Source organism: Tyto alba, unplaced genomic scaffold (assembly GCF_018691265.1).
Source record: "Tyto alba isolate M040663 unplaced genomic scaffold, T.alba_DEE_v4.0 Super-Scaffold_22, whole genome shotgun sequence".
In the NCBI taxonomy this organism is placed as follows: domain Eukaryota; kingdom Metazoa; phylum Chordata; class Aves; order Strigiformes; family Tytonidae; genus Tyto; species Tyto alba.
The window spans coordinates 30,490,193-30,551,140 of record NW_024881296.1 but is presented as its reverse complement, the minus strand read 5'-3'; the positions used below and the strand labels follow the sequence as shown (position 1 = coordinate 30,551,140).

At 41.6% G+C, this 60,948-nt stretch overlaps 4 protein-coding genes across 5 annotated transcripts; all 4 read right to left on the bottom strand.

Annotated features, from left to right (window-relative positions):
• Positions 1 to 7,150: 7,150 nt before the first annotated feature.
• On the bottom strand, positions 7,151 to 16,351 carry LOC104357199 (pantetheinase). Its single transcript, XM_032983183.2, is given in 9 exon segments — positions 7,151 to 8,483; positions 9,774 to 9,944; positions 10,115 to 10,381; positions 10,383 to 10,489; positions 11,485 to 11,776; positions 12,376 to 12,568; positions 13,656 to 13,786; positions 13,891 to 14,122; positions 15,949 to 16,351. Coding segments are annotated over 9 exon segments (1,758 nt in total). The 5' UTR covers positions 16,194 to 16,351; the 3' UTR covers positions 7,151 to 8,363.
• Positions 16,352 to 17,730: 1,379 nt separating this feature from the next.
• Positions 17,731 to 29,957, bottom strand: LOC104357197 (pantetheinase). Its single transcript, XM_009962586.3, is given in 11 exon segments — positions 17,731 to 18,223; positions 18,226 to 18,238; positions 18,498 to 18,668; positions 20,429 to 20,700; positions 20,703 to 20,801; positions 21,941 to 22,232; positions 23,658 to 23,850; positions 25,597 to 25,727; positions 25,832 to 26,073; positions 27,806 to 27,989; positions 29,793 to 29,957. Coding segments are annotated over 9 exon segments (1,497 nt in total). The 5' UTR covers positions 26,045 to 26,073; positions 27,806 to 27,989; positions 29,793 to 29,957; the 3' UTR covers positions 17,731 to 18,110.
• Positions 29,368 to 36,296, bottom strand: LOC104357198 (pantetheinase). The gene is made up of 8 exons (XM_042796146.1): positions 36,266 to 36,296; positions 34,401 to 34,831; positions 34,175 to 34,305; positions 33,095 to 33,287; positions 32,297 to 32,567; positions 30,825 to 31,234; positions 29,793 to 29,963; positions 29,368 to 29,403 (listed from the first exon to the last, which is right to left on the bottom strand). The coding sequence occupies exons 2-8, from the start codon at positions 34,602 to 34,604 to the stop codon at positions 29,368 to 29,370; spliced, it is 1,416 nt and encodes a 471-aa protein (XP_042652080.1). The 5' UTR covers positions 34,605 to 34,831; positions 36,266 to 36,296.
• On the bottom strand, positions 36,232 to 55,252 carry SLC18B1 (solute carrier family 18 member B1). Of its 2 annotated transcripts, none has more exons than XM_042795817.1 (14): positions 55,091 to 55,252; positions 54,515 to 54,653; positions 53,324 to 53,419; positions 51,565 to 51,638; positions 50,647 to 50,794; positions 47,796 to 47,952; positions 46,168 to 46,304; positions 44,366 to 44,467; positions 43,289 to 43,380; positions 41,093 to 41,188; positions 40,215 to 40,289; positions 38,675 to 38,768; positions 38,521 to 38,567; positions 36,232 to 37,022 (listed from the first exon to the last, which is right to left on the bottom strand). In XM_042795817.1, the coding sequence occupies exons 2-14, from the start codon at positions 54,587 to 54,589 to the stop codon at positions 36,950 to 36,952; spliced, it is 1,266 nt and encodes a 421-aa protein (XP_042651751.1). In that variant the 5' UTR covers positions 54,590 to 54,653; positions 55,091 to 55,252; the 3' UTR covers positions 36,232 to 36,949. The 2 variants fall into 2 exon arrangements, with proteins under 2 accessions (XP_042651751.1, XP_042651752.1); XM_042795818.1 differs by lacking the exon at positions 41,093 to 41,188 and adding an exon at positions 40,968 to 41,027.
• Between the last annotated feature and the right edge of the window lie 5,696 nt (positions 55,253 to 60,948).

Sequence of the window (60,948 nt, the reverse complement as noted above, 5' to 3'; positions counted from 1 at the left end):
CCTTGACTGGGACCTGTGGGGCTTAGGTTGCAACTTTTCCTTGGGAATTTGGGATTAGGGTGGTCTCGGGAGATGGGAAAGTATGACCTTGGCAAGGTGACACAGGGAACGTGAGGCTGAACAAGAACAACTCTTGGTGAAATGAAGGTCTTGAAATGTCACATTTGGGTCTGGAAGTGTGGCTACTCTACTGGAAGACAGTGAAACCTAAACTTGTCAATAAAAGCTTCTATGTCACTAAACAATTTCCTGAAGCCTCCATTCTCATGAACTATTCTCTGTTGCCTTTCACAAATGCTGGATTTGACTACAACAGACACATGCTGAAATATTGAACAATCTTGGTTGCTTCTAATTATCCATTCACAAGCCCAGCAGACTGTAGATGTCAGTGCTGCTGCACTGTGGGTCATTTTAAAAGGGGGACCTGCCAGTGCCATCATTTGCTTCTACAGTTTTTTGCTGCTGTAGAGAGCAGCAATGCTGTACATGAGCATCACTGGCACTATGGCACTGCAGGAACAGAAATTCAACTAGTACAGAAACTACCAGTGTCAGAGGCTGTGCCCTTTTGTGCCCACCCTCCGCTGACCAGTCTCAGGAAGACATGCATGGACAACCTGATTTTTCACCAGAAGAGCTTCTTTTATCTTCTCAGTAGCTGCTATATATCATTTTAATATGCTTTTCAGATGATCAAAAGAGGTGCACAGGAGTCAGTTTGAATTTGCTTTATTACTTGTTATCAAGCTCCTGCTTGCTGTCCATCTCCTGCCCAATACCTGTGAGACTGAGAGGGAACAGATGGCAGCAACAGGAGGTTAAGTGGTTTAAATGTGCTTCTACCAGCTTGCATAACTTTTTGTTCATGCAGGTAAGGGTTGGTGGAGAGAAAGTAAATCTCTACCTCTTTTCTTTTTTTTACCTCCTTCTTTTTCCCCACCCCGTAGTCCATTTTGTCCCTGTCTGCAATTATTACTGCTTCATCCTTCTGTGCCTTGCAAACCTGGTTGCCCCAGATGCACACATGCACTAACGCCTTAAATGGACCCTTATACATGTCCCTTTCCTCCTTTTCTTCCTTTCTAACATGCTCTATATGCATCTGTTACCACACAGTAGTAGGTGGGTCATTTCATACCACAGGCTTTGAAACTTTCACTGAACATGTGCTCTTTATTTTCTGGGTGCGTGCCAGGAGTTGTTTTTTACAGGTAGTCAGCATTTGCAGATGAAACCAGGGACAATCATGTTTTGACTACATACAGTATTTTTGTAATATGAATTATTCTGACATCTCAAGTTAGCCGCCTAATTTAGTGTCTACAGTAAACATCAGTTTCTTTGCACTTCATTTCCCCATTTACATTATAGGATAAAAATGACTCCTAGCTTCATTGAAGTGCTATGATTGCAAATGTTTGTAAGACATCAAGATGCTATCTAATGATGAGACTTGGAAAATCAAAGAGGGGTACGGATTGCATCCTTGGCAGTAGGAGAAGCACTGATCTGTAAGAAAAGACTCAGCAGAAAATAGTTGTAAGACTCTCCTAGCAAAACGCAAGAGTGGTTACTTGAAGTGTTGCATGACCCTCAAATGCGAGAGGTTTTGTGCCTGATTTTTGCTTAGTCTAATGCTGAACTTAGAAGAATTCCTGCATACAGACACTAATTTTAACATGAATAAACAGTCTAAAATGCATAGTGTAAAATTAAAGATAGGCTCAGAAAATCTTCAACAAAATGAGTGTTTAAGACTGTTGCTAGGTAATGATGATTGATCAAACGTAAGCTTTTTTTTTTTTTTTAATAGCTCTTGTCCTTATACATACAGCCATCTGATACTCCTGAGGTATACCTAACTGACATCTGTTATGAAAGGCACCACACATGTATTTTTACCCACACCTGCCAAAAGCTTTCTGTCTTTCAGTCTATGTACCAGGAAGTACATCACTGTCCATTAAATGGCCACATTTTTACAGCTTGCTCTTCCCTTTTCTATCTCAGTGTTAGATATATTTGATTTCTACTTAGGCAAGCATAATTCTTCTTTTGAACAATAAGTTTCCATGAATGAATTATAATGTGTTTACACAATTTTGTTGTGTTAGCTATTGCAGCAAACTCAGCATAAGAACATCTCAAAAAAACAGAGAAGACGACTACTCACCAAATCGGGGGTGGGAAGAAAACAAAGATTTGTACATTTCTGATCAATTTTTGTACAGTTTGTCAGCTGGGTGACAAACCAAGGTACTGGGGATCTTACAGAGTCAGTACACCTAAATTCTGCTGGGGTGGGAGGTATATGGATCACCATCTCTATAAACTCTCCTGGACAGAGTTAATGACTTCCATCTCCAACAAAACCCAGTCAAGTGGTGTGAAAGCCTCCATGCAGGACACACTGAAAAAAACACAGAATATGACTGTTTGAATTCACAACTAAATGCAGAACACCTCTGTCTCTGCAGATGCACAATCAGCAGATGTAAACTGATGTACCACCACTGATTTTAGTAGTAGTATTGCAAACTCACTGCCCCCATTTATCTTTATTGGACTTCAATGAAAAGAGCAATGTGTCAAGATTTCTGGCTCTTGGTAGAGACAAAATGAAAAAAGAGAAGAGAGAGCTTTAGGTATTAGATAACAGCACTTAGCCAACACAGTAATAAACACTATATGGAAAACTTACAAAAGTCTCTAACACTTATGGGGGAGTGTATCCTAAAGAGTCTGTAAATAACTTAGCAGTGGCATAGACCTGAACTGCACTGTACTCTCTTTGCTCAACTTAATGGAGTTGATGCTAAGGCATTAAGACTGACTGTCATCATATTTTGCCTAATATTTTCATAAATGTTGCAGAATGAGGCCTAGATTTTTTCAAAATCATTCATAAAATTGACATGAATTACTAAGAAAGTTTTTCCTGAAAAAAAAAACAATGTATTTTCCTTAAATAACCCTAAAACTATAACTGAACAGTCCTCTTTCAGTGTACAAAAAGCAGTTTCAAATGGCTGGAAAACACAGCAAGGTGAGTTGCAGAATAGAAAAATAACCGTCCTATAAAAGCTGACCTTAATGTTTCCATGTATTTGACTTTGATAATTTCAAGTATGTCTTATTCTCCTAACACTCATTTAGAAGCAAATGTTGAAAAATTTCTGTTACAAAATTTATCACTTGATCTTGAGGACTATCTCTAAGGTATTCTTTTTTATTTTAATATTTTATGTTATTATGTTTTGCAGTAACTGAGCTGGGCAACAAACTGTATGCAAATACTTATTCTCTTTTTCTGCATAGGGCTTTCCTAAAGATTGACTATTTTTTCCAACATTCCAAGATATTACTGCTTCCTACACCCCTTGCTGTTCTTGCACCCTGACACCATCACAGCTACCAGACTATCAGTTCATCAAAATTACTAACATTAGAAGCAGCAAATGAAGACAGATAGCAAAGTTAAAATCATGTAGTTACAATGCATTTCTTATATTGTACATTCCCGTAGTGGAAATGCACTGCTGACACAAGAGTATCTGAGCAGACAATGGAGTATTTCACTTACAACTTTATAGTCAAGAATAGCTACAAGAAACATTATAATGCTTTCACAGGTGGAGGCTACAAGTGCTTCTGCTAATTCTTAATGCCTTTCTAAACTGAAATATAAATTAACATATTGTTGTCAGTATGCTAAGTTTCTGTTTCACCAAGACTGATCATTTCTAGCTGTGTCTGATCCACGGGTAGACAACACTGGGTAATGCTGTTATGCTCATCTGTGGCCTCAGCAGGAGGTGCTGTTTGTCTATGGTGTCTAGAGGTTAATTTTTAGAAGACATACTGGCATTATTTCTCTGTCAGGCTCCATGACATCTCATAGTCCATCACAAGCCACTGAGAAGCATTCCTGTACTAGCTGTGGTAAGCCTTACAATAATTGCTGCTGTCTCTATTGTCCTGTTCAAGTTATTTCTCTTTCTCAGCTTTCCTGCTCTGATGGTGGATGGTGACATTGCAAACATTATCTGGATGAGGTGATGTTAAAATATGGTTCGTGGTTAATTAGAAATGTATGGGGTCTTCAATTCAAACTCAGGTCACGGTCACTCATCTATCACTCACTGTATCTGCACTGTTTCTATGTACCTAGGAAGGTGTCCCATACTGCCGGTAATTCACCTATGATAACATGAGTTGTTCATAAACATTTAGTGTTGCGTTACTAGGTCTAATAGTTGCACAATCTCTGACTGTACATCACTGATCCACATTACTTAATGGATAACTCAAGGTTATGATGACTAAAACATGCATACAAGGACATGGCTGTAGTGCCCTGCTCTCTTTAAAAAAAAATGCATATTATTGAGGTTCTGTCACTCTATTTTTGCTCAAGGTCTGCTTGCTTTAATTCAGTATGTACAATAAAGTACATTAGACTTTACTCAGAGTTAAAGTTTCCCTAAAGTTGTTATCAGTCTTACTTAAGTCAGTTGTAAGGTTTGGATCGTGTTTGTTTTAACACAGTATTTTAACTACTTTCATCTGAAGCCTTGCATCAATAAAATCTCTTAAGGACTTGTTTTTCTCTCTGTGTGATCAGAAACACTGTGGACAGGTGGATCTTGTTTGCTTTGGCCAGCATCAAGGTATAAGGAAGAAATATCGATGTGTGAAGAGCAGGCTTTTCCAGCTCAGAAAAGGGTGGGGTTCATTAGGATACCATCTGGAGTAGCTTTTGAGGTGGATTACATATAAATTAATCTGATTCTTCTCCTCTGGCATATCTGCCCCAGAGTTAGTAAGCACTCCTGTTCTTTCAGAAACTCAAATTTTGTCCCATAAGGAAAATGTAGGGGAGATCTTTTTTTTTTTTTTTTCCCAAAGATGAGATAATGATATCTCTTTTCTAACTCCCACCTAGCAGGTAGGAAAGTGCATAGCTGGTTAACTTTCCATTAATTCAACAGAAACTGCTCTAGATGAATTGCCCTGGTCATTCATTACCTCTCTGCTTCTGTATTCTGAATGCTTCTGTAATTTGCATCATTTGAAATTGGCCTTTATTACAAAAACTCATCTTTCCTAAAGCTGACCTTCATCTAGTCACTATGACCACCAAGTTCCTCAGCTGAAGATCTGGTGGCTTTTTGTACTCTTTGAACAAGTATTATCCTTACCTAAAAGCAGGGTTCACAGTTCTTGCGCATTAAAATGATGGAGCTATTCTGAGACTGCTGCAACAGTCCGTGTAGCTTCATCCTCTGCTTGGTTAACTTCTTGCCTTATCATCAGAAATGAGAAAAGGATTAATAAATTCCTCAGTGGTTCATTTTATGGTACCCTCATTACCATCTCAGGGAGAGGAAAGTTGTGCAACAAATCTTGCAAATCTACAGGTCAAGTGTTCTTCAAATTTGAAGTTAGTATAATTTTCAAAGAATCCTGGACTTCTGCATCCCTAATGGTGAGGTTTGAGAGTCCTTTTCCGATAACCTACAAGTTATGTAACTAGCAATATCAATTGTATCCTACCCGTTTCCAGCTCTGACAACCTAAGTCAGCTCTGCATGTATCTGGGAATTACTCCACACTTCAAAAATGCCAGCAAGCAATATGTGAGAGATTTTTTATGTTCACAGCTTGAATAGTGACAAGGGAGAAGAACATGGCACAAAATCTACCCTTGAATGAAATAAAACTATTTATTTAAAATTTAGTTATCTCTCCAGGGGCCCAATTTCATTAACACTAATGAACTCTGACTCCACAGTTACAGATATTTTTTGGAAGTTTAACCTGATAGGAGAAAGATAAACCTTGTAATAATAAACTGAATGTCTACAATTCTGTTCAGTGCAGGTCTCCCAACTATATTCTTTTTCAGTTTCAGAAAGATTTTCATAAATTATGTGTCCATTCGGAGTACATGAAATATTCAGGATTTAGAGTACCAGCAACCTGCAAAGTATTTGTTTGTTTCAAGAGTGCCGCAGATCCATCTATGAGGCATTTATCTCTAAAATGTCCACAGATTCTTCTTTTTTTGTGGATTAGCATGTAAAGCTGTTGATTCCCACCAGTACAAAAAGATGTTAATCAAGTGATTTGACTGCAACAACAAAAGCAAAAGTCAAATTTTGTTCACATGCCACTCCAGTAGCAGTTCCTCTTTTTTTTTTATTTTTTTTGTCTTTTTTTTCCATGTGTGCAATTCTGGGCCAGGTAATAAAAGCGTACTTTGCCCGAAGGGCAGCCCATGGGGAGGTAGAGGTGAGCAGCTGGGTGTGGGAGAAGGCGGTGCAGCGTGGGGTGAGAGGGCAGCAGGAGACAGCAGCCTTCCCCCCACTCAGGGCTCCCTCTTTCGTCCAGCCATACCCCGCTGGAGCCAAGGCCTGAGCTGTCTCATGGAGCAACCAAGACTAGAACAGAAAGATATCAGAGGGACCTCCTCTGGGGGTAGAGAGGGACAAAGCAGGGTTAAGCAGCATCAGGGAGAATTGTGTTTTCAAGTTAAAAACCACTTTAGGATATTTTTCAGTACTGGAGTTTACAAGTCAGGGTAGCTCTGGCCTTTCTCAGAACATTTCCTTGAGCTCTCCCAGGGCTGATGGCTGAGTGAGCAGCCCTGGGGATGGATGGGGAAGCTCGACCATGGGGACCAGCCCCAGGGCAAAGCTCCTGGCTGCTCTGCTGCAGAGACACTTTCCACCATATCTGCCTGGCTGTGCTGTCCCCAGTGCAAACCAACAGACCTGCATGGTCAACAGGATGACACTGCAGACCTTCTTCACCAGCATGCTTGGTCTCATTTGCCTTTCCCAAACTTTTGCCCATTATGGGCAAGACCAGGGGCTCCTGGAGTGCACCAGGCTGGCTCGGGAAGTAGGGTCAGCTCCCACCCTTCAGCGTGGCCATCTGCATCTTGAAATTCTGGACCACATGCACACTACACACCCAACAGTCCTGTGGGATTAGTACTGCCACAGGTCAGCCATAACATCTCTTGGCCAAAACTTTTCTGTTCGATGAAAGACTGGTCTGGGTTACAACCACAGCTCAGGTGAGAAAAGGCCTTGCCTGTCTTGAATAGCTTGCTCCCAATCAGTACAGTCCCTCCCCTCAGTACAAGCTCAGCTGTTTTATTTCAAGGATGAAAAAAGTCCTGGAACAAGCCTCCAAAGTTGTGTGCTGAAAAGCAGTAGCACATGGGAAAACAGAAATCATGTGATTTCAACAACTCCTGGATAACATACATTGGTGTGCATGGGGTGGGAAGCCACAGAGTGTTTCATATGTGCCACATGTAGCACAGCTCAGGCTTAAGTATGGTGCAGACTGTAAGCCAGTGATGTGAAGGGAAGTAGACGCAAAAGGATAAGCATATGCAATGGGATAAACATTGAAACAGAGACCACTCCAAGCCATATGTGGTACAAATGAGGCCCATTTGCTGCAGAACATGATAGAAATCAGGCCCAGGACTGACAAATTTTACGTATCATTGCTAGAGGTTCCAAATAATGCCCTTTTCTCACACTACATGGTAAAATATGTTTCAGGTACTAAAACATTGCCTATTCCCTACGTTTTTGCAGTTTTGAAGAATTTTTCCAAATGCCCAGGAGAAGGTATTGGCACACTATGTTTATGTGGTATGATCTGAAATGCATTGGACCCAGTACCTGTCTGCCATGCACAGTACAGTGCAAGCTCAGAGGGACTGCAAAACTGAAGGTGCTTTATGGAGCTCAGACAAACTCAGTGTCTGTGTGGGTTGTGGAAGACCACTTTCTCTAAGGCTGCACCTAAAACCATTTCAAATCTGGTTTTCTCTTCATTGTACAGTCCTTTGGTCAGAATGGGGCCAAGGCCCATTGAGCATTAGGGAAGCCCTACTGATTGGTGTGTTAGGCTGAGAAACATGGACACTTAGTGCTTACACAGTCTGACAAACAGGAAGGGCAAAAGGGACAGAAAGGCTTCCTTGGAGAAGATTTGTTCTGCAGCAAACTGGCAAACTTTACATTTCAAACATTTCAGTATCAGTCTTCTTTCTAATGTGATCCTGGCATGATATCTTTGGGAGAAAAATGATTTCTAATAAAAGATTTCATGTGACAGAGAATTCATACTATAAAATAATTTCACTATCTCGAGCACTATTAAAAAAGGTATGCACAGCAGAGTGATCACATTGCTTTCTCCTAAATAAACACAACTGCTATGGCTGCTGAGCAGAAGTCCAAGATTGAGGAACAAGAATGATACAGGATAACTTCCACAGCTCATGAGGAGATGGATCCCAGTAGGAAATCCCCCTCCTGTGTACGGTTATGTTATGGGGAGTTTCGCAGAGGATGCGGCAGATCCTTTTCATAAAGCCTTCCAAAAAGCGTCGCTGTTACGAGCGGTTTTGATGTGCTGTGTTTACTTTTCAAACGTCCATCACGTAGCACCTAGTTGAAAAGAGAAAGAATAACATTAGTAGTCCACTATCAGCATAGAAATATTTCATAGTACAGAAAGGATAGGCCTTAGCTGTTGAATACTTTGATGTAGCGCTTTTAAAAGACAATTATGAGAATGAAAGAAACCAGAATTCTCTCTGATTCTGCCATAGCCTTCCCACATTTCCTGGAACCTGAAGGTCTTTAAAACTTCCTCCAGATCAATCTTTGGAAAAAAAGGATAATTTTCTCCACCTCATGAGAAGGTGAGAATAATTGATTTGTTAGGTTCTCATTAGATATTCATACATGGTGATGCAGGTTATATACATATCTAGGATGGTAATTTGAAATCTTTTTGGATTTGTAGATCCCCAGAAATTTCCAGATGGAAGTAGAGAATTTCAAACTACTGGATATATCTTGACTTTCTTAGTTATTTTTTACAGATCAGTTTGAAATCACTGTTGCTCATAGACTGTGAACACCTGCAACTTTTTAAGAGCCTCTGTGACAAACAATAAGCATGTATTTGTTAAGAAAATAAAAAATATTTTTTTAAAATTAGACCATGATCATATTTTAGCATACAAATAAATCCTTTGATGTGTATGTTTTTACAGAAATCCCATTCAAAATAAATACGCAGATGAGCAATGTTTTTCCATCTTGTAAAAAAATAACCCTTGATTTCCCTAAAACTTTACAAGTCTTTTTCACTGTCTTCATTGTCTCTTGTAAACGATTAAATAGCTCTTCCAAATCAAGTAAGATATCATTTAGCCTCTTACGTAAACATAATCTAAGCTTTATGAATGAAAGCATGCTTTGGCAAAAACATATGATGAAGTTTCAAATGAAAAAATTAAAACCAACAAAACCCTCAAAAATCCCTTTTAACATTTTAAACTGCATAGAATCTCTGCTCTTACGCATGATACTCATTAGTAATTTTTCTTGCCTGGACAGTTTCTCAGAATAATTGATTTCTTTGTCTCCTAAAATGCCCATTAGCAGAAACTGTAGAAAATAGGTCCTTGAAAGCTGCTATTTATAGATTTGGAATTTGAAGGGGGAAGGCATATTTGCTAAAGAAAACACTGAAGAGATCCTTAGCCTTAACATTTATATCTTCTCATCAGTAACTATTAATTCAATCCATCCATTTAAATGTCCCCTTGAGTTACAGTCCACAGAACCAAAGAAAGTAGTTATTGGATGGGACTTTGCTGCCATTTTGGTTTCCAGAACCACAGGCTGAAAAACCTTGCGTGAAACAGCTCCGGGGTGTTGCATTACCTGGAACTCCCCCGGGGCCAGCTGCACCCCGCTGTACAAGACTTCTGGGAAGACGTAGTTGGTGCCAAATGTGCCGCTGAGGGAGAACACCTCAAACTTGGTCTGAGCCGTCTCCACCGGCTGCCCACACGTGTCCAGGTCTGTGCTCTTGCACTTGAGCAGCGTGCATATCTGCAGGGAGGAGAAGGATGCAGAAAGGCAAAATAGTACTAAGCTTTCAACAATCAAGAGCTGTATCTGATAGCAAGAAAAGTTGTCATGAGGCAGTAATGGACAAGTGTTTTGGGGTGGCCGGGATGTAGGCATATACCACCCACACTCACCTCTAAAAAATCAATTACCTGCCAGTGGTATTTTATGAGAGAACCATGAAGCCCATCAAATGCACCCAGGACATAAACTTCGTCTTTGCTCTTGTTTGACATCCGATAGACCAAATGACAGCAGAGGTCTCCTTGGCAAACTGTGCAATTTCCAGCTTTGCGCCTGAGTTCACTGAAAGTGAATATATCCCGTCGGACAGCTCCAGAAAAAGTGTCTTTTTCTTCTGGAAATTTCTTGATGCTTGTGGCATACAAGCTCCAGTTGACAGCGGGGGGGGTAGGTGGGGGAAAGACGGGGATGTGCACTCAGCTCTGCTAGCAGGAGACGTCCCTCCTCAGTCCCACTGTCGTAATGGTAGGCAGCAGGTCCCTCCGGCGTGAACAGCCCGCTGCCTGCCAGAGACACCACCAGCCCCTCTGTCAGCCCCCACCCCGCAGCACGGCTCAGCAGGGCCCGGCCGCCCCCCGTGTCACGCCGGTGGATTTTTTCAGTGGTTCTACTTTCAGTCAACACATTAAGGAGAATTTTGGAAGAACCTTAAAGAGCAGAACCACTAAAATACCCATTCTAACGTAAAAACATGACTTAACTTTACAGGTTTTGTGCTTCACTGGGCCTTGAATATGAGCCTTAAATGGCAATTTGACACAGGACCTTCCCTTTTTTTTCCTCAGAACTTAGGTTCATTTAACTATAAATCAGAGGCCTAAAGGTGGCATATTTACCGAAGAAGAAAACCATAGGGATAACTCTGTCTCATGGAGGGAAACTGAGGGCTGTGGCCTAAACTCAGCTCAGTCTATTTAGGGCAGGCAGAAATGTTTCTTTGTGACTTTCACTTCAGCTTCAGGGAAAAGTTAGAGGTGCAGCTACAGCAACATTTCATCAGTTGACAGAAAAAAAAAAGGAAGTAAATATCTATTCAGCTCAAACCAAAACATAAATATCTCTAATTCTGCAGCAGCCACAAAAACCTGAAAGTGTTTTATTCAATATACAAGAGGAATCCTTCTTTTGGTTTTAGGTTATTAAATTCTGTTTAAAACATTTTTTTCTCCATTTAACTGTTGATTGAATTTTAAATGAGAAATGCTGTCTCTAAACGAGAGGCTGAAAATTTAAGTGAAACTTTGTGCTATTATTGAAACAAAATTTCATTTTTAAATTATCAAAACTTAATGTCCCAGACTTTCTAATTTTACCTCTCCCAGAACATTCAACTTTTTTTTTGCCTGAAGCTGTTTACTACATTCAATACAACATCAAGAAGATTTTTAGTCTGATGGAAACACTATTTTCCAGAGACTTCACTATTTGTAAAATATTTCTGCTTGTTTGTGAATCCAGTACTCTGAAGGCAATTTCCCTTTTCCCAAATGCAACTCACCTGTCATTGCCAAGCTGATGTTGTGAGTATTTGCTGAAAGTAAATTGACACCCATGCCCATAGCCCAGGCAGAGTGAAACTCAACCGCAGTCAGAAACGGCAGGACGTTCATCCAAGCCGTTGGGAAGAGCACGGTGTCCACCTGCAACTCTCTCACCAGGACCACGGCAGGCTCATGGAAAAGGATGTCAAAGCAAGTGAAAATGCCAAACTTTCCAAAGGGGGTCTCAAAGGTGACAGCTTCTGGTTCTTTTGGGTAATTAAACTGAGTTTCTCTTCTAAAGAGGTTGTACTGCAGGTGAAGAAAATGGCATAATAGAAACCAAAAATAAGGCAAGATTATGAACAACTACTTTTGTGTCTGAGATAGGCTTTAGGCAAAGCTAGGGGTTGAGATGCCTTAGTTGGCTGGTACAGTGGATTTGCATCCACACAGCTGACTCTCTCCCCCTGCAAAACAGGGTGGTTGTGCCCCAGCTGCCTCCTGGAAGCAGTGCCCAGCCAATGTTAACTTCTACACCCTGCCCAGGTGTCACCTGCAAAAGCACTCTCTGACTTGGCTAAAACTGTGCCGAGGACCAGCTAGCATTTACTGAGTATGGAAAACTCCGTCACTGCTTCTTTCCCATTTACTATCATAAATGTAGCCCTTAAGTGTCCGGTATCAGGCATGCACTCTGCAGCTGCTGTGCTCCTGGGAATAATGCCTGATCGATCAAGCACCTGCTTGCTGTTCCCTCTGACCATAAGATCCTTGTATCAGATCATCCTGGATTGGTTGTCGCTCTATAATAATGTAAAATTACTGTATAAACCAGCTGAGATTGGTGCCAGAGAGATGAAAAACATACTGATAATCAATTACAGGTTGATGCTGAAGCAACTCCTTACTTTGTGGTAACGAGCCACCAGTTTCCCCTCTGGGTCAAAGACGACGTCGGTATTGTACTGATAGCGACCGTCGCTGGGGCAGCCGGGATCACTGGAGTTACATGGCTTCTTGTCCCCGATGTTTGCAACCACATAGATGGAGCTATTCCTGGCCATGCAGCTGAGTCGTTCCTGCACTGGTGCTGGAGTAAACCTAATGCATTTTTGGTGAATGAAAAATAACAAAAAATGTTACAAGTTTAAGTTCAGATGCAGAAGAAATGCATTCAAACTTACTATTACACTAACTGCATAACCCCAGGCACTGAAAAAGGGGTAGATCGAATACAAATTTCTGTTCATTTTCTTCTCTGTTCATAGCATGATTTTATATTGCTGGTCTCTTAGCTTTGAAAAATGGTGTCCCTGTGTTCTTCTTTCCCGTACCCTTAAAAATGTTATTTTCTGTGTGGATATAATTCCCAGCTAACACACATACAAAGATATGGACAGCTTCAGAAAACAAGAGAGAGTATAAATCAGTATACAGACATAAACTTAAAATCACCTAAAAATAAATTTTCAGGCAGATCTAAGCCTTGATTTCAAAAGGCCATTTTAGACTTCTTAAGGACTCTTCACTCTGTTTAAAGCAGCTGCCCATAAGCCTTTAGTAAAAAGTGTACACGGCATTTACAGAGCTGAGAAGTCCCTAATTCTATCTTCTTAAAGCCTCAGAAGAGAAGAATACAAAAGCTTAGCTTAGACATGAACTTGGTCCCCTTGGTGTCCCCTGCTGACACACATTCAGAGCAGCCCTGTGTAACACGGCAGATTGTGCAAGCGGTTGGATTTCTAAAAGACACTTCTTTCAGATCTAGACAAATATTTTGTGCAATTTGATTTAAAAATCACCCAGCAACATGACCTGAGAGCTGAATCACCTTGTCTAATCTATGCATCTGACATTACAATATACTAGCTTACCTTAAGAGAAGATTTTCACAATTAGTCTGTAGTGATAAAGTTTTACATGTTTTAAAAATAGTGATTTTGGCTAAAATTTCCTCAATTTCCTCCTTTTGTAATTTTTATAGTCAGACTGTCTCAATGCTTTTTACTTTGTATATTCCCATTACCTTTTAATTAAGAGTTCTTTTTAATGCATCTAATTTCTACAGTACTTGGGATTTTTAATAGATTCAGAAAAATAGCAGTTCTTAGGCATTTACTGGGAGCAGCTCATGACCCTGGGAGACACTAGTCTGAAACCACATAAATCGCTGAAGAAGAAAAATCACCTTGTGGGGTCGGTGCAGGGAATCCAGTTCACTGCTGGATCAGGGATATCCTCCAGGTACGGGTAGATGGTTTCCCTCGTGAAACGCCAGCCATAAATGCCGTCTTCAGGAGTCACAATGATGTGGGCGCCCTGACACAACAGGCTCCGTTAAGAATTCACCCATCAGCAGATAACCAGGAGGGTCAGCGGGAGGAGAAAACAGTAATTAACAACACTCACGCTACACCCAGTACCTGCTGGGCAGCTTCCTTGATGGCCCCTTCCAAGACATCCATGTTTTTGTTCATCAGGGCCAAAGCGTCCTCAGGAGAAACAGGCTCATCGGTGGCATCTGGCAGGATGACGGCGTGCTCGTAGACGGCAGCAGTGAAGGTGTCGGAGGCAAAGGCCTGAAGGACCGTGAGGGCAAACACTGCAGCGCGCAGGAGAGGCCGGGAGGGGAGCATGGCTGGTGCCTCGCGTCTCCTGGATTTAGCATGGAGAATATAAACCGGATAGAAAGAGGAGGAGTAAAGACTAATAAGTTTGCTTTGGGAATAATCTTCTATTGAGTAATCTGGGAAGGTACAGTGTAGTTCTGCCAACCATCAGGACAGTTATTTATAGTAAGAAGTCATAGAAACATCTCTAGGATTTGGATCTTGTTTCCAGGTTGAAATGCTGTAAATAAAAGGTGAACAAAAGGCTAAAGAAGCATGTCAGAAGCAGTTCTGATCTACAAGGGGCTCTGTGGAAGGAACAGTTGCACAGTCCATTCTTACATCCCTCTCCAGCCTTCCAAACCCATCTCAGGGCAAGTCCAGACTCCCCTGGCTAGGGCACACTACTCCATATAACCTTACCGTGCATGGCTGCCATCAGTTAATAATTCAGTCAGTGCTGAAGGCAGAATACCTGTGTGAAGTATAGCTCCTGTGCTTCACAGTGTAGCTGATTCATCTACATTTAGGAGACACGTGGTTCTGCCATGCCTCCTGCCTTTGGCCAATGGCTTATTACAGTTGTAGCAGGTGCCCTGAGAGTGTCCTCCCTCCTGCGCTCATACTGCAATAGAAACTAACCCTTGAACTGTGCTGGTCTCTGCCTAGAGCTAACATACTCGCTTGTTTTGTGAGAAATAATTAAACATGGTTTTTTTACTATTTCTGTCACAAAAGGCATTTTTTGAACAATAAGCAATTTGAAATTACTCATACAAAGCAGGTTTTTTTTCCTCACAGACAGCAATTTTTGCATAGTATTTTAGAAATACAATATTACTACTATAGTTTCAGCTGCTTCATAAAGAGACCTTTGTTAGAACTTCCAGTATGTCTGTTAGGGTAGAGGAACATAACCTGGCTAATCATTTACCACTCAGCAAGAAACCAAGGAAAAAGTTCTTCATCCTGACAATATCTTTCTCTTCACTACATAGTTTCACCCAGAAGTCTTATTTCTGTCCATAAGCACCAAGGCCTTTTCAGGAGAAACTGGCACTTTGGTGTACTCCGACAAGACCATGCTGTGCTCATAGATGGCTGAGACGTAGCTGCCCAGGGCCGCCAGCACCAGAAGCACGACAGAGGCACAAGATTTAGGAAGCCCCATGTCCAGAGCCTGGAAGTCGCCCAAGAGAAGGCCAGGGGCACACAAAGGCAGGAGGCTTTAAAAAGAAAGTCTTGAACAAAACTTGGGAATTCCTCAGAGTGGCAGAAAGCCGACACCAGGATACGCAGTCACCCTGCCCGGAAAGTCTTGCAACATCAAAGGCAGGAGTGGTGCTGGCATTGAGCAATTCTGCCTTACACCACCGACAGAGAAGTCACCACTGTGCTGCAGCTGAAGAAACATGTCACTTGCCAGATTTATAAAGTTCAGGCAGGCGTGGCATTGCTGTAGTAATGCAGTTCAAGGCAAGCTCAGGTCACAGCAAGAAAACAAGTCCGAGTTTGGGAAATCTCAAACAAAAACCAGCATGGACACATTCCTGCCCAAACTCGAGGGCGTGGATGCAGGCAGGGCTCCAGCTCAGCACGGCACAGCACCAGTTGTGGGGCCTCTGAGGGCTGTTCCACATTGCATGGGAGCTGCCAGACAGGTTGTTTGAGCAAACCCATCAGCACACTGCTCAGTAACTGAGCTCTGAAGATCTCTGGTCCCCAAAGGTCTTTATTGGAAGAGCATCATGAATGGGAGCCACAATTACCAAATTTTCTTTCTTATGCCTACAGATCACTCCAGCAGAAACCTTGAAGCTAAAGATGCACAGGCACAAAAATCACTTTTATCTGGTTGCCCAAATTTCTTACCTTCTTTGGTTCTGACTCAGCTGTGAGGTAACAAAACACTTTTTTGCTGCACTTCCCTCTAAGAAGTGTTTATTGTTATTGGTGGTTACATGTAGCCTTGTCTTTATATAGACTGAGCTGGTGTGTGGATAATGGGTAGATTTGCATAGAATTTCTTTCCATATGCTTGACTCACTTCCCACAATAACACATTTCACAACGATAAATGTTATGCAATCTTTGTAGCAAAAAGAATTTAGTGCCATTATGGCTCATGGCAGTCTTCTATAGGAAAATACTGAACACACAAATATACCTAAACCAAACCACAATGGCCTTGAACCAAATCCTGAATTCAAGATACTCACCAGATTCAGAGCTGGGACCATATACTACTGTCACACACATTCCCTTAGCCAGAGGACTGGTATTATCAGTGAACAAACCTGAAGAGGCTGCTCTCGGCTCCAAGACTGGCCATGCACTGCCACTGAATCACTTCTGTATTGCAAGATGAGACCTTCTTGTGTGCCACAGCCTCCCTTAAATCCAGATCCTTTCCCTGGGAGAGAGTTGTAGTATCACCCACAAGGTTCCTGGGGGACAAGTAGTCTCTGCAGTGAGTTTGTACCCATGGGAAGAGGATCACACTGGATAACCCTTGCTGGACTGAGATCAGCCTGTGGTCAGACAGTAACTAACTAAAACAGTGAGCAAGGTTTTAAGAGAGCGTGGCTCTAGCAGCAGTGATGTTGAGCTTCCATGAGTCAGAGTACATTGTCTGGAGCTTTTGATAAACAATGTCATTGAGTTAGACATGACACTATGTTATGTCACATGTGATTATCTATTTACATTTGAAAGCAGAAAAGGTCATATGGTGCACAGCAGTGATAATCAGTGCTGGAGTTTGGATTAGGTATTTGCACTCCCAACATCTCACCAGCTCCATAACAGAAGTATATGGGACTGAGGACCTTGAAAGCACCATGCAGAGACCAGGAATGGTGCCACTGTGGGGAAAAGGAAAGAGAAATTAGACTAATAGGGGTCTATGAACACTCTTAAAGACACGGCCACAGAACATGAACATCTTTATACACTGGTATGATGAAGGAAGGTCACTAGGGTCCAGCAGTATTACCAAAGCACAGGTCTCTGGGGGAGAAGAGGAAGGAAAGATGTGAACAGTGCCTTATCACCAGGAGGTCCTAAGTAGAAATCTAAATACCCTAATCCCCACAGCAAATTTATCTGCAGGGAAGCACCACCCAGCATTATCACGAAGGAGTAAAGGGCAAGGCTTATTTCACATATGTTAGTGTCACATAACCAGAAAGAAATAGAGAAGATGGGAGGGAGGAGCTGCTATATGATTCCAGGTCACTCGGTGACCCTTTCCTGTGTGCAAGCAGTTTCAGTGCTGAATAGCATCCAGTGCAGCCAAAAGGCATTGACAAGCTGTTGTTCAGAACTGGCAAGCAGAATATTTTGAGGTTTCAATTCCAACAGAGATTTCAAAGAAATGATGATTCATGTTGAGTTCTGACCAAGAAGTGGTGGCAGGTTTGGTTTCAGAGTTGACTCTTTGACTGGAGTCCTTGCTCAGCCTCCATGATGCACTATTCTGTGCTGCCACATGCCACACAATGTCCACCAGCAGCATAAAGGCAATTAAACCAAAGCAACATAAATAAGAAAAAAAATGTATAAATGGGGTAAAACAGCTGACTTGTGTAAGTCAGCATAAGCAGTTGTATTAGAAACATATTGAGCTTTTTGGTATAGAGTTGCCACAAATCACATCTTTCACTGTTTTATTTGCTGGTCTCATATTAATCTGCAATCATAAAATATGCAATGCTATTTTGATAAGAATGTATCCTCTTACCCACAGTATAGGTTTTCTGAGGGTCAGAAAAATAAAAATCCAGAAAACAGAGACAGAAACACAACTGCTGTTTTTCATTAATAAAAGATTAGTAATCTTACGATATAGAAATAGATACTTCTCAAAAACGGTAGCAATGAAATTATATTGCTACGTTATTACTAAACAAAGCACATTGATAAGAAATTTGTGCAACTAGAAATAAGAAACATAATTGGGATTGTTATAGTAGAGGATGATGTATCTTATTTGGATGTAAGATTAATAGTGTACAACTTCAGTTATGGGAATATCATGGGAAGGCTGGTGGTTGTGGGTCTTGTTTCAGATGATCTTTTTCATACCACCGTCCAAAAAGTGTCACAGTGATGACTGGTTTTGTTGGTCTTGTCTTACTTATCAAGCGCCATCATTCAATACCTGATTGAAAAAGGTAAGAGAAGGATGTGATTAAAGGAGTATCCATATGAACATGCTAAGAGCTCAGAAAGATGTGACAAAACAGGAAGAAGGTATGTCAGACCATATCTCCTACTGAAACTACTGACTTCATTAAAAGGTGTTTAATAGATCTGATTATTCACTATGAGCAAGTCCACTTTGGCTGTTTTGAGACAATTTATTTCATGACTATCCTGCAGGGAACCTAGCATGACACAGCTCCGGGGTGTTGCATTACCTGGAACTCCCCCGGGGCCAGCTGCACCCCGCTGTACAAGACTTCTGGGAAGACGTAGTTGGTGCCAAATGTGCCGCTGAGGGAGAACACCTCAAACTTGGTCTGAGCCGTCTCCACTGGCTGCCCACACGTGTCCAGGTCTGTGCTCTTGCACTTGAGCAGCGTGCATATCTGCAGGGAGGAGAAGCCAACAACATATTTAGCAAGATGGAAACACTCTGGTAGGTAAGCCTTGTGTCATCAAAGCCAGTGTGTGTCGGAGCAGGTGACCATCACAGGATCTCTTTCATAATCTTTAAGCAACTCCTTTTTAGTTGTAGGTTATTTTTTTTACCCCTTGATCTGACTGGGGGTACTCCAGACCTGTGTTACCTAAGTAATTAGAAATAACAATGTAAGTGCTGCCAGAGCACGTTATTTCATCCCTGAAGCCAAATCCTGTCACTTCCACTAATTCTTACAATTGTCAGTTGTCTTGTTTGAATGCTCCTTTCTGACATGTCTTAATAAGATGAGTTTGTGAATGGAAATTTCAGGCGAATAAAACAAAGTCTTCCTCATGGATACATTGTGCAACTGTACACACATGTCCTCTTACTGCTATTTGTACATGTTTCTAATGATAATTCATTAGATGACTTTGTAGTCCATGGGAAATATAAATTTGATGTTCTTTATCCAACTCCTGGTGAATATATATCAAGGTGATGAAGTTAGCATCCTCTGTCACAGCTTTGTGTTAGTAGTTCCAGCACACAGAGGAAAGTAGGAATGTCAATATTTCCCTTTTGCCCTTAGAGTTAATTATCTATCTGATAAATGTTTATGGACATCATGAAATAGGACTAGAACTCCTGTAAAGGTTCAAAAGATGTTGGCTGGTTTTGCTGACAGGTGATGGAGCTTTTCTATTTGTGTCAGATATTGGGGGATAGAAGAAGCATATTTGCAAATATCAAAACTATTATTCATCAGCAAACATGGTTTTGTGTTGAAATGCAAATAAGCAAAGAAATGAAGAATAAAATTCTCTCAGTATGTTCTGACAAAATGAAAAACGTGCTGAGGGAAAAAGGAAGAGTAGAAATTCCTGTCTTCTCTAGAAAATTCAGTACTGGTAGAGACCATCTGGCGGCTTCCACGATCACTGAAATAAATTTTCCAAGTGAGCTCATCAAGAACTGAATTTATTCAAGCTACCTTCTCAAATGTATTAGATGAGTTGCTTGCTCTTTAAGACCTCCCCCCATATCCTGGAGTCTGTACCAGCTGATATGCAAAAGCCGTGCTGACAGACAGAAGTAACTAACTAAAAAAAGAATAATCTACTGGCACAATAACTTAATTATGAAGGCAAAGAAGGTTTTCAAATATGGATTTAAGCAAATTCAACCAGGATGTAGCTTATTGTCTTCCTAAACATTTGATTAAGAGAGAGGAAGAGAAAAAAGCTTTTACTTTTTCCAGTAAAAGTCATATGCTATTTCAGTAAAATTCATTGCTATGATTTGCGTAATGACAAAAAAGTAACATCTTTGTGAATTTAAATTACCAGAGTGTCTCATAAAGATAGATATGATCAACTGATTTTTTCACAGCAACTGTTTCATGAAGATTACAGAGGGGATTCAGAACACTTAGTGCAGATAGTTACAAAAGAGGACCTAAATTTAGCCAATACTGAATGCTTAAAAAAATAGTGAGCACACCCTCTGGGAATTTAAAAGGGGCTTGGAGACCTCTCCACTGAATTTGCTGGATTTAAAGGTAAGCAGTCTTGGATGTTTCAGCAACTATTTCCCATTGCTAACAAATAGGACACCAGGACTCCAGCATACAAGAAAATCATTGTTTTTTTCCCCTAGAGCTGAATGTTTCTCCCTGTAAAGAAGCTTCCTAAAATAAGTAATCCCCCTCCAAAGAATCATTACCTGCAGATAGTATTGTCCTTCAACGACATGAAGCCCATCAAAAGCACCCAACACATACACTTCATTTTCTTGTTTCCCTGCTATCTTGTAGCTCAAGTGACAGCAGAGTTCTTTCTGGCAAATGGTGAGATTCCCCTCAGGCTTAGTGAGCTCAGTGAAAGTGAACCAGTCGTGGAAGATGAGTCCTCCGAAATCATGATTATTTGGTGAGAATCTTTCAACACTCAAAGCATATGAGCTCCAGTTGACAGCAGGTGGAGAGGTTGGAGAAAGCGAGGGTATGAGTCTAGTTCAGCAATGAGGAGGTGACCATCCTCAGTTTTCATATTGTAGTAGTATGCTCTGGCTCCGTCTGGTGCATAAATACCACTCCCTGAGGAGAGCACAATAGTCAGTCCAAAAAAAAAAAAAAAAAAACTCACATTGTCCTTTTAATTGTTCCTACTGCTAGCTTATCCACTTTTTTATAAATATTACAGAAATTTTAGTCTCACCAAAGGTGACCATTAGCAACTCAGTACATATTGCTCACACTCTGGCAAAGAATAGCATTTATTTCTCTGGGTGAAGTCTGCTCAGTGTAGCCAAAGGTAGAGGATTTTATGTTGTGGTTGTGTTTACGGCCTCCCCAGTTCTCTTTTCTCCTGTATGCTACAGTTGCTTGAGAATTCCTTTATTCTCATCTAACTGATATAAAAGGATCATCTACTAATTAAGAGCATCCAAACACAACACAGGCATGTATCACGGGCCCATCCTAGTGAACACAGATAGCAGCTGTGCAGCCCTGTTTACACTGGCTGAGAACTCCTCCACACGTGTGGAATTCAGACCTGACCGGTACCAAGCAACAGAGGGAAATCAAAGATCTGTCATACCCATCACTGCTGAAGAGCCACATGAAATGGACAAGCAGTAGTCTGTCAGGCATTTCAAATGAGAAGCCCCAAGCCAATACTATGGTTTCACAGCTCAGTAAAGATTCTAGTCTAGCTGAAATACACTATCCCATAAGCTAAGCTCTAGAAAATCAGTGCTACGCTCTTAAAAGAAAATGGAGACTTCTTAGCAGCATTACTGCAACAGGTCTGAAAATTTTTTTTAACACTTTTCTACAACTGTGTTAAATACAGCTACAAATAATTAAGTATTTCATTTGGCCAGAATAAATGGAGTCATGTATGTGGTCTACAAGTACATTTGTAGTTTGGCATTCAATCACAGACTTAGAGGTGGAGAGGAAAAGAGTCTACACTTCAGAAGTTTCTACTCAGGTAGAAGGGGCAGTAACTTACTACTTGTTTAGAGACATTAAAAGAAAGAACCGAAAATAGGTTTTGCTATGCCTTGTATGGCATCAGCAGGGACAACATTTGTCAGGTTTACAATTTGGTGACTAGACTCTTAGCCTTCCAGATAAATTCATTATATTCCTCTGCAAAATCACCTTGCAGAACAGGGGATAAAGATTCATGTTATAAAGATTTTTCAGACAGAGTGAAAATTAATTACCTGTCATTGACATGCTGGTGTAGTGTGTATTAGCAGCTAGGAAGTTGACACCCATGCCCATAGCCCAGGCAGAGTGAAACTCAACCGCAGTCAGAAACGGCAGGACGTTCATCCAAGCCGTTGGGAAGAGCACGGTGTCCACCTGCAACTCTCTCACCAGGACCACGGCAGGCTCATGGAAAAGGATGTCAAAGCAAGTGAAAATGCCAAACTTTCCAAAGGGGGTCTCAAAGGTGACAGCTTCTGGTTCTTTTGGGTAATTAAACTGAGTTTCTGACATAAAGAGATTATACTGTAGGGGAAGGAAAAAAAGAGAAATCAGTTAAAGGCACTTACTGCAATATTTTGGAGTCATTTCCTAGAACTTTTCAGAATGACTAGCGAAGTTTTTTGACCCATGTTTGAAGCCTTCACACATAGGAAGACAGGCTAAAATTTTATGGTCACCATAGTGCCCAAAAGGTAGATATGGGGAGGGACATATTGCCCTGGCAGCTAGCTATTAAAGCAGCTATCTGCAGGTCTGTTGGTGTCAGCCACTTGCAACTCTCATAAAAATAATCTCTCCACTCTCCCCACCTAGTTTTTAATTCCGGTGATCCGAAAGCCACACAGAAGAGAAATAATAATGAAAAGGTAGCATTGAGGATCTGGTGCCAAGAGAAGGATTGGTGACCTTGGTGTGAAGATGCACAGAAGGACTGGAAGCACACAGCACTAGCAAGAAGCACAAGACAGTACTGGGAGACTGCAGAGAGGAGAAGAAAACAAAAGCTGTGGTGATGGGGGAAAGGCAGATGACCTCAGCCAACAGAAAAATCCAAGTTTGTGACATTCTCTATTTTCCAGTATTTTCCTTCTTCCTTCACATTCATGTTTATTAAAAGAGTCCTTTAATCTCCAGGTGACCTGGACAATAAACGTGCACTGAGCCAGAAAAGAGTTTCAAGTTTACTGAACTTGTAACTCAGCACCTGGGCTGTGCCAGGCTCACACACGGGGATCAGACTTACATTATCAGTGTCCCGCTCACCTAGTTTGCTTGCAAAGAAATATCTTGGCATTGTCTCTGAAGAACCAGATGAAATACTGGGCCCGAAATGCAATAAATAAACAACTGACTTCAGACTAGCCACGTTGGCTTGATAGCTGGCATATGAGCCCCAAACAACTTTGATGAACCTTTCAGGTAGACACATAAAACTGAAAGATATTTCCATTTGGTGAAAATGTTTCACTGACATTATCTCTTTTTACACCCAGCTTAGGTCCATGATTTTGTCCAGATAATTCCTGTTATGCAAAACTGTGCTGAAACTTCAACAGAAGAAAAAAAATATAGGAAAGGTCCTGTATTCCTTAAATCAGGCTACTCATCTAAGATGAGATACAAATTAACATTTTAAAATCCTGGAATGTGAATGGCTAGTCTAGTGAAAACCTGGCACTGAAAACTAAAGATGCTTAAGCAGCAGGATTTCTGGTAATAGGGAGTTAATGAACTGAGGAAGTCAACCAAAACCACATATCACTAAACTGGACCTGAGCAATCTATTTTCATACTAGTCTGTTTTGAGAAACATAACAGCAAATGAAAATTTGGAGTCAGAAGCAAAAATCTGCCATGGGACAATGACTGTCATTTAATTCTCTTGCCAAACGGAGACATTTTGGCAGTAGTGGCAAAACTGCTCCTGACTTTCCAAGGCCACTCTACCTTGTGGTAACGAGCCACCAGTTTCCCCTCTGGGTCAAAGACGACGTCGGTATTGTACTGATAGCGACTGTCGCTGGGGCAGCCGGGATCACTGGAGTTACATGGCTTCTTGTCCCCGATGTTTGCAACCACATAGATGGAGTTATTCCTCGCCATGCAGCTGAGTCGTTCCTGCACTGGAGCATGAGCAAATCTAATGCATTTTAGGGAAAAGAAAAAAAAAAAAAAAGACTAACAAAATCTGTGTTCTCAGTGGCATCTACCACTGGGGTGCTGGAGTGACTTGGTCAGTCATGGCAGGGCAGGTAGATACACAGGGTTGCTGCAACACTCCCTCAGGTGGCTTCCCAAACCTGGAGGTAGGTTCTGGAGCCCTCCCACTGGCATCCAGAGGGATGTGCCACCCCTGGGAGGCCTGCTAGCATGCACAGCACCCAGGATGTGCTTTGAAGCAAGCAGATAATCCTAGGGCTGGGAAAGGGCAGGAGAGGAATCTCTGGGCAGAGGAAGACTAACTTGGTGTCACACAGGAGAATATCTTAGTGTCTGGCAAGCAGAGTTGAACTGTGGAACAGTGCAGTGGATGGGTCAAGGCAATTAGTCTCCTCCCACGCATGGGAGTACACAGTCCTCTAGACAGGGCATGAACAGCAGTGGGATATTCATTTCAAGATGTGACAGGCCATGTGCGATAAACGGGCAGAAACTCTGAAGCACCTGTACCAGGCTGGAAAGAGAGCAGACATCCCCTTCTGTAAGGTAGCGATGCATATGGCTTTGCAAGGTGAGCACGGGCCACACAGGAGGACCATCATGCAAGATACATCTATAGCACAAAGGAATAGGGCATGCCAGGCTGCGATGGTGGGCATTATATTCCTACAAGCCACTAATGAAAACCCTGATTTAGAGCACTGAAACGACAAACAGATCACCTTCACAAAAACTAACTGTTCAAAGAACTGGAATAAAGACCTGCTTAGCTACGCTGTCACCCCACACTCCACATTCATGGAAAAACTCCGTATATTTTAGCTACTTATGTCTCAGTAAAAAGTCTCACATTTTGCACTTCTCCCCATTGTGAATCTTCATCTCAGGACTGTTGAGGAATTAAAACCTCATGGATGTAATAGCATGCTCTAAGCACCTCATCACTGAGCAGGTGCGGAAAGCTGTGGTGAAAAAGGGACAGCACAGCTGTAGTTTCACAGCTGAGCACTTATTGCATGCTGTATAGAGCTGAAGTCCAGCACTCAACTATAGGCTACCTTGTCCCTGCTGGAACATGATGCCTGGATGACAGATCGTGTTCTACAGCACAGACTCTAGCAATTCAAACTTTACCTTATCTTAATAGTGAAAAACTAAGATTAAAAGTTTCTGGGTTTGTATCACTCAGAGGTTTGGACTGTGACTACTGACCTCATCATCTCTGTTACCAGCTGCTCAGAAATTAGTTCTTGGCTGGCCACAAAAATGGTGTGTGCTTTTGCTTGAACATGGCATTTGTAAAAAAAAGAACAAGCCAACAAAACAAATAAAGACTAGTGTTAAGAATTCACAATCAGTTTCCACTCAAAACAGTGTGAAAAAACTGAAAGCAGAACGAGACGTAGCATATTCTGCCATCAAAGCTTTTCCAAGCGCAAAAAAAAAGGTGTTTTCTCTACATTCAGTAACCCAAAATTCGTATATTGTTTGAATTTCTCTTGAAAGTGTCTAATTCAAAAAATATTTTCTTAACAGAGTTCCCTCATCAATTACTCACGGGCATACTATATATTTAAACATGTAACTTACCTTCACATGCAACTTTAATTGAAACTTACCCTCATGTCAAAAGCATTAGCAGTTCTTAGGCATTTACTGGGAGCAGCTCATGACCCTGGGAGACACTAGTCTGAAACCACATAAATCGCTGAAGAAGAAAAATCACCTTGTGGGGTCGGTGCAGGGAATCCAGTTCACTGCTGGATCAGGGATATCCTCCAGGTACGGGTAGATGGTTTCCCTCGTGAAATGCCAGCCATAAATGCCGTCTTCAGGAGTCACAATGATGTGGGCGCCCTGACACAACAGGCTCCGTTAAGAATTCACCCATCAGCAGATAACCAGGAGGGTCAGTGGGAGGAGAAAACAGTAATTAACAACACTCACACTACACCCAGTACCTGCTGGGCAGCTTCCTTGATGGCCCCTTCCAAGACATCCATGTTTTTGTTCATCAGGGCCAAAGCGTCCTCAGGAGAAACAGGCTCATCGGTGGCATCTGGCAGGATGACGGCGTGCTCGTAGACGGCAGCAGTGAAGGTGTCGGAGGCAAAGGCCTGAAGGACCGTGAGGGCAAACACTGCAGCGCGCAGGAGAGGCCGGGAGGGGAGCATGGCTGGTGCCTCGCAGTCCGTAGAATGCTCTGAGTCATGGACAAACGGTACAAAAGGAGCATGCATAGAAAAGAAAAAAGGGACAAAGTTTAACTCTGAGGGAGGGAGAAAGTATTGGTTTCTTAAAGCATGACCTCGGAATCAGCTGCCACTGGTGACATACAGGAAAGTAAAACAAGACACACTAAGGATGTCACAACTCAACAAGACTAAAAAGCTGTGAAACATCAAGACTAATTGTGACAATGTAAAAATAAGTCATTAAACACATGGCTAAAAAGTAACAGTCCAATATTTGTTGTTATACATTACTCTGCCATTGATCACAATAGACTTGCTATCTATGTTGGCTCAACTCTGACACCCAGGTGAAAGGTGGATGTGTCACCCCTGGAGCTAGTCTTCTGTGAAGTCTGAGCAGCAAAACTGAGGGTCTTAAAAACTGCTTTATTCTAGTGTCTTCATATTTCCCAGTTCCTGTTCTATGCATCAGTATGTGCAGCTTGCTTCCTTGAGTTTCTTCAGACCAAAGTCATTACATTAGCATCTCTCTGTACTTAGATGTAATACACTTAATGTGCTGGGAACAGAACTGTCCCTTGCATTTACCCCAGTGGCTCTCCCAGTCACTTCTGCTTAGCTGTACATCACTTCCCAACAGCCTTCCACCAGAAAATATGCATCTGAAGGGAATGTTTTAATCTGAAATCAGGCAGGTAAGCACCTCATTGCCTGGCTGTCGCTAGCCCAAAGAGGAAGAGCAGGCCAGCTCACCAGGTGCAGTGGCATGCCTGCTCCTCTGATCACTTTTCCTGTTCCCAGGATCATGCTGTGTATGGAGAGGCCTTCATTTTAAATCTTCAAGTCAGTTCACAGGCATTTTTTGCTATGACATTTTCAATTTTTTGACTTTCTAGTAGCTGTAGTATTCTCATTTGAAAAAGGTTTTCTGAAGAGTGGGTAGCAGAACAGGCTGTCTGCCTTCAGCCACAGCAAACTGTCACTGTAGATCTATCTCAGAAAAGACAGAAATGTGGGTGAATGCAAGCACCAGAGACTTCCCTGAAAGAGTAGTGCTGATTGAGGGTTTCAACCATTAGGAACATTGAGTTGCATCTGGAAACATTCATCTCTAAGTACTTATCTACATACATTACTAGATACAGCATGCTCATTTAGGAGCCTTAAATACAAGCCTTTAAAAGGCTGCAATAGAGATTTCAGTGATAATTGAAGTAATGTAGCTTGGAAGTCTTTTGCCCCCACCCTGTTTTTCTTATCAAATGAAACATGGATTGAGTCACATTAACCACAATCAGACATAAGTCTGAAGAAGGAAGCAGTAAATGCTGCCCTGTTTAGCAACAGCTAAGACAACAGCCAGCCCAGAAAAGTGACTAGTCTGGCAGGGCTGAGCAGAAAAATTTACAAGTGAAGGGCCAGGGTACTGCCCTGTAAAGTTCACTCTGCCAGGACAGGGGGGTTTCTGTAGTACGGTGGGATGGAGACACCCCTCTCTGCTTCTGTACCAGCAAGCACCACTGCCTACTGCCTGCAGAGCTGGGAGCTCACTCAGGAACAAGGAACTAATGCCAGTTAAGCAACCAACCCACAAATAAAACTTAACAAAACTACAGCACTCCAGGCAATGTAGGAGGAAGCTTACCCTAGAGCTCCCTCTGCTTTTCAAACCTCCATCCTCCCAATCTGCCCACCCTGTACTGCACTCTCCCCCATCTCTGCTGTTGCCTGAGGACTTACTTTTGTGAAATGGGATGCAATTTGGTGCTAAATCAATTTAGCTGTAGAGGTAGTCGGTCTTCAGATTGTGGTCCTGCTCCTTTTCTCGTGCTAAGAGAGACTGTGAGGAAGACTACTCCTGACTGGAAGAGTTAATCTTGATGTGGAGAGCCTATGGAGGCTCACATCTGCAACCACACAATCACTGTAAGGCAGTGAGGACACGTGGTCAGTGGTGAGGAAGTCGGAAGCCACTCATTTTTGGTAACAGCACATAGTTACGTTGCTTAGCAGCAACAAGACACCGTGTCCTAGGACGCAGTTACAAAGGTAGACAAACAGTACTTTTTCTGCACAAAAATGTAGAGTGTTTTCTATTACTTCTATTAAATTAATTGTAGACGGTTACAATTTAATACATTTACAGACTAAAATCTTATTTTTACGATGTTCACTATGTTCAGTAACAATGTATTTTGCATCCTGCGAGTCTATTTTTTTATGATATTGGTCTGATTAAATGTGAGCAATGTTTTTATTTCAAAACAGACATGCAGAACAAACAACAAAATTAACCACACATAGAAATCATAGCTGTGCCATGCAAAGTAATCCAGTCCACTGGCTTAGAAAGTATAGCCCGTAGGGCCTGCACCCGCACATGTGCCAGTGCGTTCAATCTGCTCAATTCCCAACACCTGACAGCACAGTCCTGACTCTCCCTTGCACCAGCATGAGCAAACACTTCATGGGAAGACAGATACGCATCTGCAAAATAGCTGCTTTTGAGAATTTTTGATACGGACCCAGCTGACTGCTTGAAAAAGGTGGCACAGTTATGAATAGTTTTGTGTAAAGGAAATTTTCCACACCCTAAAACTGCGGCCAGAAAGATTCGAGTAGACTCATCCAACTGTACGCTAGGGCATGGTGTGATAACACATTACACTATGTGCTGAGCCGAAGAACTGTTTTCTGAAGCAATGGTGTTTCCAGGCTTGTTTTCTTTTTTTTCAAAGTAAATGATAAAAGATCAACCACTGGCCTTCAAAGGTTCTGTTAATTTCTGGTTTAGAAAAGTGTGTGTTCAGAGATAGGGCAGAACAGTGTTGTGGAAATTACTTCTAATTCTCCACCAAAACTTTCAAAGAATTAAAAATCAGTTGTTATTGGGCCACAACCCACTGCTATGTGCCTGAATTCTACACCACTGAAGTCAGAGGAATTTATTTTCTATTGTCCCCAGTGTCAAGGTCAAGCCTATGACAACCAACACTATCACATAAAAACATACAGAACTGCAAAGCAGAGTAACTTAGTTTTTCTGCAAAATCAAGTAACAAATAAGTGTGGAATGATTATGCTGTCAGATAAGGCAATTTGAGAAATAGAATGCCATTATAATTATGGGTATAACATTAATTAACATTAATTAACATTATGATTAATTAGCGTTACAGAAACAAGAAGATGAGATCTTAAAGCATCTGCAGTGATATCATGGTGAAGCTTGCTGTGTGTGTGGAGGGTCCTTCTCATACCACCTCCCAAAGAGTGTTACACTCAAAACTGGCTTTGATGTACTAGTCCGACTTTATCAGACGTCCATCAGTTAATACCTAGTTAGGCAAAAGTAAATTAAAGAGGAACATCAGCAAAGCAGTACTATGGTATGACAGACACAAAATAATATACTCGTTAATGTTGACCTAGTCGAGAGATGTTGGAGCTCACCTGGAGCTACCACAAAGTCTGAGAAAAACTACACTCTTTCTTGAGCTAGATCTTGTTCTAGGGAGTTTGGGGGGACAGGGGAGAAGGGAATTGGCAAAATGGACTTGCTGTACGACTGCAATCAAGAAAATCAGGCAGAAAGAAAGCTGCCTTGAACTCAAGCCAATTATGGAAATAGAGGGCACTGATAACTACCAAGTTGCTCCTGTGTCCTGTAGTGGCTTTTTGCCCATTTGTGTTACAAGTCAGACAACTCACAAAGGTGTTGCATTACCTGGAACTCCCCCGGGGCCAGCTGCACCCCGCTGTACAAGACTTCTGGGAAGACGTAGTTGGTGCCAAATGTGCCGCTGAGGGAGAACACCTCAAACTTGGTCTGAGCCATCTCCACCGGCTGCCCACACGTGTCTAGGTCTGTGCTCTTGCACTTGAGCAGTGTGCATATCTGCAGGGAGGAGGAGGATGCAGAAAGGCAAAATATCACTAATCTTTCAACAGTCAAGATCTGGATTTGATTGTAAGAAAGGCTGTCATGATGGAAAAATGATCCATTACATCTACTCGTTTATTTAGGCCAAAAGGATCCGTGGCTGGCACTTGAAACTTTGTAAAAAGACAGTTCTTTGCCATGACCACATCAAAGCACTCTGTGTGTGTGTACACAAGTGTGTTTATAAGTTATGAGTGCATTCATGCATACTGCACATGCATTTAGTCATAGAGGTGGAATAGTTTGTCACCTAGGGAAATTACTTCAGCTCTGGCTGAGTTTCCTAAAGAACGGAAGACATACTTATTTGTCTACTCTATTGGGAATACACTAAGGATAAGAGAAAAGATACAAAGATATAGCACATTAACAAAAGCCAAACAGTGAAATTTAAGTGAGTCATTACACTGACAAGCCATGTGAATACAAATGTTATATCCATATTTAATTTCTTAATTTTGTTAAACAACCACATGTTACAGAATCACATGAGCACAATGGTAAAAACCACTGAGCAGAAAACAGCTCTCTGTTGTGACAACAGCATCCATATAAAGACAGGGAGAACTACAATATTATCTCCCTTTTGTATGCATATATGGAAACCTCCTTGAAGTGTTATAGCACAGGGTCAACTCAGGGTCTTCACTTTCATGATTTATAACATTGAAAAGCAGGATCAACACCCCTAATGAAGTCAAAATGCATCGTGAAGAAAACAAATGTTTTCAGAGCAGCCTAAGAAGTGCCTCCTCTTAAACCCCTTAAATCAAAAATGAGACAAATGTGAATGGGCTGCAAAGAGAGCATTGTGGCCTTCCCACTCTCCAAATAAGAACAAAAAAGCTTTACCTGCAAGTAATACTCTCCTTCAACGACATGTAGCCCATCAAAGATACCCAGAACATATATGTCACCTTCCTGTTTCTCTGACATCTTGTAACTCAGATGGCAACAGAGGTCCTGCTGGCAAATGGCACGATTTCCCTCAGGTTCAGTGAGCTCCGTGAAGGAGAAGAGATCATGGTAAACGACCCCATTGAAATAGTGATTGTTTGATGGACGCTGTTTGATCCTGCTGGCATACAATTTCCAGTTAACAGCAGCAGGATAGTCAGGAGAGAGACGTGGGTGTGAACTCAGTTCTGTCACCAAAAGGTGACCATTTTCCATTTTTGTATTGTAATAATATGCTCTTGGACCATCAGGGGCATAAATGCCACTCCCTGCAAACACATAACACCAGAAAGCTTTTAATCTGAAAGCAAGTGTATGGGACAAGTAATCAGTCTTCAGTAATTACACGTGGCAAATTTTATTTTAATATTTACCAGATTATTTTGAAATGAAATTAAGCCTTCACAGACTATAATCCTTACCTAATGCTTTTTCAAGCAATGAAAAGTAGGTCAAACTCTGATGTTACATATAAGTGACAAGATTAATGTGCTACTTATATGCCATTATATATGATTTAAGTGGCTGAAGCTATATGTTCCACACTGAGTTCAGCTGCATTAGCAATCAGCATTTCTGATTAAAATTAATGGCAACACTGTCAAGTCAGAAAAATTCTGCAAGGCAAAGATATTACCAAAAGTTACATATTTATGCAAGATCTTTACATAAATATTTAAATCTTTAAAGCCCGGAGTAAAACCTATCCATAAAGAATATGAGTTGTATGACATAGGGTCATCGATGACTGAGAACTAGAGGAATGGTCCATATCTGCTTTTGTTTGGAAGGCAACAATTAGGGCTACATTTTAACACCACCAGTAAGTCTCTCTCACTTTTGCAAACACGTGCCCACAAAACTTGTGCTTGACTGCTTGACTTCTAGCATCTGCTCAGCAAAAATACCCAGTGAATACAGAGCCTGCAAAGAAAACTTAACACAGGGTGTCCAGCCCAGAAGTAATGTTTGCAGGACTCGGAACATTTCTCAGAGTTAGGTTTCCACCTAGTGGAGAAAAAAAAGTTTGGGCCTTCACATGACCAAAACATCAATAAACACGAGGGTTGGAAGATGAACCGCACACATAAACTCTCAGCACTGATCATTTAAGAAATAACTAAAGGTGTTCTAGTCAACTTAAGGATTTCTGGGTTCTTACATATCACATTTCGATTTCCTTTTTATCTGTACAAGTTCTCTTGTCCTAATCTTGTTGGCATGTGTATGCATGCCTAAAGCTAACAGGAATCTCTGTTCAGGTCAACTGCACAACATAGATATAAATGTTACCCATGTAAACAAGATCAGTTAGAGCAATATCACATTACCTGTCATATCTAAATTGGAGTTGCGTGTATTTGCTGAAAGAAAGTTGACGCCCATTCCCATGGCCCATGCTGAGTGAAATTGGACTGATGACAACAGTGGAAGAGTGTTAATCCAAGAGGCTGGGCATAGAATGGTGCCAACCTGAAATCTGCTTGCCAAGACCACAGCTGGGTCATGGTAGAGTATGTCTGCACAAGTGAAAATGCCAAAGTAGCCAAAGGATGTATTGAAAGTCACAAATTCTGGATCCTCTGTCACAAAAAGGTTGTACTGTTCATGGAAAGGAAGGAATGGAGAAACAAGATTAGAAAGTAAATCAAACAATTTAAATCAGACTAATATGGAATATAATACTCATTCACTTAAATATAAGCAATGGAGAATATGTTTTGTGAACATGGTGTATCTTAATTTCTAAAAGAAGAATTCATACCACTGCAAGAAGAGTCAAGCACAAATATCCATGGTTCTGATTTATACCAGTGAAGCAGATTCGTATTTTGTTAGCAAGATTTTAGGGCATTAATGTTTTAATATCTCATGGGTCACTTCCTGTTGAGAAGCAGTAAAAATAGAAGGCTTATTGAGTTTTAATTAATTTCATTCAATTACTTGCTATTAAATTCAGAATAGCAGGAATGAAGAGCTCTAAAGGCAGTGGCTTTCACCTGCCCTCTGACACCTGCTCTGTAATGACTCTATGTACAAATACATTTAAGCCTGGGAACCAGCTTCTGTTTCACATCTTAAGTCACTTGAGGATCATGCATTTCCTGAACATTGTAAAATCCTCTTACCTTGTGATAACGAGCCACCAGTTTCCCCTCTGGGTCAAAGACAACATTGGTATTGTACTGATAGTGACCATCACTTGGGCACCTTGGATCACTGGAGTTACATGGCTTCTTGTCTCCCATATTTGCAACTACATAGATGGAGTTATTCCTTGACAGACAGCTCAGTCTTTCCAGCACATGTGAGGGAGCAAACCTAAACAGCAGGGAAAGAAGAAAGGAAATAAAACATCAAAACCAGTCAATCCATCAGAATGCCAAGACTAAGACTACAGATCACAAGAAGGATAAGTTTGTCATATCTAATAGAGGACTGTAGTTTTCTGTTAATCAACAGAAAGGCAGCAGTTTTGTGCTTCAAAGCTTAGTGTGCTGAAACTCTGGCTTCACCTCACATTGACTAAGGGAGGAACACGTGGATTTCCTTGCAGTGAAAGCAAATCTTTGCACCTTCAAGTCTCCCTTCTGCTGCTGGTGTGTGGCACAACACAGATGTTACACCAACACATGGGCTAATCTCAGCTGTTCTGCTTCAGCTCTCAATCTGTCTGCTGTGCTGAGGTAGTTTAGGATTTGTTTCTTTTATGGTGCGCTTTGTTATCTTTCACCAAACACTGTAGCTTCAAAAAATGGTGCAATTTATTAAGGAAAATAAGAGAATACAACAGCTACCATGTCATGATTCAAAAATATAAATTTGAAATTGTGCAGTATATCCTTGTAGCTGTTATTTTATTCACAAATATTCCTAATATTCCTGTATCTTAAATATTTTCTACAACATGCATGGAATACATTGCTGAAATGTAGATTCTATAAGTTTTTGGTTTTCTTTTAAATAAATTTCAACCTTTAAGAGTACACTAACTAAAATAAAAAGAGTTACAGTGAGAAAAAAAAAAAAAAAAAACAACAGAGAAAAACAATGAAGTTGTCTGAAGCTATTTATGGCAATCACATGTTATCTGATCTGCCCTCATTTCACAGTGGTTTCTCCAACACGTTTAAAACTATCAACAACCACTACTAAAGGCAGCTGTCTTTCCCATCAGACTGTTTGCCTGTGCACAGCAGGAACGATACCTTCCAGGATCAGCACATGGAATCCAGCCTACCTGCGGGTCTGGGATGTCCTCAAGGTAAGGGTATATTGTTTCCCTTGTGGAGACCCAGCCGTAAATGCCATCTTCAGGAGTCACAATGATATGGGCACCCTGGTACCAGCACACGAACCCAAAAAACACCATTAAGAAAACAAATAAATGGTCAGTGTTTACCAGAATAAATGTCTCTAACTCTGTCACAATACCTGTCTGGCTGCTTCTTTGATGGCCACTTCAAAAATTGCCATGTTTTTGTCCACCAGCAGCAAGGCTTTCTCAGGAGAAACCGGCACTTCAGTGTCCTCCGACAAGACCACGCTGTGCTCATAGACGGCTGCAATGTAGCTGCCCAGGGCACAGGCCACCAGAACCAGAAGCAAGACAGAGGTATGAGCTTTAGGAAGGCCCATGTCTGGAGCCTGGAAGGTGCCCAAGAGGAGACTGAGGGCAAGCAAAGGGTTTAAAAAAGGAAAGTCTTGCACAAAACCTGGGAATTCCCCAGAGCGGCAAAAAGCCCACACCAGGAGATGCAATCACTCCACCCCAGAAAATCTTTCCACACCAAAGGCAGGAGAGGTGCTGGCATTGAGCAATTCTGCCTTACACCACCGACAGAGAAGTCACCACTGTGCTGCAGCTGAAGAAACAAAGAAACACGTCGCTTGCCAGATTTAGAAATAATTCAGGCATGGCATTGCTGTAGTAATGCAGTTCAAGGCAAGCCCAGGTCACAGCAAGACAACAAGCCTGAGTTTGGGAAATCTCAGCAAAACCAGCTTTTCTGTCCAAACCTGAGGGTGTGGGGTGCAGGCAGGGATGCAGGAGGCAGGCGGCCAGCCCCGAGCTTGGCACTGCTGCGTGGGCACTGCCTGTGCCACCCCAGCTCAGGGCTGGTCCAACCTAGCCATCTGTGGTTTGGCTACACATGGCACAGTCCCTGCTTATCACAGCTTCACAGATTGTACAACTGTGTTAGTAGCAGCAGATGCGTATTTAGACTCACCGCCATGTGAGACAAGCACAGCACTAGGCTGGGGATTGCTGAGTTTCCCACAGGTTGTCCCACTGTTCTGCCTTAACCATGTGTCCAGGAGTGCTGGATAATCATGGCATGAGAACATGCTTGTGAGTTGAATTGAACAACAAACCTAGAAACTAGGATTCCTCTTCAGGCGTCTTTCACCTCCATTGTGTATATGAAAGAACAGAGAGGAGAGAAGATGTGTTACCAGAAAATTAGAGGGGTTAGATAAGCCTGTCTAGTTTCTACTGGAGTTCTGGTGAAGTTCATGCATTGACAGGACAGCTCATTAACTTCAAGGACATTTGTGCTCCTTCTGGTAATCCTGACCCCTTCCAAGTCCGAACAGCACAAGTCAGGTAAGTGAACAAGTCACTTCCCAAGGAGAGCTAATTATGTGTCGTGTCTACAGATCTGCATCTTGAACATCTTGCATCTGCCTATGGTCTTCTCAGCTCCTCCTCACCCTTGGCACCAGCAGGGTCAGCACTTTATAACAGGTTGAGGTGTACATTCCTGGTTTCAGTAAAGTCTAACACCTGAGACTAAAGGAAAGGGAGCTGTTTCCAGGATGTTCCCAAGGGAAGCCTGCCCTTTGGTACCCTGATGCTTCACAGTTCAGCTGGCTATCAGAGCAATTTTTCTTGCTAGTGCCCCAAAATGGGCTCTAGCAGAGAAAGTATTTCTTGTGTAAATTCCAGTAGTTACTCACAAGAGAAAGTAGGACTAGATTATTTTTCTCATTTGTGGAGAAATGGGTACCACCTAGAAGAGAACCTCTTCTAGGACTCAGTTCTGGGTTGGAGGACTTCTGCCACAACCAAGGTCAAGAAGTCTAGTATGAGTTAACCAGGCATGCCCTTGTCTCAGCTCCCCTTGCCTTTTTTTGACAAGCACCTGGAGGAGGTAAGAAGAGTATTTTTTCCCTATTGTTAGAAGTAGTAGCCCTAGACTTCTGATAGATTTACAGTTGCAGAGGGAACATTAGTAAACAATAGTAAAATAGACCTCACACACCAAGCTGAGTCTTCATATATTATACAAACATACATTGTATGTGTACGTATATACACACACGCGATGCCAAGTCTCTTCCAGGACTGAAGGTAAGTTGTGTGGAGATACGAAGTCTTCTCTTCATTACCTTTACCTCCCATTTTCAGGCACCTTCAAGATAATATAAGTGCTGGTAGACACAAAGCCTTTTAGACTCTTCTAGTCTAAGAAAATTCACAAAACTTAGAAAAAAAAGTTGCTTTATTGAAAACAATATTGTGCCTAATGCTTTGTCATTTCAAATTCTTTTTCAGCATTTTATGTTATCAATTAAAGTATTACAAGATAATGAACTTTCTTTAAAAAAATACAGAAAATCATGGTAGCAAAATAGTCGCTTTACCAAGAATAATGCACAGCAGGCTCAAGTATAGAAACCAAGCATTTGAAAACACACATCTTCACATACAGTGGTGCACTTGTATATGGGACACAATTAAACAGGCTGACATCTGAGGGTTATTCATCATTTCAGCCAATCCACATGAGGACTTCCAAAAGAAAGGCAGTCAGTGTTTAGTGTTTCAAAACAGTAATGCAGCTACAACTAAACCACAACTGGTTGTTCACTAAGGGATCAGGTATCCCAGCTCCAGAATAATGAAACACTGTTAAGTCCACTCATCTCAACACTAGGTTAAACCACAATAGTAAACAGAGAACTGAAAGTATGTCTTGCTATGTTTCACTGCCCATCAGATGAGTTCTTTCTTCATCGTCACCAGAAGGAGTTTGCAGGCTGGAAATGGAACTATTTACACAAGAACAAGAACGGGAGGGAAGAAACAGGTTTAATATTCTCTAGATACTTCTATGCCATAACAACATTATAGCAAAAAAGCTGCACATTATGTGGAAAGAGCTACGTGGATCAGGGGATTTGGTTCCCCACTGTTGCACGGAACCACATACTATTACTTTCACACCTATCATTTCACAGAATCACAGAACATTTTGGGTTGGAAGGGACCTTTAAAGGTCATCTAGTCCAAGCCCCCTACAATGAGCAGGGACATCTTTAACTCGATCAGGTTGCTCAGAGCCCTGTCCAACCCAAACTTAAATGTTTTCAGGGATGGGGCATCTATCACCTCTTTGGGCAACCTGTTCCAATGTTTCACCACTCTAATCATTAAAAATTTCTTCCTCATATCTAGTCTGAATCTACCCTCTTTTAGTTTAAAACCATTACCCCTTGTCCTAATGCTAAAGGCCCTATTAAAAACTCTGACCCCATCTTTCTTATACACCCCCTTAAGTACTGAAAGACCACAGTATGGTTTCCCCAGAGCCTTGTCTTCTCCAGGCTAAACAACCCCAACTCTCTCAGTCTGCCTTCATCAGAGAGGTGCTCCATCTCTCTGATCATTTTTGTGGCCCTCCTCCAACAGGTCCATGCCCTTCTTATGTTGGGGGCCCCAGAGCTGAACACAGTACTGCAGCTGGGGTCTCACGAGAGTGGAGCAGAGGGGGAGAATCCCCTCCCTCGACCTGCTGGCCACACTTCTTTTTATGCAGCCCAGGATATGGTTGGCTTTCTGGGCTGCAAGCACACATGGACGGCTCAGGTCCAGCTTTTTGTGCATCAGTGTCCCCAAGTGCTTCTTAGCTGGACTGCTCTCAATTCCTTCATCCCTCAGCCTGTATTTATACCAGAGGTTGCCCTGACCAGGTGCAAGACCTTGCATTTGGCCTTGTTGAACTTCAAAAATTTCACACAGACCCACTTCTCAAGCTTGTCCAGGTCCCTCTGGATGGTATCCTGTCCCTCAGGCACGTCAACTGCACCACTCAGCTTGGTGGCATCTGCAAATTTGCTGAAGGTGCACCCAATCCTACTGTTTATTTCATTGGTGAAGATATTAAACAGTACTTGTCCCAATACTGATCCCTAAGGGACACCACTTGTCACTGATCTCCATCTGGACATTGAGGCGTTGACCACTACTCTCTGGATGTGACCATCCAGCCAATTCCAGCTCACAGACACTTTCCCAGAGGAACCATCAGTAGCGTTTTCTTGTTAATGCCAGTTCTGTTGCTTGTATAGAACATGTACTCCCTGGTTTAGGTCCCTGTTTAGGTCAATAGGGATTTAGGAAAGCATACAAAGTATTTAAGTGATGTTTTTACTGCTCATCTTATCATGCATTATCAGGTTAGTAGCAAGGAAAAAAATGGAAGCACAGCTTTCAAAGATCTGCTTTATAAGGCTGCAAGTAAAATAAAGAATAAATATCTCAGCATACCTTCTCCTTGTTGCCTCAGTGATATAGAATATTCCAGCTGCAAGACCCTTTGAGGAAACAGTCAATTACAATTGTAATAATAATAATAAACAACATTATGCAATAGTTCAAAATTGCAATAGATATAAAAAGCAAAAGATGTGTAATTACTTACACTTAACAGTGCCCATCCTCCCTGGATGGCTGAGGCCCATTCAAAACCCAGTTTTTCATTTAGAAATCCTCCCAGAGTTGGACCTGCAAAAGCCCTGCAACAAATCAAAATGAGGTATTGGCATCTCAGACAAAAAGATAACATATCTTATTCTCAGATAAATTTTTTACTGTGTTTTGTAGCCTCCCTCCACTGATTCACTCTCCTTTGTCAACAAACAGATTGTTTTCCACAGACCTAACTTTCCTATAATCCACAACAAGTATTAATTCTTTGTTTGCCATGGCCCCAACAAACCTATCCCATTACCACCTCAGCTGAAAATAGGATCCACATCAGAAAGCCGAATGCACTCTTTTCTGTATCTGGAATGGCATAGAGGCCCCATTAAGGACCATGTTCTAACAGAGCATCTACACCAATCAGTTCTGTCATAGAAGAAATTTTAAATCTCATCCCTCAAAATGTAAACCTTTCAAACTTGAAGACAAAAGAGTGATGGATATAGGCAAGTGGGGAGGCACATAGTGACAGATGTGGTCACTGCAAGGTTGAGCTGTATGTAACTGCCCTGGACCTTCATCACTGTCTAAGAATGCCATGAAAGGTTATGCAGCTGCTGTCACTTTATGAACCATCTCACATAATATGGTCTCTCACTACAGAAAGGGACAAAATTGTGTAAAACTAGAGAGACTTCCTGGACACAAGTCACAAATTAAAACCAGGTTTGATAACTGCATAAAACTGGGCTTTAGTAACTTTATACTACCTGTTGGTGCTGAACCCTATGCCAAATAAACAAGACAGCTAGAACTTCAGTTATCTTGGAAAAAAGTGGTGCAAATTTGTACCACTGAAACACACCTGCAGCCAGAGGACAGATTAAAAAAAGCCTGGAAGTGGCTATGAATAGGGAGACTGTCACTTCCCACTTAGTGACAGCTCTGAAGGGTCACTCAGCCAGTAGCACCTTTCACTCATTTCTGTGACAACCACTGGGTAACAAACACAGACACACTCTGTTAAGCTGTGCAAACACAGACCTTACATAATGGCTGTCCCTGAAAGAGAAGATTCTGCCCTAAGCCATCCCAGACAAAAGGAGGAAATGTAGAAAATGAAATAGGGAGAACAGAATTAGTCAGTAGCAGATACCTTCTATCTTGCTCCGTATAGGTGGACTTAGCTTTGTAAAAAAATAGAATCCACCTCTCTATATTACACATTAAATATGTCAGTGTCAATAAAAGTGACCACACAGAAGCACAAGCTAACATCCACTTTATCACTGCAGCTTTTTGATATGCAGGTCAATATATTTCAAGGAAGACAAGTTCAGAATCCATTCCCTCTCTTGGGCAAAAAGCTTTGTTTTAACATGTCCACCTGGTACCTGTTTAGCAAGAGCCTTCTGAATCAAGATCAACACAATGACTGCAGTGCAAGACTTCTGGTTGGAAGGCAGCAGGCATTTGTGTGGCAATACCATAGAACAACCAAATGCTCATAGATTATGAAAAGGTGATTGTGTACCTACCCAAGGGACCACATGGCATTGAAGAGCCCAGACACCAGTCCCAGCAGACTCAGACCTTCTTCAAATCCATTCTCACTGCAGAAAGACAGACCAGTTAGAGTAGTACAATACATTATTGTGTTTCAGTCTATAGCCTTCCCCTATAGAGTTTTTTCCCTCCTTTTAATTTACACATAACATGAATAGCTAACAAGCAAAAGCATACAGTGGAATCATGTCTGTTTACCCACTGCTTTTCTGCTGCCTCTCTGGAGGACTGCACTGCTATCCCTTATCTCTGATGTCTTCCAAGTAAGATTGCTAACATCACACCATTGCTCATTCACCATGTTTCATACAGTAAGTGTAAAAGAGTGAAAAGGCAGCTTTTAAGAAGGGAAGACCTTGTTTCAAGAGGAACATACTAATAAGAGTAAATCAAGACCTTTCTAGGTCATTACTGTCAAGCCACATCACAGAACTTGTACTTTGAACAAGTATGGCTCCTGTAGGTGCATCTGTTAAAGCCAATACAGTTTGAAAATCCAGTGAAAACTGCTTGCTATTAACCGTCCTCAGAAGCTGAAATAAATCCCATGTACATGAAACCACACACAGGTCACCCCATGCTATGAGACCCAAAGCCTGATGGACTTCAGTGTGTTCATAGTACTGAGGTACACATTTACAAAATTATATTGGAGTTTGACTCAGGTTCTTTGACTAAGAAAACACTAAACAAGAGAATAGTGGAAGCATTTAAGTGTTACTCACTGCTTTTGTCTCAAAAAGGGGGAAAAAAAGCCACGCCAAAATCCCACTTCATATTCAGCCCTGAAAAGCAGTTGCAGTTTCCTTCTGTCAATAATGTGAAAGACGTGTTGGACCAAGTTACTTACTATGCACAGTGCAGTATCTCTGGAAACACTGGGATAGCACACATGCCAAGGGAAAAGCCAATCAAAACCAGCACTAGCACAAACATCCACAGCTGACTGAAAAAGAGGCATTTAAAAGAAGTTAGCTGCTGAAGACTCTTTTCAAGCAAGGACCCCATTTGACTGAAGGTTGTTACATCAGCTCTCCATGGCTGACCAGAAAACTAGGTTTCTTGAAGCCAAGGACTCCAATTGAACACTAATACTTGAAAAATACAGTTCTATGCTTAAAAAAAAAGACTTTGTAAAATAATTTTTAAATCCTGTGCTCAAATTAAATATTTCCTTATCAAATGCAGTTAATTTTAAAAGGAACATATAGAGAAGAGGTAGACAGATGACTAACTCAGCAATACAGGGCTTGGTTTGTTGCACAAGTGAAGAATTATGCAGCTAAAATTTTGTAGCTGAACACATTATAACCAAATAGACTTAGCTAAAGAAAAGAATGTTGAAGATTTTACCATTTTCCTTTTCTCACCAGCTCAAACATATGACCTCACCGGTTTCAAATGTATGATCTTCTTTAAAAATTACAAGTCTGGGAGGAAGGAGTTGACTAATTCTGCACATTAGCAAGCCTATCATCTTTAACAGTATATAACCTAGGACAAAAGGACTGTACAACTGTTTTGTAAACGTCTCAGAGTATTTTGCTGTGAATTAACTTGAGAGATATGGCAATGCAGTGTTCAGGTGCAACAGATATTGTCTTTACTTCGCTAGCTGAAAACAAAGCTATAATCTGGCATTTTCATCAGTAAGCTATATACAGAGAGAAGAAAAATCACTCTGCTGCACAGCCATGCAAATAAATCCCAGAGTTAAGAAACACTGGTGAAATAGAGAAAAATAAAAAATAAGACAGAAAGAGAACTTTGTTTTGCTGCACTGGAAATACCACAGGGAGGAAAGGAAAATAAAAAGCAGCATTCTTCCCACCACACACATTAACGTGACCAAACACAGTAACAGTAAAAAGCAAAGGAAAAGAATGTATTGGGTTTGTGTAGCGGGGTTTCTACTAGAAGGGGAGGGGGCTACAGTGGTGCCCCCTGCGAGAAGCTTCTCAAAACTCCCTTGGCTCCAAGTCAGATGCACCTCTGGCCAAGGGTGAACCAATTATCTGCGCCTCTGCGATAATGTATTTAAGAAGGGGAAGCTGGGAGGAGTTGGAGTTGCGAGGAAGACGTCTATGTGAACACCAAGGTCAGTGAAAGAAAGGAGGAAGGGGGGCAGTTGTGCTGGAGCAGACACCCCCCTCCCTGTATCCCATGGTGAGGCAGGAGGGCTGCCCCCCCCAACACATACCATGGAGGTCACTGGTGGAGCAGACGCTGACCTGCAACCAGTGGAAGACCCCACAACAGAGAATGGACTGAACCCAAAGAAGGCCGGGACTCTGTGGGAAAAAGAAGCTCCCACTGTTGTGGTTCAGTGCTGGGAAGACTGAAACATGTGGGAGGGACTCGCACCAAAACATCTCAGGAAGAATGCATCCTGCAGGAAGGACTCACACCAGCGAAAGTTCATGGAGGATTGTCTCCCGTGAGAGGGGAACAACACTGAAGCAGAAGACAATGCGAGGAGTCCTCCTCCTCAGGAAGAAGCAGCTGCAGACTGACCATAACCCTCATTCCCTGCACCACAGAGAGGGGAGGAGGTTGAGAAATCTGGAACAAAACTGAGCCCAGAAAGAAAGGAGGGGGGTGGGGGGGTTGTTTTTAAGATGTGGTTATGCTTCTCACTGTCCTACTCTGCCTGTTAAGTGTAGCTGTTGTTAGTGTCTGAATTAAATTGATGTTATTTTTCTTCCCCCAACAATTCTGGGTTTTGCCCATGACCCGTAATGGAGGAGTCATTCCTCCTTGTCCTCATCTCAATTCCCGAGTCTTCTCCTTTGTGAACAGCTGGGTGGTGCTCAGTTGCCCTCAGGGCTCAAACCATGACAGGATCTATGTTACGAAGTTGTAAAATCATCATTTTCAGATACTTCCACTGCTTTATATTCATAGTCTCATGTTAGAAATTAAAAACACCCTGTTTCATGGTCAGAGGCACTAACTATAAACTTGTGGAGGTACATGACTATGGTCATGATAGCTATGACAAAAACATCACATAAGGGGACAGGCTCAAGAAGAGGAAGTTCTGTACCTTTCAATGTGCAGTACAGGAGCAGGTCCTAACATGAAGAAGCACAGTGCTGTCATTAAGCCTCCAGATACCAGCAGCCACTTCCTGAGGTACTGTGAAAGAAAAGAAAGAGGTATGTAATTTAAAGATGTGAAATTGTAATGTAACTATTTTGTCTTTCCTAATACCCCTGTTCTAAATCTTCATCTCCTGAAAAGTATAGCTCCTGTAGAGACAATCATTACACATAAACTGGAAAGTCACAACTTTTCTGCCAGTTCTGAATACCATCAAGGAACACTGAATTCATGTTGCCTCACCACCAGTGCAATCACTGGCGGCAGCTGCGTACAGAGATTTCTTCAGGATACTAAGTAATGGTGCTTCTCTGTTAGCAAAGTATTTTAGGTCTTACTCTTCCTTAGTATAGGAAATACTATGTAACACTGCGTGTAATTCTCACGTACAAAGGCCATTATTAGCTTGTATCAGGAAAAAACAGTGTCAGAAAACTGGCACTGTCCTTCAAGCACAGCATTCAAAGTGCAGGTTTCCTTGATCAATTAGCAGTGGCTGTCAGCCCGGCACTTTTAGGTATATCACTGTCAAAGTCTCTTTCTATGGTGCAGTTAAGAGCTAGAGAACCATAGCCAGTCAGCATGCTGATCTAATTTGGATATTACATTTTTTAAGCGATAAAGTCAATACAGATAAACAGAACATCTTTACTCCTTTTCTCAAAAGCTGATAAAATTAGATGTGGTCAAAAGCATCGGTAACTGGGACACATTTTCCCACTCTCCATTCCATATTGTCTGGAAATAGATTGTGCTTAGTCCACCAGAAAAGCTCACCACATTTTAACTACAGGATACTTGTCCAACATCCTTTACTCTTTTGTACATTCTTACATTACCTGACCTTGCAAAAGAGACCTTCAAGTTGACAGCATTCATTGCACGTGCAAGGTCCTGAAAAACAGATCCCTTTATAGGACCAGGACTACATCCATCACTTCAATATGGGAAGTCCCTCTGATTTTAACTAAATGCACAGAGTGCTTTACTAACCCTGGACAAACAGCAGGGTAGTACTTACTGGCAACTTGTCACTTAGGAGTCCAAGGAGGGGGGAAGACAGGGAGTACGAGAGTGCCAACCCAAGGAATACCAAACCCACATAACCAGCTGGGAGTCTGAACTATGGAAAGGAATATAAAGCAAAAAACAAACATCAAAACATGTATGCTACACTAATTAAAGAAAAATCCAAGAATTATATATTAGGTCAAAACACTGAAATGCATGACTAAGTATTTTACTGATACTATAGAGAGCTTTTCAAGTATTTGAAGTCATCAGCAGAACTCCAGTTTCTTTTCATTTCCATTTCTAAGCATGGAGTGGAAACACCAGACACGATTGTACTCAGATAAAGCCTAAATAATCTCAGGAAGAAACACTATGCTATGTCCCTACACCAGCACAATGGATTCTAACATTAATATCTGGCACATTCGAAACAGACACTTCAGACCCTGAAATTCAGATGGATTTAGTCTTTACCTCTCCAATCTTCAATTTTATTTCCACTTAGAAAAATACTGTAGTCATCCACTGATAAACAGTGCATCTTAAAAGTTAGTGGTGCTATAAAACACAACTCTGTTTTTTCAACCAAAGGAGGATTTTTATAAGAATGAGTAAGAGGCTTTTTGAAAACACCCTGAGGTCTACACATTCCCAACGCAGAGTAACATTTCTATATGGAAACAAAATGGTAATTAACCAAAAGCATAGTAGTCTCTCAAATGAGTGCTTTCACTACCAGTTAGAAGGTATTCCAAGATGGTTCACGTGGCATGGACTACAAAAATATTCACTATTTCCTTGCCATATGCAAGCACATGATAATAACTCTAATCTAGCGGTTGGAACGTCTGCCAAGACAGCGACAGCCCTTTCACTGCAAGTATCTGTGTCCTAGTTCAGGCTAGCACAGAGCAAAGGGAAAGTAGTAGAGCCACATCAGTGTGCAATACTCTACAGTGGAATAATCGCAGATCGCTCCTGGGTGGTGGAAGACATACATTCATGTCTCCACTGGTAGAAGAGGTGAGCACCAAGTCTCCTCTACCCTGGCTGAGTGCTCTAAGTACTGGACTAGACTGACAAAAAGTAGGAGCACAACCACCTGTGAAATGCTATGTCCTGGAAAAAAACAATTAATAAACCACTCAAAAAGCATTGTTTAATTTCACACAGGAATAGAATCGTAAACTGTTTACTTCGAATTCATTACCCTAAACACGGTGGGGAAAATAAATAAATAAATAAAACTAAGTAGGAAACAAATCAATATTAAAATAAATAAAAACTAATTAAAAAACCCGGCATTTGCATTGTTAATGAGCAAGTGAAAAAGTTATCTGGCAGGCTATGTAGTTTCAAGCAGTTTAATTTTGGCATTGTTGTAAGAGAAGGCAGAGCTGTGACATCATATCCCTGAAAACAAATGTCCCCATCAAGAGGTATAACACTGTCACTAACTGTCACAGTTTTTTACAGAATTTGCTTTCAGAAAGGAGAAAAAAGTCTCTGCTTTACAAAACCAGCTGCTATGCCCTGTTCAGATAAGGTACTCTGCAGCTGAAAGCCAATTAAGTGGGAAAAGCGCATCTTTAAAGGCCTTACCTTTCCTCAAAGTTACCAAGACCCAGTGGCAACAGACGGTGTCAATAGAAACTATGATTTGTCAGTTTTTTGCAAATCACATTATTAACAGTTAAAGCTGTGTGGTTGGATAAGGCTTAGTTTTGTTTAGGATATTTAAACCACATTTATAACCAGTTATTTACTATTTAGCAAGGCAAGACTTCCCTGTATGTTGACATGACTTACCTTCTTTAGGATAAAGAGAGACATTGTTGGATCCAAAAAACCCAAGCATGCACTTAGAGAAAATATAGTAAGACAAAGCAGTAAGACTTTCGGCAGAAGAATAAGCTTCCAAAAGGAGTCTTTGCTAGGGATTGAATCTGTTTCAAGAGAAAAGGGGGTGGAAGTTGTGTTATTTTCAGCAGCACAGGCTCATGATTGATCTTTCTGCTTTAGAATATAAATCCGTATTTCCCTTTTTCTAGTCCTATTACTTTTGTTATCTAATAAATTAAAGTCAATAGTAGACCATTATGCACTACACTATTTTTATATTAAAAAAACAAATTTGGTAGGTGAAGAAAAGTACACAATTTAGTTTCCAACATTGCAAATCCCCAACTTGAAAAGAACAGAAGCATGTACTATCCCCAATTGTTATTTCTCCGTTATTCCTTATACAATGAAAATCTCATGGATTCGTCTCAACTTAAAAAAAAAAAAAAGAAAACAAAACAAAACATGCACACATGCATGAACTATTCCTATCCAATCAGAGAAACATGCTTTGCAAGTAAGATAGACAGACTGCTATTCATCAGTTGAGATCTGACCTAAATTTCTAAATTTTAAGCAACTAGTCATTTGGGTCTCGTACATGTTCAACTTGTACTCCAGACAGGAAGCTTCTTTCAGATGTCATGGTCAGATATAATTTCTAAGGCAGGTTCTCTTCCTGTTGATGTTGGTGCTTTAATAGTTGAATGTGGTGTCAAAGTATACATAGAACTAACAGTGCATTCACTAGCATCCACCAGCTCAGAGCTAACATTTATTTAATGTAGTTTCAAACTGGCTAGTAATATCATGACTCCATACAATTTCAGAGCTCAGGCAGGTGGAGGGGAAGCCAGCAGTAGTAGCACATGGTTAACCACTGTAAGTTTCTTCTAAAAGCCAATATGTATGGAGTTATTCTCCAAGGTTCTCATATTTAAGAAGAAAAAATATATTAAAAATATATTTTAAAGTTACTAATTTTTATTCTAGAAAAGACTTTGAAATTACAATCTGTGTGAAGAATTATCTTTAAGTTAACTTTCTGTCCAAGCAGGACCATCTAAAATTTAATCAAATTTGTATGACCTCCAGCACTTAAGCCCCTCATTTACTAACTTTAACATTTTTTCATGTTAATCGGATCCTGAATCATTCAGTACAAATAAACGCTTTTTGTTCTCCCTGTAATTCTGTTTTTTTCCCATTACCCCTCAAACACATCAAGTTCTCTTGTTTTAGGCAAAACCAATCTCCAGATTTTCTTCAACTAGCTGCAATGATAAGCTGATACAAAGAACATACAACTGATCCTTTACGAGCCATGAAACCAAAGAGACAAAAGAAAACACAAATTTATCTCAATTCACTGTCACACAGAGTTCTTAGTGTTTGCAGAGATGTGCATGAGGTGTTGGATTCATTCCAGGCCATCTGCATGCATTAAAACATGGGCCTAATCAAGATCACGAGTTAATTCAGCTGGATCTTTGCCCTCTGAGTTGTATCAGGCTTCAGAAACTGGTATTTTTCTAAAACAGTTATATATATGAGAAATTAAGGCAAGTGAAGGAGACAGGAAGAAGGGTGCTTACCGTATTTTGGTAATAGACACATATTCATCGGCACCAAGACCAACACTATGCATCCCAGTGTAATGAAAGGGACCTCATAATCAAATGATTGATATAAAAAGCCACCTAAAGGTGGGCCCAACACCAGTCCGAGTCCTGTAAAAATTTCAAGGCTGCCCTAAAGGATGAAAAAGAAAGCCAGCAAAAAAAAAAAAAAAAATGCTGAGAAACTCCCATGTATCAATAAAAACAATCCATTTTTCTGAGGAGCAGGACAATATAGCCAGGTTAGTGAAAAGAAAAAGGCACCATGTCACTAAGGGAGATAATGGCAAGTAGAGACCTTCACAAAGCGGGACAGCAAAAGGAATTTTGCAGTTGTCTACATGACAGCAGTTGCTTCCTTTCCTTCACTAGGGAGGTACCACCTGTACTGCAGAACTAGCCATTCTTCTGACACCTAACACATCCCAGGCCTGAGGCAAGGCAAATGCTCTACTGATGGAAAGCATCTGTAGGACAACTCAGGCTGAAGTGATTAACTCTTCCACCTGCAGTTACATTCCAGCCTGAGGGGGAGGATCCGAACAAGCCAACTTGGATGAGTCATGACCTTGTGAGATGAGGTACATGTGCCAGTTAAAGCTTTCTCTCCATTGCCTATGTTTGAATTCACGGACTAGTGTTAGAAAAAAACAGTGAAATTGCAATGGGGTAACTCAGATTATTTCTGCTACAATTTAATAACCTGGCATCTTTTATATGACACTAATTTTCAAAAGGACAATAATACAGTTATGTTTAAACCTGATGTTACAGCATCATAGTCACCACTGTCAACATCTGCCTCAATACTTGACTAATCAGTGCTTAGACTGCACCCTTTTAACAAGTATCAGCTGGGGGTAATAACTGCTTACACTTAAAATTTTACTAACTTCTGGGACCCAGAAAGATAGTATAGATATACATCCTCATCTTTAATTTTACTGATACAAGTCAGAGCAGTCAAATGGCCTGTGAACGGGCACAGTCAGAAATACTCAAGTTCTTTACCCCAGGTCAGCCCAGGGTACTAGGGTCCTAGCCTTTTCTTTTCCTAGGAAAGGAAATTACTAATAACAGCGTATGACTGGCAAGTCCACAAAATTGGTTCTAGATAGATCTGAGATATCTTGGTAAACTTCAACATAATGTAATGCCCACGAGTTAACATAACTGCATCCAAATAATGCTTTTACTTGTGTTGTTCATCAATCCTAAAAAATATTTATGATTGGTGAGATTTCAGTTCAAATCAGGCTGTACATTATCTAGCCCTTCTAAATTAATTAATTATTGGAGGGGGGGAGGGGCAGGTAGAGCAGAGGCATTGTATTATTACAGATCAGGGAGGGTAAGATAAACCTGATATTGTAAGAAAAGTGATATTGCTCATGTTCTGAAGCTCACACCTCCTCCAACAGAGGGATCACGTTGACAGATGCTGAACCTCCCACTTCTACAAGGCTGACATGCCTACACTTAATAACTTCCCCATCCATTCCTTCAGGCTTTATGATTTTACTGTAGGATGCACCTTGCTTCAACTAATCAACTCTTCCTTCTGCCTCTCGTCTCAGCCACCACAATGAGCAGACCACATAGTAACAAGAACTCTCCATCAATGAATTTGAAAAGCTTTTATTCTCATGCAGAACAAGACATCAGAGTATGTAATATGGCAAACAGACCAATATTTAAAAGTGATCTGTCTTCTGACAGCACCCTTTCTAGATTTTAAACAAAGGTAGTTACCAAGCCACAGCTGTGTAGCATTTCTGACTGTGGTCTTGAGGTGACCTTCATCACCAGGTACTATTTTCAGCTGTGCATCATGTTGATTGTGCTGCCACCACAGAATTTAATTTATTTGTAACTGTGATTATAAGATAGATAACTAAATCCCTTTAACTCAAGGTCACTTTATCTATATAAATTATATAGGTATATATAATATATATACGCCTATATATTTTATATATACACTATATATAGGTGTATATACCTTTATATACATATATAATATCTATAATAGGCATATGTTATTATATTATTATATATTATACATATTATACATATGATTATATATTATACATATACAATATATAGGTATATATTATATATACACCTATATACGCCTATACACCTACATACAGTATATAACATATATATGCCTATATAGAGTGTGTATATATCTATATACACACCTATATATAATATATACATTATATTATAGATATAATATATAACTTAATATATATTATATATACAAAACACAATTAACATGTATAACCTGCTTTCCAAGAAAATTGCCAGCTCCTCACTACTGATACAAATTAGTAGTTTTCTGCTAGTTAGGGGGTCATATTTTTATAGACATTTATTTATAGAAGTAACTATACAGCTTAACAACAATACTGATAAAAGCATCAACTTCCAATTTTATTAAATGTTCTGAAGGATGTTCTTAACATTTGTTCACTCAAAATCTAACACACTTATTTCTGTCAGTCTATATTTTAATTGAAATCAGAATTTATTGAAAAAGAGAAAGAAAAAGCAGCATTTTATTAAATACAAAAATGTTTTTCCCCTAACATCATAAAAACCAATGAAATAACGGTAATATCTCTGGTTGAAATGAGTCATTGATGACCAGAAATACTGCCCTCCAGATTTCAAGAAGTTCTAGTTCTCCTCTTCTTCACTTTTATCAATACATTAGAAAAATGAAACCAAAATTGTTTGCAGTTTTGCATTAAATCAACAATTTAAATCACAGTTTATCATATTGCAAGTTCTCAGCTGTAACACTTGTTTTCGCACTTACCAGGACAGTAGCTATATTATTGGGAAATGCCTTTGCAAGGATTGAAAATGATGCTGTCATTGCTGCTGCAAAACCAACTGCATCCATTGCCCTTACTAAAAAGCAGAAACCAATGAACATTGGTCCACTTGGCACCTTGTCCAGCATTCTGGAAAAAAAACAGTAAATGGAGAATTCTCAAGATGCAACAAGTCATCTACTAAAGGCCCTGAAGCATCATTTCTTATTCCTTAAAGGACAGAGTTACAAGACAATCAATGCCTTCTTTTGCCAGATCTTTTGAATCACATCGGTGAAGACATTCAAATTCTACCAAATTATTTCTGGCAGACTTCTCCTTTTCCCCTTTCTTTGGTGATGACAAGAGCATGAAAAACCTAACCTGTGAACAACTCCAATGCCATCTTCTGTTGTATTTCATTGCTTTTCCAAGCACCTGTGTAAGGACTCTGACACAATGAATTACAACTACCTAGTAAGAGCTTCATTCATTGTTAATAAAACTTTTTTGCTAAAATGAATGGCTTAACCTCTCTGCCTGCCAGGGAAATCTTCTCATTTGCACTTAATATTTTTAAGAAAAGAATAATTAAAACATTATGCATAAATAGTTCTCTTATTGCTGTATTTTGACAGACTGCTTGCAGTTCATCAACTATGGTAGTTATCTAAATATGTAGAACCTTCCTCCTTTGCTTTCAAAGTACTAAACAGACTTTGAACTCTACCGAAAGGGAGAAGTGTTTGTTCTGCTTTACAAGGGATAGATAAAAAGTAAAGATGCAACAAGTTAAGTGACTTAACCAATAATTGAAAGATGGCCAACAGCTTCCAGTTTTGTTTTGTGTCTATCTTTTCATATGGATGAAAATGATTGGAAGACAAATGCAACAAAACCAGCCAACAAAAATTACTCACCCAAACAGAATGGTCACACATCCCGAAACAAACATCCCTGCCACAAACATGAATCTTGCTCCAATATGTGTAAGCTGTAAATCAAATACCATTTCCACATGTTATTATTTCAAGCCTAGATTAAAAAATCTTTCAAAGTAAGTTACTGTTAAGAAATCAAAACATTATGGTCACTTTATAGCATGTAACATGTAACTAAAAGATTTGGAGACACTGTTCCTGCCAGTGTGCCTTCATGCAATACTGAACCTAAAAATATTCTAAATGGTTAAGTGACTTAACCCAGTTTTCAGAATCGTTAAGACAGTGGTGCAGTTAACTGTCTCACAGCTCTGTGTTGCAGCTTCTGCAAAGCAGCAGTTTACAGTATCATCCCTCATTATAAACAAGCAGAAAGTAATACATTCCCTCTCCAGCACGGTTAGTGACACCAAGTCAGCAATACCTGTCACATACATGACTCAGAAGAGTCAAAGGAAGATGATTTTAAAGCAAATTTTTCACTATCTTTAACAGCACAAAGCTTTGGCCTATGAAGCATGGTAGCTTTGAGCTTCCCCACTCGCTACCAAGGAAAGGACCCTACCTTACTTCATTTCAGACTCCAGGGTGAAGGATGATGAGAGGCATGCTGTAAAGCTAACTCAATCCTGTAACAAAGTACATCTGAGCTTCTAATTCCATGCTGTAACTTCCCCTAAGGACAGCAGGTATTTTCTTGATCAAGGCTGGACAAAGTCCCTGTGTTTCAGCCATTATTACTAAAGCCTGTATTTTTCTGAGTTTCACTGAAACCCTCAGGATTTCTGACTGCTGGACTGTCCATCTCTATTGGTGCTCACCTCACCCATCTGCAGTGAGGATGGTGCACTCACTCCCTCTCTCCCCTGCAAAGCACTCGGTCAAAGTTGTGCCATAGCTGAATGCCATCATAGGCACTGAGATTGGATCTATCGATGGCATTTGCATGACACCTTGAGGAGCCACCTTGACACCAGAGAAAATCATTCACCCTGGGGTCGGCAAAGAGACTGCCCAGACAAAGAAATGGAATACTGTGAGACTGCAGTAGCCCCAGTTTAGGGTACAATCCTGAGCAGCCCTAGCCAAAAATGCATAGACAGCGGTGCCCCAGCATATAAACAAATAAACTGTTACATAATTTATTTGTAATTTCTCCAGCATGAGAAAAATCCTGAATCTGTGGGAAAACTTAAGTTGCAAGAACTGGAGACATTTATCTCATACTGCTGTATAATGAAGTGTAAGGAGAAACCAAGTTAAGCAGTGGAGAGTCATAACAGGAGGAAATGATAAGAAAAAGACAACGTATTAGAAAAGAAGGGGTGCAGCTAACTAAAGAAAAATCCAAACACCTTAAGAATGGTAACAAAGGCAAACAGAATATATAAGTAAGTACAATAAATAAAGCTGGGGGGGGGGGGGAGGAAAGGAAGTAATAGAAAGGAGAATTGATCAGCAGATTACTCTGAAGCAAACAGAACAGTTAACCAGAGAAACAAAACAGCTACGTGTCCACCACCCTATGCTACCCCCACAACTGTAGAGGAATAATTTTTAAATTGTACTGACAAGACATAGATCAGATTCAGACTGACTAGCCAGGCTCCAGTTATCGGAGACACAAGCCTACAGGAGTGCTACTGAAGAGACATCTCCCTTCTCAGACTTGGAGAACTATCTCCACGTACCAACCTGTGTCATCACAGAAATAAGTTACAGCTTCAATTATACTTACATATTTTCCCAAGATTAAAGACGACAAGAAGTTGACCAAAGCAAAACATCCAAAAATCAGGCCAACAATCGTGTTACTGGCACCTTTTTTTATTGCCTGAAAAAAAAAGATCACAACTGTGTAAATATGGAGGCAAATTCTTGGGATGAGTAATATTCATGCCTTGTACATTTAATTTGTTTTTAATTTGATACTAGTGCAGTTACAAAGCAATCTCTTATCTCAAAGGCAATAGGGGCTCATAAGGTAACACAGCAATCTAAAGACCTGTTGCACTTCTATTTAAGCTACATGTAATCAAGGGAAAAGCAGTGTTCATTCCTCAATGAATGGAAATACTGTGCTGTTTGCTGAACTTCTGAACAGGTGACCTGACTTTATACAGGTGGCTTCAGCTGGTGTGCAATGGAGCTTTGATACCTCGCATGGTAAGAGGGCAGTGAAGAGAGATATCTGTAATCTTCACTGTACGATTTCTCCCCATAACAAAACCCAGGAAAATCTGACCTATGCAACCGGCAAAATACACTTACCTGGGTACAAGCAGTACACAGGAATATTTAGAGCAAAAATAATCTTAACATTTCTTTCCCAATGCTTGGGAACAACATGGTCATGAAAAACAGACTTCTGCTGCAAAGGCACCATGACTACTTTATTTCATGCTATATTTAAACATTGTATTCACTCAGCATAAGCAGAGATTACTTTTTTCCCTTCCAGTTGCTAAGTCAGGAAGTTTAACACAGTGAATAATGGCCCAGCATGAGTTAACAGAGAGGTAACTATAAATAAAAAGTCACTGAGTGGCTAAGGCACTGAAATGCAAGTCCGGACACGGGCAGTTTTATTCTCAGCTACCAAACTGCTGTGCAACACTGGGCAAAAAATCTATTTCACTTCTCCAAGCATCCATTCCAACTTCCACCTCATTTCATTAATTTGCTGTCTCCTCTGCAGCTACGGAGAAGATGAAATTAGTCCATGGACAGGATCCAGGACACTGTTAAACACATACGCTAATCTGTTTTAGCCAGCATCAGGCTATCACTATGAATTCCCACAACTGAAAAGTCTAACTCAGAGTTTATAGCCCGCCATAAAGGTCCCACGGTGTCCAGGATCCTTTTAAAAGTTTCAACATGCAAAAATAAAAAATCCAAAGAGTAGCTGGGTAAATTGTTTGTTTACCTCTGAAGGGAAAAAGGGTCCCAGGATTGAGTAGCATATCATTGAACTGAAGTTTATAGAAGCTGTCGCAACCATTGTAAATAGCTGTTCTCTGGTAAGCCTTCCTGACTCTCACCGGCTGCTTCGGGTATGCCATCTCCTTAAAATGCAACAGGGCAAGGAAAATCATAAAGTGTTATAAGATGACAGAGGGAATCGCGATTTGCACATCCGGTTTGAAAATTAAAAGCCGCAGAAACCTTCTGCCCTCCCGGCTCCGGGGCTTGGCCGCAGGGGCAGAGCCCCCCCCCGCGCGGTGCCAGCCCACGGGCTCTCGCAAGAGCCGCCCCGCCGCGACCCCGGACCCACGTGTGCCGGTGGGTATGAGCATACGCCTCGCGTGGACAGCCCCGGCACTCGGCACTGCGGGGTTAAACCTCGGGGAGAAACCCGCCGCTGCCCCCCCCCCCCCCCCCCCCCCCCCCCCACCTCCACACCCGCTCCCCTCCCCAGCGCGGGCCCTTCAGCGCCGGCCCGGCCGCGGCCGGCCCGGTCACCGGCGGGAACACGCGGGGCGCCTCCCGCCCGCCTCCCCACCTGAGGGCTGCCCGCTCCCCGCCCGGCTGCCCATGGGGAAGCAGCGTCGCGCCCGTAATGGCCGGCGCGGCGCGGTGCGGGACGGGACGGCCCTGCCCCGCCGCCCCGCCTGGCAGCGGCCGCGGGCTGTCAGCGCAGCGGGGCCGGCGCCAGCCCCGGCGGCCCGACCGCCGCCACTGAGCATGCTCGGGCTGCGGGGCCGGGCGGCCGCTGCCGGGCCCCGGGCGGGCAGAGCAGCGGGCGGCGGGTGCCCGGGTGCGGTGCGCTGCCATGTCACGTCACGTCTGCCTCGGGGGAGCTGCTGGGTGGGGAGGGTCAAGCGGGGAATGCGGCCGGTGCTCTTGGTACGGCGGCGCCGAGAGGCTACGGGTGGAGAAAACCGAGGAGGTAGCGGGCAACGCTGTCACGAGAACAAGGGGGTACCTGCTGAATACAGCTGTGCCTCACCTGGGCGTTAGAGAGATGTTTCTGACAAGCAGGACGACCCGCGTTACGGAAAAGCCTCGCAGCCGAAGTGTAAATCCCGTGTATTAAATCAGAAGCTCGGAGAGTTTATTAACGCGACGTTACTGTGACTGCTAGGGACTGGGCGAGCTGGGGTCAGGCACCTAAGGGGTACATCCCGCTTCGTGCAGCTGAAGAAAATTTGGATGGTAAAGGAGGGAGCGGCTCCAGGGACTGTGCCTTGCCGCAGGTGACCAGCCCGACCGCATTTCCTGAAAACGCCTTCGCCCCGGCTCCGCTCTCTAAGGTTCCTCAGGGTGGCTGACAGTTACTGTAGGACCGCTGATTTGCCTTGTCAGCACAAAAATTCATCTGCTTTTCAAAGAGTTGTAACATCTCTGTCTTCCATACCAAAGGGAGATTCAGGATGGCTTCTTAGGACTGATACACCAAGCAAGATCACTGATCATCTACACAGCCTCTACCAGGTTACAGGATCCACAAAACAGTAACAGAAGAGCTAAGTGACAAAGTTGCCCCAGGCATTAATAGCTATAAACTGGCCAGGAGTAACTCAGGCTGGAGGTGGGGAAGAGGCGATATAATCAACACATCTGGCACAAGTTCCTAGTGGGAGGGGAGGAAAGCCTACAAGGAGATGAGGCATGAGCTGGGGACCTCTTTCAGATGTCACAAAAGGCAGACCACCTATTGCTTAAAGAGAAAAAACCAGTAATTACTTTGTAAAAGCACTATTTTAACTAGGCCATCAGTATTCCACCTAGTTACCAGTTATAATACTAAGATGTACGATAAGGACATTTCAGAGCAAATGTTGCCATGTACCTAACTTTAGAATCTCATACTCCATGTGACAAGAAAAAAAGCAGAATTACTTTCTTATCACATGATTAGGAAACTTAAAAACTATTTAGCAGCCACCAAGAACAACAGCCACACCTTCTATTGCTGAAGCCTATTTTGACAATATCTTGTATGTGGCATGTATTATGGCTGTGAAGTTGAAAAATCCCTAAGAATGACCCTGATCTTTTCCTGTCTGCTTCCAGAAAAAGACATAAACATAAATCCTTTTCCTGGATACTGTCCCTTGAGCAGCCTAACCAAAACAAAAAAACAAACAAACAAACAAAAAAAAACCCCCAAACAAACAAAACAAACAAACAAAACAAAACAAAAAAAAAGCACTTGCAAGTCATCCCAAGTTCTCAAAAGGATAATAAGTAAAAGGTCATATATGCAAAGTATGACACACAAATAGAGCAAATAAGAAACCTGTAGAGAGATTTAAATTGTAGCAGGAGAATAAAGTTTTCATTTTTGTGGTTAGACAGTCAATTATGTTCAGGAGGTGGAATAGTTTTCACTCCAACTACTTGCTCTTTTCAGTCTAGACTCTCACTCAACAGATTGCAACTACTTTCAAAACCTAGTCCTCCTCTCATTAATAATTACATGAGTAATGAGTAATCCAATAAAGCCTATGGAGTCAGATTTCCACAAAGTCAGTGCATGCAGTAGAAGGCTGAAGTGTGGGAAGTAGCAGTGATGCACTACGATCAGGATGAGCGATGGCTCCAGTAAGGAAATGGGGCTGTGGACTCCTTATGCGTGCATACAATTTACTTATGCGCTGCTTATTATTACCAGAAGATACTGGTTGATGGAACATGTTTATTAATTCTTCATATATTCTTTGTAAGCTATTCTCGTGGCTTAACCCCAGCCAGCAACTAAGCATCACTCAGCCGCTTGCTCACTCCCTCAGCCCCATGGTGGGATGGGGGAAAGTATTGGAAGGGTAAAAATGAGAAAACTCATGAGTTGAGATAAAGACAGTTTAATAGGGAAAGCAAAATCTGCACAGTCAAGCAAAGCAAACCAATGAATTAATTCCTCACTCCCCATGGGCAGTCAGGTGCTCAGCCATCCCCAGGACAGACGGGCTCCAACACGCGTAACGGTGACTTGGGAAGACAAATGCCATCCCTCCAAATGTCCCTCCCTTCTTCCTTCTTCCCCCAGCTTTATATGCTAGGCATGATGTCATACGGTATGGAATATCCCTTGGGTCAGTTGGGGTCAGCTGTCCTGGCTGTGTCCCCTCCCAACTTCTTGTGCACCCCCAGCCCACTGGCAGGTGGGGTGGGGTGAGGAGCAGAAAAGGCCTTGGCTCTGGGTAAGCGCTGCTCAGCAATAACGAAAACATCCCTGTGTTATCCACATTGTTTCCAGCAGAAATCCAAAATATAGCCCCATACCAGCTACTATGAAAAAAATTAACTCTATCCCAGCCAAAACCAGCACAGCTATAAATATCTGTTAACCTTTGAACTGGGACTTGCTAACAGACTGTCATGAGAGTTTTCCAAGTCTAACAAAAATAACTTTTTTAGAAGCGTACAATCCTTTCTTGCTTATGTCACGTCTGCAGCAACTTTAAAAAATACATCCTTCTGATCCCAAATCATATGTAGAATTCAAGCCTTGGAGCACTAGCCCTCTAAATAGTACAAATACAGTCTACATCCCTTGCTTATGTCCACAGGATAAAAACATATTAAGAACAATTGCTTTAAGATCAGCTTCCTTTGTGGACATCCAGGACATTCTGAAATGCTCAGCACATGTGGGAATACGTACCCCTTATTATTGCTCTGTGTGTTTGTAGAGATCTTAGAAATGCTTTTGCATTACAATCCAGAAATCACTTATCCAGTGCTTATTTGCATCATAATACTATTTCTTTTGCCAGAAGTCGTAGTGGCTGCACACAGGTATTTGGAAAGAGTTTAAAATGGCTGTAATGCAACCACATGATAACCACATCCTTTGCCAGCCTAGTGCAGAAACTGTGGACGGCAACAAAAACTAGGAAACTGTTTCGTTCAGTTATCATGACATCAAGGTCTTTCTCCTTTTCAAATCAGTATTGAAATGGCATAGCTTGTTCTCTTTCTGAGACCCCAGAATGGTCTCACCATAATTTCTCCAGGCACCTGAAACTTGACGGAGACATCTCTTGCACTCCTGAGTAGCAGCACGTGGTTGGCTGTTCTGAACCGTTACCTGGAGGCCCTTGGAAATATACACCTCTCCCCTCTCGGCTGGTGAGCAGGACTTCTGTGTCTATAGGGCAAGGAAATTGGTAAGAATAGCCTGGTCTCCCATCTTTATGATGCAGAGCCTTTTTTTTGGACTGTGTGACCAGGAAATGATTAAGATAATGGTTTAGGAAGAGTAGGGTGAAATGTACACCGGTGTTATTTCCAAGAAGGCTTCCAACCTGATGTTTCATAAGACTGTGAAATCATGTCTGTTTTGGAAGGAATATGAGATAATTCTGTCTTCTGACACTGGAAATCTAGTTGTAGCATGTGTCTGTGCTTTGTATTTCTAGAAACAGGTGTCAGAGGGAAATAAGTTTTGGAAGGATTATTCAGAACTGAAATTCAGAACTGACTGTTCAGAGTTTAGCAGAGTCATGAGCCCCTCTTGCGAGTTTGTAATACCTGACACTTTTGCCTGCCTACTTGGCTGCCTTGCCATGCCGTGCTGCTGACTAGTTTTAGTCATTACTTAGTTCCTGGGTCTGCACAGTTTGCAAGATGACACTTAAGCTATAACTGGAGTCTGGCATTTTGACGAAAAGATGGGTTGTGGTTGTCAGGGTGAGCATGGGGTGAAGGTAAGGGTTAGCACAGCAAGAGAGGAGAGAAATAACGAAAGCAAAAGGGAGCAGGAAGAGGATGGCTGAGACAGTGAACCATTATATCCTCACTGCAGTATGGCTCTTCTGAAAAAGCTCCCAAGTTCAGTTGCCATTTTGATCACCAGGGTTAAAAAGAGGAAGTCTGTCACCCTGGCAAGGGGGGAACAGTCAGGGAGAGTCAAGGTATTGTGTGGAGGGCACAGAGGGTAGTAGCTATAACCAAAGGATTTTTAAATATTTGCAGCAAGATGGTGAGTCCAAATGGATCACCCAGAGCAGTTGGCTGGTGAGAATCCAAATTATTGAATGTCATGTGACAGCAGCTTGTTGTTACTCATTCTCTCCCCAAATCCAAGTTAATAGACAGCAAGTTATGCTGTTTATAACATAAGAAAATATTGAGAGGACTAAGTTCAGTGCTGAGGCTGGCAGCTCAGTGAAACACCAGGCCAGCGTTTGCACTGACACCACCCCAGCCCTCTGAGCTTGCACTGCCTCTGGCAGCTCCTCGGTGTCCAGCACCGTGCTCACCCACCCTCAAGTGCACTAGATGTACTCTCTTAGCACAGGACTGTAATCCTTGGCTTAAACGTGTCATGCCCTGTGGCCGCGTGCCAGCATTTAAACTGCAGGATGCAGAGTGGACATTGTAACTCCAAGAGAAAATACAGAGGATAAGAAACAAGCTACTCCTTGTAGGAATCCGCACAGAAAGGTGGAGCAGGTCAAGTAGTGACAACAGTGTGCAGAGCGCCTACGTGAACGCTGAGCTCACATTAACACACCATGCAGTGGAGTGGACTTTCGAACAGGATCACACACTGTCATTAATTATTACATACAATTATGTACACTTACTATGCTATACCAACAGAGAGTTCAGTGCCAATGCAAACCTCCCCTCTGTACATATGTAACTTTTATCTTAGTGCTGCTTTGTTTTCTTGCAACTATGCTAGGAAAAGTGTTTTTGCATATGCTATTTCTGGAATATCAGATTATAGTTTGACTGTGATTATCACTATTGCTGTAATACGTATCTTTCAGATGTGCATAGTTCCATCTCCTGGACAGAATATATATTGCATCTATCCAGCGATACTGATGCGTCTTATGGCTGGTGAGAGACTTCTGGTTATCCTTTGATGACATTGAAGGAGATGATGGTTTATTGTTCCACTCAGTACAAAAACTCAATAGATTAGGCATCTTGGAGGCTTCTTAGGTGGCACAAGAGGATTAAGCGGTAGGTGGATATAGGGAAGAACATTCTCCCCAAGAGGGAAAGAAGGTGGGCATTCTCATTTGTGTGTGCTGGCGTGCTTTCTGGGGCCTGAGCAGGATGAAGGAGGTACCAGATCAAAAAAAGAGCATACAGTAGAAAAGGTGACTGACAATGTTGGTGACGAACGTGTTTGCATTAGCCACAAGCTATCAATATTCGTTACCCATTTTTGTTGTATTTTGCAACTAGGCATTTTTTACAAAGATGGCCACGTGCGGACCGCCCAACAGCCCAACTGTCAAGTCTTAGACAGGATGGACGGAGTCCCACGTCAGACTGACACCACCCGAGCGAGGAACACCTCGGAGCGGGGTCGGCATCCACGTGCGAATGCGCGAGCACACGCCACGCGGTCACCGCCGCGAGCGTCCGGCGGGACCGTGCAGCTCCGCTGGC

Bases quoted from the DNA above. Each gene is read 5' to 3' on its own strand.
- LOC104357198 (XM_042796146.1), bottom strand. From the start codon at position 34,604: ATGGGCCTTCCTAAAGCTCATACCTCTGTCTTGCTTCTGGTTCTGGTG. The intron at 32,568-33,094 runs GTAAGAGGATTT...TTCCATGAACAG, and splicing joins TGGTGGCTCGTTATCACAAG to TACAACCTTTTTGTGACAGA. The intron at 29,964-30,824 runs GCCACAATGCTC...TCCTCCCTGCAG, and splicing joins CTTATTTGGAGAGTGGGAAG to ATATGCACACTGCTCAAGTG.
- SLC18B1 (XM_042795817.1), bottom strand. From the start codon at position 54,589: ATGGTTGCGACAGCTTCTATAAACTTCAGTTCAATGATATGCTACTCA. The intron at 43,381-44,365 runs GTAAGTACTACC...TTTCTTTCACAG, and splicing joins TCCTAAGTGACAAGTTGCCA to TACCTCAGGAAGTGGCTGCT. The intron at 38,568-38,674 runs GTAAGTAATTAC...GTTTCCTCAAAG, and splicing joins GAGGATGGGCACTGTTAAGT to GGTCTTGCAGCTGGAATATT.